At 34.7% G+C, this 72,089-nt stretch overlaps 5 protein-coding genes, 1 long non-coding RNA gene and 1 pseudogene across 8 annotated transcripts; all 7 read right to left on the bottom strand.

Annotated features, from left to right (window-relative positions):
- Positions 1-15,838: 15,838 nt before the first annotated feature.
- On the bottom strand, positions 15,839-16,573 carry LOC109136006 (uncharacterized; the record flags this gene model as incomplete). The annotated part of the gene is made up of 1 exon (XM_019251606.2): positions 15,839-16,573. A coding segment is annotated over exon 1 (735 nt), but the record flags the coding sequence as incomplete, so codon positions are not given.
- Positions 16,574-30,139: 13,566 nt separating this feature from the next.
- Positions 30,140-41,016, bottom strand: LOC104903123 (hypothetical protein). Of its 3 annotated transcripts, none has more exons than XM_057391831.1 (11): positions 40,782-41,016; positions 39,198-39,393; positions 38,603-38,850; positions 38,432-38,516; positions 38,172-38,339; positions 37,842-37,966; positions 37,431-37,700; positions 35,580-37,318; positions 35,409-35,499; positions 34,372-34,452; positions 30,140-30,361 (listed from the first exon to the last, which is right to left on the bottom strand). In XM_057391831.1, the coding sequence occupies exons 2-11, from the start codon at positions 39,274-39,276 to the stop codon at positions 30,299-30,301; spliced, it is 2,949 nt and encodes a 982-aa protein (XP_057247814.1). In that variant the 5' UTR covers positions 39,277-39,393; positions 40,782-41,016; the 3' UTR covers positions 30,140-30,298. The 3 variants fall into 3 exon arrangements, with proteins under 3 accessions (XP_057247814.1, XP_057247815.1, XP_057247813.1); XM_057391830.1 differs by lacking the exon at positions 30,140-30,361 and adding an exon at positions 30,401-33,576; XM_057391832.1 differs by lacking the exons at positions 30,140-30,361; positions 38,603-38,850; positions 40,782-41,016 and adding an exon at positions 30,399-33,576 and having other exon boundaries at positions 39,198-39,335.
- Positions 40,132-42,269, bottom strand: LOC125493746 (uncharacterized; annotated as a pseudogene).
- Positions 42,270-42,333: 64 nt separating this feature from the next.
- LOC104903169 (uncharacterized) lies at positions 42,334-43,623 on the bottom strand. Its single transcript, XM_048637255.1, has 3 exons — positions 42,951-43,623; positions 42,385-42,817; positions 42,334-42,340 (listed from the first exon to the last, which is right to left on the bottom strand). The coding sequence occupies exons 1-3, from the start codon at positions 43,621-43,623 to the stop codon at positions 42,334-42,336; spliced, it is 1,113 nt and encodes a 370-aa protein (XP_048493212.1).
- Positions 43,624-48,168: 4,545 nt separating this feature from the next.
- On the bottom strand, positions 48,169-48,606 carry LOC130589997 (uncharacterized). Its single transcript, XR_008967562.1, has 3 exons — positions 48,565-48,606; positions 48,372-48,470; positions 48,169-48,294 (listed from the first exon to the last, which is right to left on the bottom strand). It is a non-coding gene; the product is annotated as an uncharacterized LOC130589997 (long non-coding RNA).
- Positions 48,607-62,421: 13,815 nt separating this feature from the next.
- Positions 62,422-62,882, bottom strand: LOC130590022 (uncharacterized; the record flags this gene model as incomplete). Its single annotated transcript, XM_057391886.1, is given in 2 exon segments — positions 62,422-62,660; positions 62,663-62,882. Coding segments are annotated over 2 exon segments (459 nt in total), but the record flags the coding sequence as incomplete, so codon positions are not given.
- Positions 62,883-63,074: 192 nt separating this feature from the next.
- On the bottom strand, positions 63,075-63,728 carry LOC104903170 (uncharacterized). Its single transcript, XM_048637256.1, has 2 exons — positions 63,284-63,728; positions 63,075-63,241 (listed from the first exon to the last, which is right to left on the bottom strand). Exons 1-2 carry the CDS (start codon positions 63,726-63,728, stop codon positions 63,075-63,077), a joined length of 612 nt encoding a protein of 203 aa, XP_048493213.1.
- Between the last annotated feature and the right edge of the window lie 8,361 nt (positions 63,729-72,089).

Genomic DNA, 72,089 nt, shown 5'->3' with positions numbered 1-72,089 from the left:
TTTAGATATACTTATAGCACTTGTATTGTCACAATAAATAGGAACACATTCAAAGTTTATTCCATAGTCACTAAGTTGTTGTTTTATCCAAAGCATTTGAGAGCAACATGCAGCAGCAGCTACATATTCTGCTTCAGCAGTGGATAAAGCAACTGTGTTTTGTTTCTTGGTACTCCAAGAAACTAAACTATGACCAAGGAATTGTGCCATACCTGAGGTGCTTTTCCTATTAACAAGATCTCCAGCATAATCTGCATCTGCATATCCTTTTAGTTCGAATGTATCACTTCTTGGATAGTAGAGTCCAAGATCATCTGTTCCTTTAAGGTATCTAAGAATTCTCTTCACAGCAGTGAGGTGAGACTCCTTTGGATTTGCTTGAAATCTAGCACACAAACCAACACTGAAAGCTATGTCTGGACGACTAGCAGTTAGATAAAAGTGAACCAATCATTCCTCTAATTTTGTTTGATCAACACTTGTTCCTATGGAGTCTTCATCTAATCTAGTTGAAGTTCCCATAGGAGTGTGATTTATCTTTGAATTTTCGAGGCCATATTTCTTTAATAGTTCCTTTATGTATTTTTGTTGGTGAACAATTATCCTTTTTCAGTTTGTTTGATTTGTAGTCCAAGAAAGAAATTTAACTCCCATCATACTCATTTCAAATTCATTGCTCATGAGATTTGAGAATTCTTTGCACAATGTTTCATTAGTAGCTCCGAATATGATGTCATCAACATATATTTGAACAAGCAAAATATCAGTTCCTTTAGATTTTAGGAACAAGGTTTTATCAACCTTTCCTCTTTTAAAGTTATTTTCTAAAAGGAACTTAGATAATCTCTCATACCATGATCTAGGTGCTTGTTTTAACCCATAAAGAGCTTTATCAAGCTTGTAGACATGATTTGGGAGATTGTTATTTTCGAAACCAGGGGGTTGTTCAACATATACATCTTCTTTTAGATAGCCATTTAAAAATGCACACTTAACATCCATTTGATATAATTTAAATCCCATGTAAGCAGCAAATGCAATTAAGATTCTAATGGCTTCTAATCTAGCTACAGGAGCAAAGGTTTCTTCATAATCAATTCCTTCTTGTTGGTTATAACCTTTTACTACAAGTCTAGCTTTGTTTCTTACAATGGTTCCATATTCATCTAGTTTGTTTCTAAACACCCATTTTAAGCCAATTACTTTTTGTTGTTTAGATGAAGGAACTAGATGCCATACCTTGTTTCTTTCAAACTCATTTAATTCAGCTTGCATTGCATAATCCAATCAGAGTCAGTTAAGGCTTCTTCATGATTTCTTGGTTCCATCATTGATAGGAACGCATGAAATGCACAAAAGTTCCTTAACTGAGATCTAGTTTGCGTACCTTTGGATATGTCGCTGATTATGAGTTCCACAGGATGTGACTTTTGTAATCTCCAAGGTTTTGGTTGAAACTCTCTTATAGGAACATGTTGTTCCTCATGAGTTCCTTGAGTGGATGAGGAACTCTGCTCAGTTGTTCCTCTGTTAGCCTCGGTGGACTCAGTTCCTTCATTTAGAGGAACAGGAGTATCTTCTCCTCCTTGAGGAACAGGAAATCTTGATCTCATTATTTTCGAATTCCTCGTTCCTTTCCTCTTTCACTTCTTCTTCTTCTTGTGAATCTGTGTTCCTTGACTAGGTTGTGCTAACCCTATCTCATAGTCATCAACCTGTATGCTTGGATTATGTTTGTCAGATTCATCAAAGATTACATGAATAGCTTTCTTCAACACACATAGTTCTCTTGTTATATACTCTATAAGCTTTACTATGTGAGGAGTATCCTAAAAATGTTGCTTCATCACTCCTTGCATCAAATTTTCCAAGATTATCTTTTCCATTATTATGCACATAACATTTGCATCCAAATGTTCTAAATAGGTGATATTTGGTTTCTTTCCAAAGTAAAGTTCATAAGGAGTTTTATTAATGATAGGTCTCATCATGGCACGATTAATTATGTGACAAGCAGTATTAACAGCTTCAGCCCAAAAGTTCCTTGGAAGTTCACTAGCAATTAACATGGTTCTAGACATTTCCTCCAAAGTTCTATTTTTCCTTTCTACAACACCATTTTGTTTGTGGTGTTCTAGGGGCAGAAAAATTATGATCTAGGCCATTATCTCTGCTTAGGTCATCAAATTTATAATTTTCGAATTCCTTGCCATGATCTGATCTAATGTGCATTATTTTATGTCCACTTAGGTTTTGAACTCTTTTAGCAAAGACAAGGAACTCATCATAAGTTTCATCTTTACTAGAGAGAAAAATAACCCAAGTGTACCTAGAGTAGTCATCTACAATCACAAGTACATACCTCTTTCCACTTCTGCTTTGAATTCTCATGGTCCACATAAGTCCATATGAATTAACTCTAATGGTTTAGTGGTACTTACAATCGTTTTAGATTTGAAAGAGGATCTTACTTGTTTACCTCGTGCACATGCATCACAAACTTGATCAATATGAAATTTTATAGATGGTAATCCTAAAACAAGGTCTTTTGATCTAAGTTTCTCAAGTAATGAAAAGCTAGCATGTCCTAGACGCTTGTGCCATAGAAGTGAATCATCTTCAATAACACTAAGACAAGTTAAATTGATTTGAGGAACAAGGTCTAGATCCACAATGTATGTGTTCCCTTTCCTTGTTCCTTCCAACATAACCTTCTTAGTTTTAATGTTGATGATTAAGCATTTTTCTTTATCAAATTTTACAGTATTTCCTTTGTCACAGAATTGAGAAATGCTTAATAGATTATGTTTTAGACCTTCAACTAAAAATACATTTTCAATGGAGTGTAATGGTGACTTACCGACCTTACCCATAGAACAATGTTACCTTTCTTATTATCACCAAATGTTACACTGCCACCTTCATAGGTTGTGAGTGAGAGAAACTTCGTTTTGTCTCCTGTCATGTGCTTGGAACAACCACTATCGAGATACCAAGTGTTGTTCCCCCTCACTCCAACCTGCAAAAATCAACTAGTTGTTAGTTGAAGGAACCCCATCTTTCGTGGGTTCCTGTTCTTGACTAGGATTTGTTTTGACAACCCATTTTTTCTTACTTATTGTCACATTTTTCCCAATCATCTCAGATTTTAGTTGACATTGATTTATGTAATGACCTACCTTGCCACAATACATACAGAACTTATCACTAGGTAGATCAACATATTTCTTTGTCTTGTTCCTTTTCTTGTAGTTTTCAAAACCAAGACCTTCCTTCCTTTTGGTCTGTGGTTTCTCAATCCACTTAGGAACTTTCATGATTTTGCCTCTGTTCCTTGCGACAACCAGTTCCTTTTTAAGATTACAGATCTGTTCCTTTAAAATATTTTTCTCTTTATTTATTTTTTCAATCTCAGATCTGTATCCTTTCAAAGGGGTTGATCTTATATCAAAGGAACTCAGAACAGGGACAAATTCCTTCAAGTGTGAAATCTCTAAATTAATTAGATAATTTTCATTTTTCAAACTCTCATAACATTCTTTGATTTTTAAGTTTTTATCAAACAAATCAAAAAATCTAGTTTCGACATCAGTTCTCATTTTCTTAAGCCATTCTATGTGTTCCTTGCAAACCTTTAAGGCTTGTTCCGTTTGTTCACTTCACGTTCATCTCTACATTCAAGAATTGCATCATAAAGAAGATCATATATTTCAGTCCTAGTTTTACCATCTAGTTCTGACTCAAGTCCATGTTGACTTACCTCAATTTTTCTTCATCTTCTTTTTCGTCGATGTTTGCCATAGGCAAAGGTTTGCTGTTTCTTCAGTTGGTTGTTCCTCTTCTTCTTCCGTCTCTGAATCTCCCCAAGCAGCTATCATAGCTTTGCGCACATTTGCCTTAGAGAAAGGTGCTTTTGATTCTTTGTTCCTTTCAGCAAAGCGTTCCTTGTTCCTTTCTTTGGTTTTGTCGTTTTCCCAAAGAGGACATTCTTTGATGAAGTGATCTGTACTTCCACATTTATGACAAGCAGCTTTGTTAGAAAATTTCTTAGTTTTACCTTTGAAGTTTCCATTCTTCATGTTCCTGTACATCTTTCGAAATTTTCGAACCATGAGGGCTGCTTCTTCTTCTTCAGAGTCCGAATCATCTTCATCATCTTTTTAGAGCAATTGATTTTGATTTGGAGCTTTCACCATATTCAGTATCAAGGTGAAGCTCATGAGTCATAAGTGACCCTGCCAGCTGTTCTAAGTTGAACTTAGTGAAGTCTTTTGTTTCTTGAAGAGCGTGACTTTAGCCATCCATCTGTCCTTAGGAAGACTCCTAAGAACCTTTCGAACCTGTTCCTCAGATGAAATAAACTTTCCAAGAGAAGCCAACTCATTTATAATGTTAGTAAAACGAGTAAACATGTCTCGGATGCTTTCTTTGGATTTCATGCAGAACAGTTCATATTGATTCATAAGTAAATCAATTTTCGATCTTTTAACTTCATTAGTTCCTTCGTGGGTTACTTCTAGTAAATCCCATATTTGCTTTGCGGATTTGCATCCCATGATCCTATTATGTTCATGGGGTCCAAGTCCACAATGCAATAGTTTAATAGCCATGGCATTTACTTCCATTTTTTCAAAATCAGATTTATCATAATCAGAGAGGGGTTTAAGAGTTACCTCATTTTTGTCATTTGTAGTTGTGACTTCGAAATCACCAACTTCAATGACTCTCCATACCTGATAGTTTTCAGCCTTGATGAATATCTCCATGCGGTTCTTCCAATAGTTGTAGTACTTCCCATTGAACATAGGAGGCCTTTGAGTGGAATAACCTTCTTCAAGTTTCTCGGTGGTATTCATTGTTCCTTGGATCTTTTCCTCAATAGGGTTTCCTATCTTACGTGAGTTCTAGCTCTGATACCAATTGTTATTTCCCTAGGAACACTACAAGAGGGGGGGTGAATTGTAGGTGTAGAAATAAACGTAACTTTTTGCGGAAATTAAAACTTAAACGAATAAACAAGCTAAAGGAACACAAGGGATTTTTACGAGGAAAAACTTCTTGGGCCCAACAAGAAGAAACAACCTCGACCACTAGGGATTTTAAACTCAACACTTTCACTAATTAGGCCAAACAACTCTGTTACAACCTAATTCTAACTCGAGCCCTACCTTGAGTTCCTAAACTCAAGTTCCTGAACCACTGTTCCCTTAACAGCAGTTCCTCTCAACTTCACTCGAAGTTTTCTCACACATACAAGCTTCACTCAAAGCCTTTCTCTTACAGAACTTCACTCAAAGTTCCCTTACCCCAAAAACCAAAATACAATTGATCGAAATAAGCTTAGTGGAATTAGAGTAAGAAGGCAAAGAACAAATGGCTATTATGAGAGAATGAAGGCACTGACACTTAATAAGTTAAACTCACTTAATTACTTAGTCAGACACATTTGGAACTTATCTAGACTTCTATATTTATAGTGTTAATCATGAAGAACGTGGGATTAATGTTAGAGTACACGTTTTAATCCATTTACCCATGATGTTCCTTCCCCTAAGGAACACGTTTTACATCATGTCCCATGATCCCATGAACTATAAATGAACGTGGATAAAATGCAGCCATTACTCCTAAATAATAGGAGTTCCTTCAACATTATCCGAAAATCAGTTTTTATAAACTCTTTTTATCTTTAAATCTGAATTTCTAATCTTTAAGAAAATAATATCTTTGAAATAAAATCTTTCTAACAACCGGATATTTATTTTCTTATTTTCCGAAAAATAATATCTTTCCAAAACAGATTTTCTTTTTAAAAACTGATTTTATCATTTGAAATTAGAAATAACTAATTTCCTATAATCTAGGCATGACTTACTCCATTATCTTTTAACCGTTACACTAAGTACACGCCTAAGTCTAGTTCCTTATATTAGTTCAGTTCCTTTAACATATTTACTAAGTGCCACTGAGTTTGTTCCTTACAAGGAACAAACGCTTCATTCTCAAATATTCTGCCACAGTTCCTTACCATTCTTTCTTTGTTCCTTTACATTGGAACTAGAAAATAAAACGCCTAGCTTCTATTATTCTTGATCCAATGCTTGCTCCAGTATCAACATAGAAACTTCTTTACTTAGCCTTTGAAATCCTCTCTTGACTTCTTCATTGACTTTGTATTCTTCCAGTTCCTTGCATTGATACCTTAGACACCATACACTTAAATAATTCATTAGTTCACTACTTAGTTTGTTCCTTTGTTTCTTTGTCATTATCAAAACTAGGGTTCAGCACGTTTCAACTCTACTAGTTCCATGTTTAAAAAATAATTTTCATTTTTGACCTTTTCGAAAGCTTCTTGTATACTTTAGTTTTTATCAAAAAGGTCAAAGAATCGTTTTTCAATATCGATTTTTAAAGAATAAAGCCAATTTGAATGTTTCTTAGTGACTTTTAAGGCATATTCTAATTGATCCTTTTTAACACACATAGCCTTAAAATCATCTAAGCTTTCGAGAAGTACTTTCACAAGTTGGCTTTTGTTAAGTTTTGTAAGCTCTTCTTCTATAGTGTTAGGACATACCTTGGTATTAGATGACTCTCCTTCATCTTCAGTTTTGGCCATGAGACATAGGTGAACAGTTTCTTTTTCTGCATGTTCCTGCTCCTCTTCAGAAGCAGATTCTCCCCATGTAGCAACCATGGCTATCTTCATCTCTGTTTACGAAAAAGGTTTTGGCTGATCCTTGTTTCTTTCTTTGAATTTGCCTTTACCCTTTTCGCTATCCCATTGAGGACACTCTTTGATAAAGTGGTCTGGACTTCTACACTTGTGACAACTTAATTTGGTAGGCTTCCTTGCGGCCTTCCCTTTATGGTTCTTGTTAAAGATTTTCTTGAATCTTCGCACGATCATAGCAGCTTCTTCGTCATCTGTCTCTGACTCTTCTTGATCATCTATTTGAGAGCCAGAGCCTTCGGTCTCATATAGCATCTTATTCATGAGTTCCTATATGTAATTCATGGGTCGTCAAGGAACCTACCAACTACTCTACATTGAATGTAGTGAAATCTTTTGTTTCCAATAAGGCAGTTACTTTAGCCATCCACTTCTCATCCTGGGGAAGACTCCTTATAACCTTTTGAACTTGTTCCTCTAGAGTAATGATTTTTCCAAGAGACTCAAGTTCATTTATGATGTTTGAAAAGCGAGTTAGCATTTCTTGAACAGGCTCTTTTTGTTTCATTTGAAATAATTCATACTTATGCATGAGCATGTCGATCTTTTCATTTCACTTTGCTTGTTCCTTCATGCGTAACTTGAAGGAATTCTCGCATCTGCTTTGCTGTCTTGCACCCCATGATTCGGTTGTGTTCAAGAGGACCAAGGCCATGGTAGAGTAACTTTTTAGCTAAGTTGTTCATCTCTATTTTGTCGAAATCTTCTTTATCAAATTCTTCTAGGGGTTTTAGGATTAACTTCCCTTTATCATATTTCTTAGTAACTTCGAAGTCACCAATCTCAATTACTCTCCATACTTCATAATTTTCAGCTTTTTTGAAAATCTCCATATGATTTTTCTAGTATGGATAGTGCTTCCCATTAAACATGGGAGGACACTGAGTAGATTATCCTTCATCGAGTTTTTGACCTGTAGCGTTTATGGTACCAGGTACTAGCTCCTCAGGGTTAACTGATGTTTAGAGGTACTAGGCTCTGATACCAATTGGTGTTCTTGTATGAAGACTAAACCAACTACAAGAGAGGGGGGTAAATTTTAGTTGAGGGAAATTTACGAATTTATAAGGCGGAATTGAAATAACTTTAAAACTTAAGATAAAAGACATAGGAAAATTTACAAGGAAAACTTCATAAGCCCAATAGGAAGAAAAATATTGACCCTAAGGGATTTTAATCTCAACTTTCTTTAATGGAATAGGCCAAAAGTATTTCTCTTTACAACCTAACACGGACCTCCTCTATTCCTCTAGTAACTTGTTTCCAGTCACTTAGTTCCCCTTGAACTGACGACACTCACTTTGACTTCACTATAAATCTTCTCTTTTCTCTCGTTTTTTTCTCTTTTTATCTCAAGGATATTCTCAGAATTTTTTTTTCTCTCACCCAAACACTTAGAATATTACAAGTGAAAGCAGAAGAAGAAAAATACAGAAAAAAAATTCTCAATAATAATTGACTTTTCGAGCTAGAAAGTTATATCTTTTTCTTCGACTAATCTTCTTCTTATATAGCTGTTGTAATTGACCATCTTCTACCGGAATTTTATTACTCCATGATCTCCTAATTTCATGCTTGTAATATCGTGGAGATCTCATGACCAAAATTGCTGCGCATATTCCACAAATATAGCAACGGTAAATAACATCTCCCACTATCTGTTAGTGGAGAGGAATTCTAGCAGGTAGTTACTTGCGCTTAGCCGGTTGTTACGAACGTTAGAGATCTTCAATGAAGTGGTTCTTCCTTTTATGCGCCACTTCATCCAACCAACTTGTCGAGCAATTGTTTACTTTAATGTGAGCTTTAACTGTAAAGCAACAATAACAATAGCCATATCTAATAACTAAGAATCTTTTATACAAAAATTCAAAGTTAATAGATCATTGAATACACCTTGTAATTCTAAGTGTATAAAAGCAATATCTTGATTTAGATTATCAAAATCTTTCTATACTAGATATATAAAAGAAACATGACAATATTTTTCATGTTTTATAATTTCTAAAATAATACAATATTTGACATCATCAAAACATGGAATACAACATCTCTCAAATTCCTTCCCTAATCCCGATTCCATATCACCTTCAATTCTTCAGGTTATTCCTTCAATTCTTTCTTTCTCTATTACACTGAAAGCCTCCTCAAACGCCTAACCTCCCTCTACATCTCCTCCACTCCCTTTTCTCTTTCCTCCACTGCCCTAGGCTGCTCCACAACCCTCTTCTCTCAACATCTACGCTAGTAGAATAATCGTTAATTGCGGCGGTTTACCCATACGCAGCAATAAACCGCGTCAAAATAAAAAAAAATTCGAAAATCAATCTGTTACTGTGGTTTTGGGTGGAAACCGCAGCAATATACCTCAATGGTAACATTTCAAACCGTGTTGACCACGTCTGACGATATATGTCGCTGCGGTTTCTTCCAAGAACCGCAATAATATATTAAATATTATTTTATAATATTTGAACCTATTACCGCGGTTCCTACAAAAAACTGCAGCAATAGGCTTTTTAAATTAATTATAGGAGGCAGCCACCCAGCTAGGTTTCTTTTTGAACCCATTGCGTCGTTTTCATTCTTTCGATCTCTAACTCCTTCCTCTTTCTCCTCACTGCGTCATCAGTTCAACTCACTCCTTCCTCTCTCTCCTCACTGCGTCATCAGTTCAACTCACTCCTTTCTCTCTCATACTCTCCATCATCTTCGTTCATTAGTTCTTCACTCACTACTCTCATCCTCTCACCCTCTATCTTCACTCACCACCAGCAGCTTCTCCAAGCACCCAACCGGTCTAAAACAACACATCCTAAAGTCGGGCCGCATCTCCTGTCACAAGAACGCATCCGCTCGCGTTCGTCCCCGCATCGGGTCGTTGCCGTCGCATAGAGACATTGTCCTACCTCGCGCTCGCCGCAGTGATTCAACAAATGTTGCCTGATTCTTCGTATCTTTCACTTCTTTTGTGTTCATGATTTTGATTTTGTTGAAAATTTCTAGATCTGATTTTTTTCCTTGCATGATTTCGATTTTTTAGAAAATTTCTATATCTGATTTTCGGTGCTCTTTGATTTTAATTTTGTAGAAAATTTCGTTTTCGATTTTATCCATTTTCTTATTTCGAAATTTTTATCCATTCTATTTTTTCAATTTTAAAAAAATTAGATATGATTTTAAACTTGTTTGTCATTTTTGTTTTATTGATTTTGTAATGCATCTACTTGTTTGAAAATTAGGACGGTTATTTTTACTTAGTAAAATTTTTTTTTTTTATAATCCTAAGGATTTGTTGTTTTCATGAACATGTTGGGTTACTTTGCGGATTTGGCAACCAGAAAATTATGAGGGGGCATTTGGTTCACAAAATATAGGTATGAGGTATGGGTTTAGAATGGGCTAAACCCATACCTAGTGTTTTGTTAGTAAAATTTTGATTTGAAAACCAATACCTTGAACCCATGAGGTATAGGGTTTAGAAATCCATGGGGGGAGGTGGGTTTCGCTCATACCAAATGTAGGTATCAAATTATTTAAGATAAAATATATTGCTGCACAATAATAATACGTCTTCATCTTCCTCCATGTGATACTGCCTGCCGAAGCCAACTCCAGGTACTCCATTGTTTTATCTTGTTTCTTCTACTGCATTTTCTTTTTGTCTATTAGGATACATTAGGATATTGATAGTTGATTTGTAACTCATATACTACATCTGAACCCATACTCCATTATTCATAAACATCATATTAATTTGGTTCACGCATACAGTGAAAAGTTGATTCATAAACATCATATTAATTCTACGATCTCCAACTGTGATTTTGCATACTTAACTAGTTAGGATACAGTAGGATATAATAGTTGATTCATAAACATAATATTAATTTGGTTCAAGTATACAGTGAAAAGTTGTAAACTCATACACTCCATTATTCTATCTAGTTATGTATTCGTTACAAATTCTCATAGTATACTGCAAATTCTCTCCAGCGATGTATTGGTTACAAATTTTAGTAAACTCATAATATACTGAAATTCTTGTGTGTTAGGTTCTGATATTAGTGTTATTTTTTTTTTACAGAATAATAAATGCTCTATATTATTTGTTGATGATAATAATACTATGTTTTTTTTTATAGAATAATAAGTGATCTTTATTATTTGTTGGTGATAATAGTGCTATATTTTATTTTTCACAAAATAATAAGTGCATATATATTATGTGGCAATTCTAAGTAGATGATTTAGTAATATATGACTATTAGTCTTGTAGAATTTCAGATTTATGCTTATCCTCTTTAATTCATTAAAGTTAACACTTACAACTACTTATAATTATGTGATGAAGTACAGAAATAATGTAGGAATGTGGTTTATTCTTGAGAGGGAGGAGGAGACAAAGGGAGCTACTTGTAACTTTATTGGTTATTATTAACACTGCAATTATCATGTATCTACTACTATGTAGTATAGGTGTAAATCTACGTAGAATGCACCTAAACACTGATAAAAAAAACGTCGTAGATTAGATGATTTGAATGCATTGATCAGGGATAATGATGTTGCTTGTAGAAGTGAATTGCGAATGAATAGACACGCATTTAGTGTACTTTGTCAGATGGTTAGGGATATTGGTAGATTACAAGGTACTCGAAATATGAGCTTAGAAGCGATAGTAGCTATGTTCTTGTATACATTTGCCCATCATAAGAAAATAGGTCACTAGGAACGTATTTTCTTAGGAGTGGAGAAAGTGTTAGTAGACAATTCAATCTTTATCTCCTTGCCGTTCTAAAGTTACATCATCATAAATACAAAAAACCTATCCCAATACCAGAGGATTGCGAAAACAACAGATGGAAAGATTTCAAGGTACATTTTGTAATAAAAAAAATATTTTTTTTAATTTATTAATAAATAACATTGTTGGACATCTAAGTATATAAATCTCTAAAAATTGTCTATTGTAGAATTGCTTAGGAGCCCTCGCAGGTTCATTTGTTAGAGTTCATGTAGCAAATGAGGAGAGGGGACGATATCGAACAAGAAAAGGTAACCTTGCAATGAATGTCTTAGGTGTATGCACACCAAATATGGAATTTGTGTTTGTCTTGCCTGGGTGGGAAGGTTCTGCACATGATGGTCGTGTTCTACGATATGCAATATCCAAACCTAATGGTTTAAAAGTGCCTCAAGGTAAAAATTATAAGAATAATATTATTATTTAACAATGATCCCCTCAACTAACTATATTAAAGTTAGTAATAAAACCCTTTTTTTGTATTTCAAGGTTGCTACTATTTAGTAGATGCTAGCTACATTAATTGTGAGGGATTTCTTGCACCTTATCGAGGACATTGCTATCACTTGGAAGAATGGGGGCATCGACAACCAGTAAGTGCAGAGGATTACTTCAACATGAAACATTCAAAAGCAAGAAATGTAATTGAGAGAAGTTTTGGCTTGTTAAAAGGAAGATGGGGAATTCTAAGAAGTCCTTCCTTTTTTCCAATCCACACCCAAGGTCGTCTAGTTAGTGTATGTGCTTTATTACATAATTTGATTCGAAAATGCATGGCCACAGATCTTAAAGTTGTCCGGTTCCGAGAGTGACAGTTCCGAGAGTGATGAAAGTGATGATGAAGTTGATTATAGCACTCAAGCTCAATCATCAAATACTTGGACTACATTTAGGAACAACTTAGCACAAACTTTGTTTAACTCATGGAGAGCTAGATTAGCCTAGATAGGCAGACATGGTGTTTGTTGTTTTATTTATCTTTTTTTGTAATTCTCATAATATTTGGTTTTTATTTAATGTTCTTGATATTTAATAATGTTGAATTCTAGGACTTCACGAAATGATATTGTTCTATTATGTTATTAATTTTATAATAAATTCTTTTTCATCATATACTTATTTAAGTATCATTTTGTTTAGTTATGTATATTTTCTTTTAATATTGTTTAGGATGGATGTAAATAATTAAGGTTTGATTGGTGGAAGGGGAAAGAACAAGCGTTTCTGGAAAAAAGAAGAAGAAGAAGCTTTGATTGATTGTTTGTTGGAATTGAGTGGTGACCAACAATGGAAAGGAGAAGGAGGTTTTAAGAATGGTTACCTTAATCAGTTGGAGCTAATGTTAAATACCAAGTTTCCTGGTTGTGGTATGAAAGTTGTTCCTCATATTGAATCAAAGTCCAAGTGGTTCAAAGACAAGTATGCAGTTGTCTTTGAAATGTTGAACAAAACATCAGGTTTTCAATGTGATGATCAAACTAAAATGATAAAATGTGAGAGACAATCTTATGATGACTTTTGCAAGGTAAATAATTGATTAAGCTCAATATTATATTTAAAAGTTTATAGTTGTGTTTTTACTAATTAATGTACATAATTAATTTTTTAGGCTCATCCTAAAGCTGTAGGATTGTGGGAAACTCCTTTCCCTTATCATGACAAGCTAGATGATATCTATGGTATTGACAGAGCAAACGGCCTTGCATCTGAGTTGCCAGAAGATTCTATCACCAACCTTGAAAAGGAGACTGTTAACCTTAATGATGATAACAGTGATGATGATATCTTTGATATATCTCAATCCCCTTCTTTAGCTGTAAATGATACTTCATCACAACCTCCTCCTGCCAAGAAAATGAAGAAAGAAAAGACTCCAAAAGGCAATGAGAAAAGAAAAGCTTCTCAATCTATAGATTTAACTTCTGTAGATCAGATGGCTACTGGATTCACGGGATTTATGAAGGATATGAGTAGTCACTTAGCAACTATAGCCAATGCCATGAGTACAACCCAAGAACGTGAAATAGAAGTGGTTGAACAAAAGAAGAGGTTGCTTTTAGATATAGCTAGTTTACCTGATATTACTCAAGTTGAAGCAATTAGAGGTGCGAGTTTGTTTTCATCAAATCCAAGCCAAATGGATGTTTTCTTTTCAAGTCGTAATGATGACTGGAAGAAAGAAGTGGTACTTGACTTATTAAGCCGTAATGCCTAATTTTTGTAGAACCATATTAAGTAGTTTTTTTGTTCTACAAATTTATTATGAGTAGACCTTTGTTAGAATTTTGGGAATAAGAGAATAATCTTGCCTATTGATTTGTCTTGTAGTTGTGAACATTTGTAGTTTGAAAGTTTGTTTTTAAAATAAAATAATTTTATTTAGATTATATGCTCTAATCTTCTAGTATTTTAAAATTTTACAATAATGATTTCGGATAATTAAAGAAGTTTAAAAACTGAAAAACATTAGAATTATTGTATAGCATTACGGTTGAATTATTCAAAACAAGACATAAGACAAAATAAAATAATATTAATTTCATTCTTGATTCCAGAGACATTGTAAACCAAACACCAGGTATGGGGATCATTTTCATTCCAGAACTGAACCAAACACATGGTATTAGGAATCAAGTTCCAACCCCATACCACTCTTATTTGATTCTTGATTCCAAACCCATACCAACCTACGAACCAAACGCTCCCTGAAGGATTTTGATGAACCTTGCACCAAGTATAAGGTTTTTCAAAACCTTTGTTGTATAATAGTGAAATACTCAAATCTTTTATGAATTTTGTAATTATGTTTCACTTTGCACACTTGGTAACCAAAAAATTATGTAATTATAGTTATTGTATAATACTCAAGTCAGAATCGTTGTTGTATATAGTGAAATAAATTCATGTGAACAGATATTATTTACTCAATTCTTTTGTGAATGAAGAACTTTTTGAATATATAGTCTTTTTTCACTTAAATTTAACATTCATTTGCAAAAAAATATACTTGTACTTGTTGCTGCAGTTTTGGGCAATAACCGCAGCAATAATTTGACTTGTTTAAGCTTCTCATATGCAATCCATCGCTGCGATTTTGGGCAACAACTGTAACAATAGGTAAAATACCTATTGATGCTCGATTGCGCCTTGATATGCGGCAGTACGAAATCCATCGCTTTAACTCGTTCAAAAATCACCAAGCATGCAATTCGTCGTCTTACAAGAAGACGTGGTGTGAAGTGTATCAATGGTCTGATCTATGAGGAGACATGTGCGTCCTTAAGATCTTATTGGATAATGTGATATGTGATGCTATCACTTACACTAAGCACGCTAGAAGGAAGGTTGTTACCGTCATGGATGTTGTCTATGCTCTTAAGAGACATGGAAAAATTTTGTACAGTTGAAAGATTCCGTACTTTTTAAGATTTTTTATGAACAAATTGGGAATATTTGGTGGTAGTTATAGTTTGTTTTCTTTATTGAATGTGAAAGAAAGGGCATTGAAGGGATTTTCTGAAGAATTAAAGGTGATTTGGAATTGGGATTAGGAAAGAAGTTGAGAGAAAAGAAGAAGAGAGGGGAAAAAAGGGCAAAAAAAAATGGAAAAAGAAAAGAAAATAATAAGACATTCAAGATTCCAATATTCCAGCAAAATATCCGACCACCGATAACATTTATGCTACACATTGCACTTTGAGTTAAAACTAGTATTAAGACTCGTGCATAATACACGGGAGTATTTATTGTTTTATTATATATTTAAAGAAAGTCACGTAATAACATTGACTTAACTTCCCATATTACATAAAATCATAAAACATAAAGTTTGAGTTGTGATGAACAAAAATTACAAATGAAATTTTCAAATCAATTTATATGATTGATGCGAACACTTTCTTGTAAACTGCGTTTGGCGTATTTGCATGCAAACAATGTTATTTATCAAACTGGAGGATCTTGAGACCTTTTTTGCTTGTAACTCATTTTTATCATTTTAATCTCAAGGAGGTAGTTGTCTAGATTTAAGACCCGTACATAATGCACGGGTGTATTTATTGCTTTATGACATCATTAAATTAAGTCACATGATAAGAACCAAACGAATTACACATTTTCATGAATTCTAAATGTAATTGTGGTAATGAGCACATAGTACAAATAAAAGAAAAAGCGTTTAACTCAAACTATATATTTGCAAACACTTCCTTGTAAACTATTTGTTGTACTTGTACGCACACCGTGTTCTTTATCAAAGGTGAGGATCTTGAGACCTTTTTTTTGCTCGTAACTCTGGACACGGCAACATAAAATTGACCATGGCTGAAAACAGGTCTTGGGAGATACAGGCCTACATGAGACAAAGATTGTCCTTGACTTTTATTTATAGTCATAGCAAAACAAACCATTAAAGGAAACTGACGTCGTCTCTGAAATCTTATAAGAAATTTCGTCGAGTCAGACGGAGTGAGTGTCATCCTTGCTATAAATACCTTTTCTCCGACATTACTTCCAGAAATAACAGTAGCTTCAATAACGTGATTGCCTAAATGTTTGATGACTAACCTCGTGCCATTACATAATTCGGATGTTTGATCAATATTTCTTATAAGCATAACTGGCGCACCAACCTTTAATCGTATGCTATGATTTGGGAGACCGTAGCATCTTATTGTATTGAGGAATTCAGTGGAGTATATTTCATGTACTCCAAAGTTACCCTCTTCTTTGCTTATAGCGTCCGAACTCAAATACACTTTCTCTTGTTTGTGAATGGTGAATAGAACATGATCATTGACTATCTCCACTATCTCATTCGTTGGCGCCAAAATTGCTCTTTCTTGGAAATATTTAGCTTCCCAAATATGGTCATGTAGGTTTGGATAAGTGCTATCAACAATTGATGAAATTCGATCGACATCTGGATCTATAAGAATTTCTTTTGCAACCTCAATTATGGCTTCGCCATCATTAGGACCTCCAGCCTTTCCGTCTCTTACGCTTAGTATCCACTCTGAAAATTCTCGCATTTCATCAACAGAAGATTTCGAAGAACCTTATTGAAGTCTCATATTGCGAGTAAGTGTTAGGACCTTACAAGAATCCCACAAGTAAGACGAATTAATGGTAGCAAACATGATATCTTGCCTCGTTCCCTTTGGTACAACTGGTAATATCTGTCGTAGATCACCACCGAACACCATAACTTTGCCCCCAGTCAATGCATGTCCTCCCTATCAACATACCTCATTATGTCCCTCAAACTTCTATCAAGTGCTTCGAAACAATACTTATGCATCATGGGCGCTTCATCCCATATAATAAGTTTTGTCGTGTTAAGAAGATCAGCCAAATCCGACCCAGGACGAATGCCGGCACATGTAGAATTCTCAGTTACATTCAAAGAGATACCGAATCTCGAAAGCGGCGTTCTTCCTCGTGGAAGGAGGAGAGAAGCAATTCCACTCGAAGCTACAGGCAATACAATTTTTCCCATCTTCCTTATTGCGGAACATAATGTCTTCCAGACATATGTTTTTCCGGTCACCTCGTAGCTGTAGACCAAAAACACATCTCCTTCTTGACTCGACACAGCATCCATTACTTTCCGATAAACAATGGACTGCTCATCAGTTAGAGTTCTCCGCGTGACTGACTTGAGAATTGTTGAACTTCAAACCACGTGTCTCTTAGATCTAAGTTGACTTTGTGATTGTACCAAATCCAAAATGTCTCCTGAAGACATACCACTTCTTATAATTGAACTTTTTTTATAGCCATAATTTTCAACTTGATTATGTAATAGAGACATATATTTTAATTATATTTATATATATACCTCCAGTTCCTTCCTCAAGAAATATGAGCTTTCTTTTATTTCAAGCAATTTGTGATGCATTTTGCTTCTTTAAGACAAATTTTTGTACAGAATTTCAGCATGTAATAATACAACTTGATATAATCAAAAGATAAAATCATGTATCTTATCATATGCAATTATAAACGTTCATTGAACCAAACCACAATTAAAGGTAAAATATATATTGAAAATTATACCGTTAATAATAAAACTTGTAGGGTTATCATTTGAACTATTTGTATCGAGTGGTGCTTCAATTGACGATGAAGACGATGATGAATGCAAAGCTATAACAAAAATGTAGAAAACACTTAATGTTAATGTGAAAACATAATTCATTTTACAAAATGTACGTATTATTTATTACTTTACCTCTATCCACCATTGGAGTAGTACACACAGTTGTTGAATCGTTATTTATAATAGTGCTTATTGAATGTGAATTACAAATGGATTGATCTGAAGATAATCTAAATAATTAAAACAAAGGTTACATGAGGTTAACGATAATACTAAAGATAATATTAAGAAAACAAAATTATAATACAAAAGTATACCATTAGTTGAGTAAAAAATAATGTTATGCCTAAATATAGGTTGTTGAGTTCCTATATTACGTTGACGCTTTTCACGTTTTTGTGACAATATTTTCCTTTTCTGCCTTCAAACGCATTGTTTAATTCATTGGACAAAAACATGAGTTATATATAAAATGTACATATGATTATATTAAATGAAAACATATAATAAAGAATTATAAATCCATTATAGAACTTATTGAAATCAACATGTATCATAATTAATCATGTTATATTGCCAGTGGTTATTTACTAAAAATTTTAAAATTTACATAGGTTATGTTAGAATATACATAACCTTACCGTTTTGCTATAGCGCACTATATATTATACTCTGATTTTATTAACTTCATAATAAGCTTATCTTTTTTCTTTTCGCGGCCCAAAATGAAAGTCCATTAAAATAACCTACTTATATTACAATTGTCACCATTTGATCCAAAATAAAGAAGGCCAAATATGTTAACCATATGATAGATCAACAAATTTCGTCCAACTTTCTTAACATTATATTTGCTTCATTTGCATGATTATTTCTCTCTATTCATTTCCTCCCATAATTTCTTTCATTTTTCACCTCCTAACTAATTCAGATTCTCTTTCCTCCAAGAAAATCACATTCACTTAATTTCTATTTCTCTCTCTCTCTTCGTATTCTTCATCAACTTCTCATTTCTCCATGAATCTCTCACTCGAAAATTCAATTCAAAGAAAAAAAATTTACTTCCAAAATCATATGTGAATAAGGAGAAAAAAAATTCAGATATATTCGGTTGTTGGGATACAATTTGTATTAGTAGAAATTATACAACTTTTCATTTTATTCGATTTGGGCTTCAAAAAAGTATTTGCATGTTATCTACAATACATGATTTGGGCTTGAAAAATGTAAGTTGCTCTAATTATTTTTTTTATTTCATATTTAAGAAGGAAAAATGTAAAATTTATAAGGATCAACTTTTTGTTTTGTGTAAATTATACTATTTTCCTACTTTTTTCATTGTCTGATTTTTTCTTGATATTTTTGTTTAATTTGTGAACAGATCTACACATTTTTTGGCTTGCATGCAAACAATTAAGCCAAAAAAAAATTTCTTTCATTACTTGAAAATCATTCGAAGTATACATGGTAAAATTTGTTATAATTTCCTTTAGTAAATTCGTGCATATATTTTTTAAATTATAATAATCCGAATAAATGTTATATTTGCAATAAATAAATTTGTTCGAAATTTATGTATATAATAAAGATATCCATTTCTTCAATTGCATGTAATAAATAACAAATAAAAAACCTGTAAATAAAAATTTGTTATAATTTCCTTTGGCAAATTCGTGCATATTTATAAAATTATAATAATCCTAATAAATGATATATTTACAATAAATAAATTTGTTTGAAGTTTATGTATATAAAGATATCCATTTTTTCAATTGCATGTAATAAATAACCAATAAAACAACCTTGTTGTTTGATATTTAACAATTTATAATAATATAATATACTATTTTATCTCTATTTCTTTTGCTTATAAATTATATAATAAAACTATTTGCATGCAATAAAGATTATAGTTGATTTGGGCTTTAAATAACGATTCATAATTCGCTGTTTTTCCTTGTATTAAATTTGATATAAGAAAAAAAAACTATAAAATTTTACTATCATATACATGTCTAATTCTTTTTTTTGTTTGTGTTTTTATATACATAATTGAACAGATTTACACAATATTTTGATTGCGTTCAAAAAATTAAGCTAACAAATAAAACCTTTCCTTCCTTCAATGCCATTCGAATTAAGGTACATTTTTTATTCTTTTTTTGTTTGTTAAATATTTTATATTGAATATGTACATCTTATATAAAATTCTGATAAATTTTATTCTATCTATTGATCTTTATTTTTTTGCTCATAAATGATAAAATAAAAAATATAACGATTCCACTGCCTTTATAATAACTAAAAATAAAGTAGTTTCAGGTTATTATTGTTAAGTATTTATAATTACCTCAAATATAAGTTGCATGGAATAACTGACAAAAATAAATGGATTGGTTCGATTTAAAGTCGATTAAGTCAAGATTTTTAAGTATTATTTTTTTATCACTCCTAAATAAGGTCTTCATTATATTAATTGTACGAACTTTTTTTATCACTAATTTTATAATCACTACATGAAAATCATTATTTTTTGACATTTCTGTTTCACCTTACCAATTGTATTGAAAGAACTTCGACATTTATACATGTTCAGATTGTTTGTTGTACTACATTTTATATATTATTTGTTATAATTTTTTTTTTTGTTATAACTTAAAACACATTATATCAATATATACTATTCGATTATATTATCTAATATAATGTAGTTGAGAAAATTAAAATATATGAAGAGTGCAAATAAATAGGTATATGAATGTTATAATAGAAAAACAATATACAAGTTAATTATTTAATATGTGTGCTTTATATTTTTGGTTGCAAGAAACAACTCAACAACAAATATTAGATCTGATATGAACTTAATAGAATTTATGTAAGTTGTTGTATAGAATATAGTTATTATTATTTTTGTCTTATATAAAATAACATATTACTTTAAATTTACATTTTGGTCGTTTACAATTTATACAATTCATATTCAATATACACATATAATAACATATATTGAGTTAACAATTTAGAGAGCAAGTTAATGTTGTTGATTGAAATATTGGCCTTATGTTTTGATTGAGGATATTTAAATAAACATTTATAATATGTAGTGTTCAAAATGAAGCAAACAATCAAACATGTTATTTTGTGTTCCTTTTTTTGTCAATATAATTGATGTTTAGGATAACTTGGAAACTCATCTATATTTAAAATTAATTTTAAATGGCTAATCATAGTCCTAAAATGCACCTCGTATATTATACCTTGCTATACAAATATAATAAGGAAATTCTTGTTATTACATTATCCACAAAAATACAAAATAATTGCTAAAGTGTGTATGAAATGAAATAGCATTAGATATGTCGACTAAAGCACTTCTTTGAAAAATACAAGTTACATATCTTTGAGAATGAATATGTTGTTCTTGTACAGTTTGGACATTACCTAAATAAATAAATATAAGCTCATGTTAGATGTAGAATAATGTCATGTCTCGACATGACAAAGGCCTACGATAGGGTGGAGTGGAGTTTTTTGGAGCATGTGATGGTAAAATTTGGCTTTGCGGTGCCTCGGATACAAAAAATAATGAACTGCATTCAGAGTGTATCTTTTTCTTTTAAGCTGAATAACCAAGTGGTGGGTCAAATTATCCCAGGGAGAGGGCTTCGACAAGGTGATCCGATATCTCCTTACTTATTTTTACTTTGTGTTGATGCTTTTTCAATGTTGCTCACAAAAGCTGAAAGGGAAAAGTCGATTCATGGTGTTAAAATTTGTAAGCAGGCCCCGAGTATATCTCATCTCTTTTTCGCGGATGATAGTATTTTGTTTGCACGAGCTAATCTGCAGGAATGCTCTAAGATTGCTGATATCATCAGTATATATGAGAGGGCGTCCGGTCAAAAGGTTAATTTAAGTAAGACAGAAGTGGCTTTTAGCAAAAAGGTGTCTGAGGAGAGAAGAAGGGAGATTACTATTACCCTTGGGGTTAGAGCCATGGAGAAGCATGAAAAATACATGGGGTTACCAACGATTATTGGTCGGTCAAAGAAGGCGGTTTTTGCGTTTTTGAAGGAGCGGATTTGGAAAAAATTAAATGGGTGGAAGGAAAAGTTGTTGTCTAGGCCGGGGAAAGAAGTGTTGATAGAAGATGTAGCCCAAGCGATTCCGACTTATGTGATGAGCATTTTTTGTATTCCTGATGGATTAATTACGGAGATTCATGCATTACTTGCAAGATTTTGGTGGGGTTCGAATGGTTCGGAGAGGAAAATGCACTGGCACAAATGGGAGTCATTATGCTTGCCGAAATCAATGGGGGGCATGGGCTTCCGGGATCTGAAGCTGTTTAACCAAGCCATGCTTGCAAAACAATGCTGGAGATTGTATGAAGATCCTAGTTCGTTACTTCATAGAATACTTAAAGCTCGCTACTTTAAGAATGATGAGTTTTTGGATGCTAGAAGGGGTTTTGATCTGAGTTATTCATGGCGAAGTATTTGGGGAGCAAAAGCTCTTTTGCTGGAAGGAATGAGGTGGAGGGTGGGTAATGGCCAAAAAATCTCGGTGTGGAATGATGCGTGGTTGGCAGGTGAAAGGGGGAATTATATACTCACGCCTAGAGGTGATGTGGCTCCGGATATGCGTGTGGTTGATCTCATTGATCATGAGATAGGGGGATGGAATCATGAGTTGATTCATAGGTCTTTCTCGGTAGAAGATAAGCTGAAAATTTTGGATGTCCCATTGTCCAAATTCTGGCCAGGAGACCGAAGATTTTGGTGGCCTAACCGTGACGGGTGTTATTCGGTGAAGTCGGGTTATTGGTTCGCTATGCTAGGAAATACACAAGCATGGAATGCCGAGGAAGGGCCCAACGATATGGAGCTGTGGAAGAGCGTGTGGTCCATCGACGGCCCAAACAAACTGAAGCACTTTGTGTGGCGTGCCTGCAAGGGAAGTATGGCTGTGAAAGAACGATTGTTTTATCGGCATATAACCACGGATAATATGTGCCAGATTTGTGGGGAGGAAGAGACCATTATACATTCACTTTTCTTTTGTAAATACGCTCTGGAGATATGGAATCATAGTGTATTTGGGGCTGAGTTAGAAGAGGCACCAAAAACCTCTTTTTTGGATCTCTTCAGGTGGATGAGTCGGAAGGTGTCACAGGACGACTTGCGAGTCTTTGTCACACTTGCTTGGGCTGCGTGGATGTGTCGAAATAAGGACTTATATGAGCACACGAATCCATCACCGAGTCATATTGCGGCAGGATTTTGTCGAATGGTAGAGGAGACTCGACTCTGTGCGAAGCGAACAAAGGTACTGCAGCTCCCACATTTTTCGCCTCCTTCTATGGCAAGCTGGGTTAGACCGCATATAGGATGGATAAAAGTCAATGTGGATGCGTATATTGCAGAGAATAGGACAGTGGGTCTGGGTGTTGTCGTGAGGGACTAGCAGGGCACACTACTGGTGGCTGCCGCAACTCGAATGAACGTGGGTTGGGAGGCTAGTATGGCAGCAGCAGCTCGGTTCGGGATGATGATAGCTCGACGCTATGGCTATCGTAAAGTCTGTTTGGAAGGTGATGCACTAAATGTGGTATCGGCTATATATCACAAACGAGTGGGATACGCGCCTATATCTTTGGTTTTGATGGATGCTATTTCCTTGAGCTTGGGCTTTGATGATTTTTCTTGTAGTCATGTGAAACGAGCGGGAAATACTGTCGCTCATTTAGTAGCTAGGTGGGACGTTAATTTCAATGCTGAAATGATTTGTACGCACTCTTTTCCCCAAAGTATTTCAACTTTGGTGGAACTTGATTTATCTTAATGTAAATGGTTTCGCGTTTTCCCTCAAAAAAAAAAAAGAATAATGTCATCTACATAAAAGTAGTACTATTGTAGTTTACAAAATATGCAACTACGAAGTATAATAAGAAAAAACGAAATATACTTACCATGTACTATTCTTTGATTTTTGTTATGCTTTTGATGTAATATGTACTTCCTGTTTCCTCTAGCTAATTTGTAATTGTATTTTTCAGTAGTCCCTCCAGTCTTTATGATTGATATATCTACTTTTTGATTTTCTTCCACTTGTGTTTCTAAATCTTGTTACAACTGTAAAAGTAATTATATAATGACAAATTATTATTAGGAAAGTAATAAAATTATATTACCATTTGAAATATCACTCATAGGAAGTCGTTGACTTGTTAATTGATCTCGACTCCTTGTCAACAAAGTGAAGCATTGTGTTTTACTTGAACCTATTAAGAAATTGTATTTTTATAAACAATAGCAACATATATATTATTCTATATAAGGTAATATATGAATTAATATAACATAATTAATATGCGTATAGTATTTATTATATGTGCAAGTTATTATTTCATGAATTTCTTATAGTTTTACAATATTTTGAATTTTATTAATAAGACTTTCATATCATACATTTTACATGTCAAACTGCAATAAGAATTACAAATCAGCAAACTCTCAAGTTATTCAGACATAAAAATATTTTGCAGATATTTGAGGTGAGCATCTACCTTTAATGTATTATAATAATTTATTATAATGTTTGATTGATTTAGAAAATGTCAAACTAAATCGTTTAAAATAAGCTTTAAATGTTCAACTGTGATATTCCACCTAAAGCTTATATGTTTATTGTAATAATTAGTTATTGTAATTTTTTTTATATCAGTTGGAATGTAATAGTTGTATTCATTGTATTTATTCGAAATCAGGTGGAATATCAAATTGAATATATAGAAAGTTTATAAAACGATTTGAGGACAACATACCTATATGAGCTCCAATTTGTTTTGATTCTCCTGCCCTTTTCACATATTTTCTTTCTGCTATGTTTGGATGCTCATTTTTCTTAGCCATCTCGTATTTCAATGTAGTTCGAATTATTTAGACAAAAAAAGACTCTTAAGTATATTCATATGCTTTTCAAAGAATATTAGTAACCATTTGGTGTTGGTAGCAATAGATAGTATTTATATGATTGGACAATATATCTACTTTTGAATAGAAAATATCGACAACCGGATTGTAGGCTTAATTTAAGTTGTCACATATTATATAGCAATAATTAGGGTAAATTATGATTTATGCTATTACAGAATATATTTTATAATTCTCTTTTAAAATAGAGTATCAAATCATAAACTGAATCCATAATATGGAAAGATATTTATTACATTATATCTTGCATAATACCTTGTGTAACTTACCTATTACGATTTTTATTGCGAAATGGAAATAATATCAATTTCAAATTAACGATATATAATAATTATAATCTAGACATGCCGTATTTTTTTTATTTTCTACATAAATATAATTTTATTACTCTAAAAAGATATGGTAAAAACCGATATTTAATTATTAGAGTAGTCATATACAGAACTCTTCAATATATAAGTAAGAGAACAATTAACATTAAAAACAAATTTGAGTAATAGAATTTTTTAAGACACAAAATAAATCATTTTTAATTAATAATATATGATGATGAACATCAAAGTAAACTTAAGACATAAATGATAGGAAATACATGAGTTCTCGATTACAATTGCAAGCATCACACACTCTTCTTGGTTCATCCAAAACTTGATAGTAGTAATCATCACCTTCCCAACTCTTCCTCTTAACATTATATGATTGTTTTTTTTTTGCATTAAAAAAATCCTGATTCAATAGAAAGCTTATTATCTATTCATATTTCAGAGAAATTAGAACGAACTTTTTTTCGACATTTTGCAATCCCTTTCAAATCCGTTCATTAGTCTACTCGGTATAATTTTGAAACCAAGCTTCTTGTAACTCGCATCTTTACTACATAGATGTATGAGCCCTAATAAATAACTTGCTACTAAATATTCTTCATTTGGTGCGTTCTCAAAACATGCAATACCATCTTCTATCTTCGATTGAGTAAAAAATTATACCTACAAAAAAAACATTAAATTAACATGTTAATTTAAACCAAATTTAATCTATGTAATTTCTTTTAAAGAATCAAATTGTTTAATTAAATGCTATTTAAAGTCAAACCGAAGAAATACTCCCTCTGTTTCCTAAAGATATTCCCTCTTTCCGTTTAAGTGCGTTTCCAAAAGATCTTCCCTCTTTTACTTTATTCCTTATTTGGAAATTTTTTCCTTTTTACCTTCTCATGTCCCTATCATATAGTGCACCATTACATTATTAATTCAATATTACTCCCTTTCTCTCTCCTACTTTAACCCTTTTTATTTGTTTATTTATCTTAACCCCTTTCTCTCTCCGGCCTACTTTACCCACCCCATACCCCGCACAAATGGATCCTCCTTGGTATTTGTAGGAACAGTAACAAGGAAGATCTTTAGGAAACGGAGGTAGTAACATAGTATAAGGAAATTATTGTAGAAAAGTTACCATTCCAACTCGAACAATAGTCTCAAGATTGTTGCACTCTAAAAATCGACTAAATAAACAATCCATCTTATCAACGTAATCCCATGGTACGTTTAGCAAGCTTTCTATTGATGTTTTTTGTAGAACTTTGTCATCCTCACAAATATTATTGAGTACTTTACAACTACATTAAGACAATTAGGTTAATATACAGGTGATATACAAAAAAAAACTTTAAAACATATATGAATATTTTGTTGAACATGTATTGTACCTTATTTTGCACCTAAACAAATCGGCAATAAAAAAAGCTCCAACGCGTGATATAACGTCAATAACAATTTCTTTAGGAAGGTGTTCTAGTAGACATATTTTTCAAGTTTCAGACTCCATAGAAAGAATTATCTTCAAATGTTTTCCTTTATAAAATTTCAAATGATTTAAGGTGTACAAAAAACTAATTTATAAGTACAAAAAATTTAGGCTTAAACAATACATATTATATATGCCGAATTTATATAAAACAACATAATGCTCGAATTCAAGTGAAATTATTTAATGTACAATCATTCGATTTTCATAAGATTTGATTCCGGTTATATATGATTTCCTGAATCTATACGATCATAATATATTATATATTATAAACAACTTTACTTGTATATGTTTTAACCACAAAGAAATGATTCACATAATTACATAGTTGTAAAACAAATATTCTTGGCACAAATTACGGAAATTATATTGTGTAAATATTCTGTTATTTGTGGTTACTTATATTTTAACCACAAATAACGGAATTTTTTTAAAGCAAATATTCTTGGCTTCCTACCTAAAATCTACTTACGGAAGGAAATCACTATATGAAATATATTTGCAAGATATACTCTATCATGATTAAATAAAGTCCATGATTAACTCATACAGTTATAGTTTCTATAAATAAGAAGATTAGTGAGAAATAAACTACATATGATTCGGATCCATGACACCTACACAAATCTATTACATGCACATTAATCATATATCTGATGTAACTGATGCATTATGTATATAACTTTTAAAATAACATGTACAATCAACTATTTCCTTAAACGATTCAATTGCTACTTTTACGTCATTTAAATAAAAACTTTTTAAGAAAAGTATGCATGTATGTTACTATTACACTAAAAATATTCAAAACTACCTTAATTTTTCTTATTTATGACTTAGCTAATACAAATTTCCGACTATAGTATTATTATGTTTGTATTTTAAGCAAAAATATATATAAGAATATACGATCAAAATGCAAAACTCAAAAAAAAAAATTAAATAACGAAAAAATAGACCAAACTATTATAAATTAATTCTTGACACCAATTCAGTGGTATATACAGTTAAAATTTGTGCTACGTACTACATCCATCAAAGGTTGTGCTGCTCAATGCATTGGAGGTATAGTTCTTAATATTCTAGTCAATTAGCCCAAGTTATAAAAATATATAATGACAACAAAAAGCTAAAATCTAGATATCATTGTTCAGATTTTTCTTCATGGTCGAGGTTTTGGATGATAGCTTGGTAATTAAAAAATGAAACTAATTTTGTTATGTTATTTTTAATGTTTGATAACATATGACGTTATGAAAAACTAATTTTAATTTCTACTAACCTCTGTTTCTAAATAAGTGCAACAATTTGACCTTTAGACTTGCCAATTCACAACTTTGACCATTTATCTCTAGATATGTATTTGTAAAAGTTATAAAAAGTTGATATTATGAAAACATTCATTGAAACAAATCCAACAACATTTTATAAGATTATTTTTGTATTTATATATTAGTAAAAAATATGGTCAAAATGAGGTGTGTGAATAGTAAAAAGTCAAAGTGTTGCACTTCAAAAGAAAAGGAGGAATCATATTATCTATGATAACCAATACCAATGTCAATATTAGTCACACCTTTTCTCATTAATCAACCGCGTATTTATATTACAAGGTTAGGAAACCTTAGTAAATACTAACTCATAAAATATATACAACTAGACTCATATTTGTAAAATAGATAAACTATATCTCCTAATTCTATCTTATTAGCTTTAATCATATCTCCCAGTACTAGATTTCTATTATCATAATACTATCATATATGATATTTTATTAACTAGAATAACTACATTATCCTTAACACCCTCCCGCAGTCATAACGATAATTTTACGAACGATACGATCGGAAAAGTACAAAAATATCTTCTATTTTAGCCAGAGATTCGGATGAAGAACTTTTTCATCTTCTTTGATGTAGACTTCAACAACTATTTTCTTTTCCTTGATGATGACAACGTGAATCTTTTCGAATCCATCAATCATCAGTCAAACAAGGATGTCATTATTTCCGAGCCTGCAAATTTTTTTGTTCTTCTTAATGAGAACGCCATTCTTTTCGAACTCGCCAAATATCTCAACAAAACGAAAGCATCATTCTTCTCGAACCCCTTGTCACATGACACATAATAATCAAACATGAACATCATTCTTTTCGAACCCGCAAAGTATTTTTATATGAGGGATGCCATTCTTTCTGAACCTCTTGTCACGTATATCAATAGGTTGAAAACGCTGTTCTTTTCGAATCCTTCAAATGGTTCATCATCATACATCACACATCATCATCGTCATCATCATCATCATCGAGATCTTCATCATCTTGTAGGATCTCCTCAAATGATGTCGGATTCATCTAAAAAAACCTGAATTGGTACTCCCCTTGTTCGAGACTTTGGTATTTGAAGAACACGCCACTCCATATTTGCGAGATGGTCAATGGTCATATCATGGCTTGAGAGAGGTTTTGTAGACTAGTGCCCTCCTTGGCGGCAACAAGTAGATGCTTTCGATTATGTTTAGAAGAACAGGCAGGACACAACCAGCAAGCAAAGGGCACATAGCTCCAAATCAACATTGAACATTTAACAAATAATAAATCCTCTTGGAATACTTCTATAAATTAAGGGGCAAATTCGCATGTATTTATTTCTTGCACCAACCAAAATCAACCAACAATCAACGTACAATAGCACTGTTGGGGAAAAAAACTCAACTCTGAGATATATATCCGGCCGGTGTGTTTGAAACTCGAAACAACCGGAAGAGAGAATAATATTTTAGAGTTTTAACCCAAGATCTCAACTAGCTCTTGATACCATGTTAAGTTTTTCTATGATAACCAATACCAAAGGCAATATTGGTCACACCTTTTCTCATTAATTAATCGCGTATTTATATTACAAGCTTAGGAAACCTTAGTGAATACTAACTCATAAAATATATACAACTAGACTCATAGTTGTAAAATAGATAAACGATATCTCTTAATTCTATCTTATTAACTTTAATCATATCTCCCACTACTAGACTTCTATTATCATAATACTGTCATATATGATATTCTATTAACTAGGTCAACTACATTATCCTCAACAATATAGCATTGAGAAGATGTATGGGAAGTTAATTGGGGAGTGGGGACCAACCAAAGCTGAATGCCTGGATTGGAATACCAAACAGGTATTTTGTCCCAAAAACAGAGTTCTTTTTATGGCTTGCCTTGTTTCAAAGGCTCCAGACCAAGGACAAACTTCTGATAATAACTGTGTGATCTGTGACACTACAGACTACAGTCACATAATGACATAATCACCAAATTTTTGGTTGCCATTAAGGTGTATAGGAGAGGTTCTGTTGTGCTAGGCATCCAGTACACTGATATATACCTGCATCAGATGATCAGAAGAGTGGGGAGTTAAAGAGGCTCATGTTTTCAGAGGAAAGTTCTGTTTGCTGCTATAGCATGATCTGAAGAGAGAGAGATGGAGGACAGAAAGATAGTACTTATAGCCATAGGGCATACTGCAAAGTCAATAAAATACAATGTAAAGCATAGGAAAGAATATTACTTTACAAGATAGGCATGAGAGGGTTGCTGACTTGCTGTAGTACATCCTAGAAGGTTTGCCCCTCCCCTCTAAACTTTGAGTTAAAATATTGCTTTTGTTTTGAGTGTTATATATCTTGATTGCTTATTAAAAAAATATATAAAGAAAACAAAAGAATATTGTCAAATAATATACGTAGTATAGTACAGAAGACCTTGTACTGTACACGCGTAGTTTTCAGCATGGAAGATTAACAAAAAGAATCAGCCTATAAACGAATCCTAGTTGAAGTTATTAGGTTAAGTATTTGTGTACTTAGTGCAGTCATAAGGTCCAATCACTTGAGTACTCTTCCGTTTCACCTGGAAAACAGCACATGAAGGAAAGGTAAGAATAGTTCCAAATCCTCCAAAAATTATATCAATCATATTTTGTCTAAAATAAGGATGCACAAAGTATGGTATAATAAACAAATAAGTAGATGAGTAGTTACAGCTTGTTGATTCATTGACATTTTACCTCTTGTAAACTGACATAGTACGTGATTTCTTCTTGCTGAAGTGAACAAGAGCAAACTTGTACTAGAGGAAGTCAGATTGGTTCATAACGTGGATGCTACTTTTGAACCACTGCCATACATGGATTTGGTAACTGATACCAGCAACATATACTCAGAAGTAAAGCTATTCTTTCGTGATCCAGGATCAAGTGCACACTGCCACTAAAACTATTATACCAAGATCTTTGACAAAACAGTGCTTGGTTGTTGACACATTCCAACACAGCCATGAGATAGCAATTTAGGCTAATGAGTGAATTCATTGTTAGATGATTGTCCTTGCATGTTACTCTTCTACTATTGTTTGAGGATTAGGTCTTTCTATTGCTGGTCTCTTTTCAATTATCAGTTTATCATGTTAGCTTTTTTTTGGTAGGTACACAGAGTGGCCAGGACCAAATACCTATCTCAGGTTGACCACGGGCCAATTTGACGTATCCCAGAATATACTTGTATAACGATTAAGTCGTAATGTAGTTGCTTGTCCTTTACTCCCTCCATCCCTTAGAAATTGACCCCATTCCCATTTCGTTATGGTTGCTTTATTAAGTGTTGTTAAGTGGGCAGGTAGATATGTATTTTTGTGTGTGGGGGTAAAAGAAAAGGCAGACAGAGACTAACGGGACCATGTCACCACGATAGAAGATGGGGAAATCTTTTAGGGACAAACAAAAAAGAAAATTAGCTTAATCTTTTAGGAACACGAGTTGGTCAATAGTGTTTGCTGATTTTAGACAGTGATTCTAGGAATGTTAAAGCCTTTCTTAGGAGAGCCATTGCAGCGATTTAGTGTTCAAAAAGGCAACTTAGTTATGCTTGATTCTGTTAACGCTCGTAAGATTGGTAATAATGGCAAGAAGTTGCAAGATTTTAAGGAAAGATCGAATGGGTTGATCCACATGCAAGGTAACAAGTGTTCTAAAATCCATTCTTCGTAATTTAACCAATGAAGCTAGGAGGATTCAGATCATTTAAAAGCTCGTGAGGAATTCTTTGAGAAGGAAGATTCAAAAGATGAGTGAAGATAAAGGGGATCAGAGAGCTGCATTACTACTATATTAACATCTTGTTATCATCATTGGGTTGTTTCTGTAATTCTAGATAATGGTGATGAGCCAAGTAAGCAGGTTTTGGAGACCTTTTCAGAGACATTCAGATTCTTGATTCAAATTCTTCAGTTACACTTACAAATACCATTTTGGCATCAGGATTAAGGCTTTTGGTTGCTGCAGGCCTACAGTAATAAAGAAAATGAGGGAGCAAGTAAAATTCCTCAACATTCATTCGGTAATATGTCCTATATCAATTCAGTATCTCTAATGGAAAAATAAATGAATCAGAACAGCAGGTGATCAGTGGAAGGAATTATAGTTTGGTGCAAGACAAATCTTATTCAAGCTTGTTTCATCTGATATACAAAGTTGTGGTCTGTAATATTTCTCAAGAAACTTTAACATATAAGTATTTATTCCTATTCTCAATCCTGACCAATAACCAATAAATATCACTATACCATGGTGATTTGTCTCCTGGAATCCCTTCATGTCCAGAAGACAGTGGAGTCTTTTAAGGAACTATGTTGTTGCAGCCTGCAGGAACTATAGTTGTTTATAAAGGAGTGCCCCTTCTTTATAAAAGATGAGAAAATAATTTAACTGCGATCTGACTTCTTAGGTATACAGAAGATAGCGTCTTGCAGCCAGTGCAATAGTATTCTACTATCGTTTATGTTCTTGTTACCCAAAGAAAGAACAACAGAGAAGGAAAAAATAAAATAAAGACAAGATAAAAGAAAATCAACATAGTCAATTCTAAATAGTTCTACATAAATGCTCAAATTATATGCATTCTGTCCACTACTCCAAATGCGTAGCTCGTTACGAAACTCAGTCAATTAGGCATCAGAAAAGTTCTAAGAGACAAAAAAACCGTTGACTAGTTTTCTATTGGTGCAGAGAATACAAAGTAATTCTAGTGCATGAGGTGAAGAACGTAGTGGTACCTATTTTATTTACTGAAGTAGGCAGCTAACTAAACAGTATTTAGAATTGCTGATGACTTTCAACTTGAAGAGCATGAGGACATGATAAATTAAGCTGGTCATATAAAGGACAAAAAAGTCAATTTCAAAATTCATTCTTGAGGTAAAAGAGGTACTTTATGATTCTTTCGAGCCTCACCAGTCAACACCCCTCATGCATAAGAAGCTGTCGCTACCCACCAGCAAGGTGTTTAAGGGAAAAAAAAGGAATTTCCACGAAATTGTTCATAAAGATCCTGAGAACGACAATGCTTCCTTTTACTTCAATACATGGGTGAAAATGACAACGTTTCCTTTTTCTTTTTTTGAGGGAGGTCATTTAGTATATCATAAAATATATGGTGAACTAATCTGACAAAAGCTACATCAAAATCTAAGAGAAGTCACTGAGAAAAGCCAGTACCATGTTAAACAGCACCAGTTATTTCCCTCAGTCTTCCCGAAGTCTAATAGTAAGAATGTGAGTTAAGTGTCTAGGAGGGTACTGAACTTTGATGAAAGTATCAGTTAAGGTACTGAACTTTCAAATGTACCAGTTAAGGTACTCAAATTGGATGTCTGTTAACTTAAGGTACTGAACTTTGGTTTGTACCGTTAACATCCCCAAAAATAAAAATAAAATGTGACATGGCATTAATTAAAAAGAAAAAGCTGACATAACATTAATTATAAAAATTTCAAACTCACGTGAGAAAGAGGAGAGAGAAAGAAAGATCAGGGGAGCACCTCCACCTCCTCTGTTTCTTCCTAATACAAATTCATCTACCTTTGATTTTGAAGCAGTAAGTAATAGTAGTGATACTATTAAAAGATTAAGGTATACAACACCAACTTCAAGTTCTCAACGTCATCATCATCAATGGAAGCAGCAAAGCCCATTGGGCTTGGTATTGGACTTCAATAATCAAGCCCATCTCCTTCAAACCCACAAGCCCAATTGACTTCCCCTGACTCATCTTCTTCTCCTTCCTTGTCTCCTATCCCATCATCATCATCAGTAGGTCAAGAACAACAACAACAACGTACAGCAACAATTGAGAAAAGGGAAGTATGTAAGCCCAGTGTGGAAGCCACATGAAATGCTATGGCTTGCAAAGGTGATGAGATTGATAGTGGAAATTAAGATTAAATGAAGTTTGACTCAGTAGGTTTATTAGATTGTTGAAATAAAAAGTAGTAAAAAGTAAAAAGTAAAAAGTAAAAAAAAGGTGAGGAATAAAAGGAGAGAGAAGAAGGTGAGGAATCAGAGGAGAGAGAAAATTAATGTTATGTCAGCTTTTTCTTTTTAATTAATGCCATGTCACATTTTATTTTTATTTTTGGGGATGTTAACGGTACAAATCAAAGTTCAGTACCTTAAGTTAACAGACATCCAATTTGAGTACCTTAACTGGTACATTTGAAAGTTCAGTACCTTAACTGATACTTTCATCAAAGTTCAGTACCCTCCTAGACACTTAACTCGTAAAAATGTTCCTAAGTTTCACTTTAACCAGCTGGATCTTCTTTCTGTAACTTAATTGTTCTGATCTGGGATGAAAATGAATCAAGTAGGGATTACTGACTAGGGCATAGAAATGTTACATAGGAATCCAAACATGCGTGCATAACTTTCTACCCAAGTACTTGAAGTATGCTATCTTCACCCCATTTTCAGTAATCTGAACTTATTCAACTTATCAATTGAATCATTTACATATCAATAACAGCAAAAAAATTCAATAAGCGTTCACCAGTTTTTTAAGAAGAGGCAACAATCAGGAGAATCATACCGGGGACCATGGACCAGGCTCAGGTATTGACTTGTCTGGAGGTGAATGTTTGACAGCACCAGTCTTCAGCGTTAAAATTTCCTGCAACAATGAAGCACCATTAGGACAACATGACAAATTTAGAGGGAGTAATAAGATGCACCAATGTCCAGATGCAGAAACTAGAAGTCTATAAAACAAAGAACTGTCTCACTACTGTTTCACTGGGAACTCGTCAAGATAATCCTATTCTTTCCAAAAGGCAACGACAGTTGACTTTCTACATAACATAACCAGGGTAGATTGAGTATTGACAGTGGAGCTGGTACATTTAGCTCTGAATGAGCTCACTGCTGTTTCAAATGCACATAATGAGTTCATTGTGCTTGAACTGATCAGCCCACTAAATAAACTTACCTGCTTATTACCAACATCACATTTCCAGAATATACCAAATAACAGGAAAACAATGAAAAGATAATAGAATTCTAAAGGCCCCATTATCATACAAATGAGAGACCGTCAAAATGAGAAAAGATGATAACAGAAAAAAAGATGCAGAGAACAATAAAAAATTAAAATGCGGCCAAAAAAATTTATAAATCAAGAAAACATACAAAGGACATTGAATGGCCTGAATTACACTGATATGATTATAAAGAAACACAATGCTTTGTAAAATTATACATGAGGGAGAAAACTGACACGGAGTATGCAAAACCACAAGGACACCCCATGGATTTGAAACTTTACACTAAATCTATTGTGTTTCAGTTATTAAACAATTTCAGTTGATGTAATAGATGAAGGTCCATCCTCTGGAATCTTGATGAAATGGCAAGGTAGTTGTTTCTGAACTGAAGCTATGTGCAACTAAAAATCAATTATTATAGAAGGCTTGTGACACTAAATGAAATATTTCTTGGTAAGCCTTACAAAAGAGCATAATGAAGTCATAACCTAAAGAGGATGAGTGTATAACTGGTCTCCAGGAGAGTGATGAGTATACAACAACTTGTTTCAAAGCCTAACTTTATTGTAAGAAATGGATTGATTACCTCTCCAGCAGATTCAATAGCAGCAAGCCACTCATCTGAAAATGGAACAACATTTGGTGGTGGCCTCATCAGCTTCTGGTCATGTGTCCTCCTGGAACATTGGAACAGTCAGTTGTGGGTCTAGAAATAAAAAACATATATGCAAGGTATATGAAATGCTATGATACTTACTGTTCGGAAATTGCACTCTCGTCATCTAAACCTTCTGTATTGCATGTACTTTCATCCGTTAAGCTATTAGCATGCTGAGAAATTTTCATTGTAGCTTCTCTTGGAGAGAGATTGTGTCCAGGTTCATCTGATTCAATATACTCCTCGAGAGTTACTCTCATCAACATATCTCTAGGTGCTATATCATGTGTATTGACTGGACATAAAGATTCTTCCATATCCGGATTTGCTACAGGAATGGCAACCTGATCCTTGCTTCTCATTCCAGATGATTGAAATTCCAGACGAGTAGTTTGAGTAAGACAGGTAAGCAAATCAATTTGGTCCTTAACTTCCTCCGTGCTATTGTTCACTTGATCTATATCATCAGAAATTCTTGGACTAGCGATTCCTTGATTCATAGTATAACAAGTGTCCTGTGACACTATACTGCAAATCAAGTCTGCATCATTACTCTGGAGCATCATTTCGTTTACAACCAATTTGCTATCATTGACCTCTTGCTTATGTACGTTAACGTATGTGGCTTCTTTAATTTCTGTGCATTGGTAATTAGATATTACAGCACAACGAGCAGTATAACTATTTTCAGCTACTTCATGTCTAAAGGACTGAGTTTGTCCTTCACCGCAATAACTAGAAAGCTCCACAACTTCCAGGACATTGTTATCACAATTTTCGGAGTTTGTAGAGCTTCTCAGCTGCATGTCATAGTTTTCAACTGCTTTTCCCTGCTCTTCAAAACTTTCACTGAGCTTCATAGCTAACAACTTACTATCAAATATCATTTCATCTTGTTCAACGTCTACAAGCTCATGCTTTGACCCATATGCTACACTGGTATTAGGATTGCAGATCACTGTAACTCCATCATCAATAATGCTGTCCTGAACAGAAGAGTCGTTTTTATCCAATTTTATTGAAAATTTTTCATCTGAAAGCAAAATTCTTTCATCAAGCTGCACCTTCATGCTTCCTTGACTGTTAGTCTGATCTGAATTACCACTAATTTTTTCACCAGGGGTTCTGTTATCATCAAGAATGCTGCTTGATGGATTACTATCAGAAGCCAACATCAGTGCTCTGTGATGACTATTCAAATTAGTTTGTGATTCGGATATAATATCATTATTCTTGACTGATATATTGAACTCCACACCTTCCGATAGACGAGATTGAACTTTATCAGTTTCACAAACCGCACTTAATTGAACTTCCTGACAAGACTCACAGGATTCATCGAACTTACTTCTATCCACAGTTCTACTATACTGAGATAGATTGGTGGCTTTATAGCTGGTTTCCTCAACTTCCACAAGAGAGGATATAGTATTGCACTCCTTGTCTTCAACCTTTGAAGAAGTTGGCACCTGATCTTTATGTTCGCTACATTCATCAAGGTTATCATATCTAACATGCTCGCCTCGTAATGCTTTAGAATTCTCGTCTCCTAAGGGAATTTGAACTTCAACTGTTTGCTGATTGCATGTGTCTTGTAGTACCTCGGCATGCACTTTAGGGGCAACCATTGATGAATTTGAGCATTTGTCTGTCTTTTGTGAGCATGGCCCTGCTTTTCCCATCACATCAACACGGGCTCCATGTAATATCTGTGTAGGCTTAAAACCATGATTGTGATCTGCAACTTTGGAATTCCTTGGAAATGGGATGGCAGACTTGAGGAGGTCAGGTGGTGCACAATTAGCCTGCAATGAAGTACTTGAAACAGGTCCCTTGGTCTGCAATGCATTTAATTGCAATATTAGTCACATAAAGGTTCAGCAGCACTCTAATTCTGAGAAAATCCATTAAGCACCTTCAACAGCAATGCATTTAGAATTTAGTTCATACCTCACTAAAGAATCTAAGAGATGGTGAGGGCATTCGTAATCCTGAAGGTTTTACTGCTTGAACTTTAGCAGTTTTCCTGCTAAGTCCAGCATTATCAGAGTGAACATGGGACATGGCTGTACTGCTGCTTGTTCCATCACTGGGCTTGACCCTATCTGTCCCACGAGGCAGAAGGCCCTGAATTGAATTGTTTTCTGGATATTTGCCAATTTTGGTGGTGTCTTGAGCTTTGTGGCTCATCAATGAATGCATTGGCAAAGCTGAGTTTGTCTGGGAAGAAGATTTATGCCCACTTATTAAGTGTCAAAGCTCGTAAGAGCTTATGAAATATCAATGCCACTTAGAAAATATTATGTCGAACTTAAACCACTGGGGCAATTAATTGAAAAACATTACAAGTAAGCTTCTCACCACAACATTTCCAACAACAGCAGAAGGCTTGTTATGCTTAGGTAATGAATCCAAACTCGCTTTTGCAGCACTAGAAGCATCTTTGGTTTTTGATGATAATGTCAAGCTTAGACTTTTCCGGGCTCCTGAATAAGACTAATGTTAAAATTAACAAGTGAGGAGGAGTAACAGAATAAGAATCAAGATACAAAATGGCAAAGGTCAAGTGTTGTAGCTTGATATAAAACAGAGAAAAAACTTCAATTTCTTATGCAAATAAAGAACTAAAACTCAAAAACAGGCACTATGATACTTAAAATCTAAATTTACCAACTGAAAGTTAGTAAAAACCTGGTTGAGAATTTCCTGTACACTTCAACATGCTTTCACCACCTGCTGCACTATGTTTAGATGTCATGGCAGACGCAGAAGGAATTTTCTTCGAAACTGGAAATTTAGGAATTTTTGAGTTTCTTGTCGAAATTTGCCTAGTTCCTGTGTTTAGAATCCTCTTCTGGGTAATAAATTAGCTAAGGACTACTATATTTCACAACTGTAATGTTGAAAATGATACAAACATTGGTTTCATAATAAAGCACTATAAGGATATGAAACAGAAGCCATCGGAGAAGAATAAACTTCTCCTGTACATACAATCTTCTTAAGACGATGGCCAGGAGAAACCTTCTGTGAGGACTGCAGACAACAAAAAAGAAAATGCTTTAAGATGCATTCCAGCAAGAAAGTATCACGAACAATGCAGAATGATATTGAAGACTGACTTTGGAATCTGAAACTAGACAACCACCAGTAATGGAATCCCGCTTCACAAATGAACTACTAGTAGCATTTCTTTTATTAGGGTAACCAGATGGCAGTTCTTTGAATAGATCTTCTTCAAGAGTCCCCACATCAGCTAAGCCATAGTTCATAGGCAACGAGTCTCGCCCTCGTTCATCTATGACAGAGAGACTGTCTGTATCAACTACCGTCCCACTAATCATAGATAACTCTGAATCATCAAGGACACCTGAGAGAAAGACCAGTTGATTTCATTGTCCAACAAAACTAATTTTTGAATTTAGTACTAAAATACTTCCTCTGTTTCAGAGCACTTGACACACTTCTCTAGACACGCTTGCCAGTACATATTTTTAACCAATAATATCTCTAATTCCCTATGAGAAAAAATTATAAAAAGCTGATATTTTGAAAGTATATGTCGAGATAAATCTAACAAGATCCCATATGACTATGATTTTCCTTAAAAGAAAGCACAAAACACGGTGAAAGGAGAGTGTATGAATAATACAAAAGTCAGTCAAGTATTTTGAAACATAGGAAGTAGTCAATATTTAAGGCGAATCCAAAGAATACCTTCTTCAGTGAGAAAAGCCCTGTCCCAAGCCAAACTTTTCCTCAAATTGTACCCACCAGCTTTTTTGCTCCTCTTCATTTTTTGTAGTTCAACGCTAAGATTAGGCACTACTCGTTTTCATTATTATTAAGATTTTCTTTGTTGTCGTAAGTCCAACCATTCCCATGTACCTGGCTACCTGTATACCTTTAGTACCTGCGCGTAACGCAAAATGAGGCAAATTTCTACATTAACCCACCCACTTGTAAATTTCCGTGACTTCATCTATGTAGATCAAGAAAGATTTCACAATCTTGCGATCATCATGCTTACAACATTGTTATACTAACACAAGTTCGGCGAAAACATGCAGAAATTCCCAAGTTTAACTAAGTGGCTAGATTAACTAGACTTGTCTAGTGGCAGAAAATATTCCTTACATGGTACAACCACATCCTTCTCAACCAATGAAAATATTTTATATACTTTCGGAAATTCTCTATGTTACTCTTCTATTTTTTTACTTTACTAACGGTATAAAATCTAATTGGCTCCTCTCTGGTAACCTTCTACTAATGACTCGTTAAGTACAGTGCAGAGTGCACCAATTAAACATTCAAAAAAATGAGATTACTAAGTGTTAGTTTGTACGTTTGTTCACATGTAATAACCTTAATGCCCATTCTTTATATTAACATAGTGTTCTTAGTGTTTCAAAATTAAATTGAAAATTTCTCTTCTCAAATAAAAATTCGGTTAGTTTTGCAATCCAATAATTGCCAATTAAAAGATACTCATATTTTAATTTCAGCTAATTAATCATAGCTCTCAGATTTTAAAGCTTTTTCTTGAAAAATCCAGAAAGGATTATTGCAAATCCATCTATTAAGCAGCAACATCAACTCAATCTCATTTCATAAATTAACAATAACCCGGCAAAAGATCATAAGCAAATCATTTCATAAATTTAAGCAATGGCAAACGTAGCTAAAATAACACAAAAATTAGAACAATAGAAATCATAATCAAGAAAACCAAAACAAACAACAAATGAATGAAAACGAAAAAACTGGTATTTTTGTTTGGGAAGAAAAATCTACAATTTTGTCTTGTAACTCGGAAAACACAGCTTTCATGCAATATTAAGGTCTTAACAAATGAGCTAACGTACAAACTAACCTTAAACACTAACGTTAACTGCACTATAGTTAATCATTAGTACAACTGTACCAAAGAGAAGCCAATTAGATTTTGTGTACCATTGAGAAAAGTAAGAATAGAAGGTAGCATTGATAATTGCCCTTTTATTTCTCATTAATCAAATAACAACAAATCACAGAATATCATTGACAATCCAAATTATCATTCCAACAGTATTTCATAGTACATAATTAGGTCAAACATAAACAAAAGAAATCTAAAATTCGTAAATCATTCTATTAGAATACGTGAGAAAAGGGACGAATCGCCCAAACAAAAAAAAATCCAACATTGTAGCAAAAAATCATTCAACAAGTGATAAATTTGGCGTAATAGTTGAATAATAATACAGAAAAAGAAGTAAAATAAATAGCATAGTAAACAAGGAGTAGGAAATACTCAACTGATACTGAAATTGGAGGAGAGAGAAAGAGGGGAAGAAGAAAGGGTGTCAGATTTTTGTTGGAGAGAATTGTCTTCGCCTGAGATCTCAAAAAGTGAGAATGGTGGTGTTGTAGCCGGCGAGGGTGGGGGAATTTGAAAGGGGATATGATTGCCTGGGCGGGAAACCCATTCCGATTTCTGACAACAAGGCGTTGTCACAATTCACAAACCATGCTTCTCTATTTTTTCACTAGTTTTTGGACGCGTGCAAAAATACAAGGGAAAGAATTTGCTTAATAAGACAAAATTTCCAATGAAAGAATAGTAGACAATGAATTTTCTAATGAAATAATAAGTAAAAGTTATAATAACAAAAATTACAAAAATGTGTATGAAGTTATACATTTTGGAACACTTATAAACAACATTTATAGTTGTTTTGCACACATTATTCTCTTTATCACAAATAAGAATTTTAAGTCCTTTTTTGCTTGTTATTCGGGGAATAGCGACATATAGCTGACCATGACTGAAAACGGGCCTTGGTAAATACAACCCGACGTGCGACAATGATTGTCCTTAACTTTTGTTTATTGTCATGGCAAAACACACAATTAAAGGAAATTGCCGTCTTTGAAATCTGATAGGAAATTTTGTTGAGTCAGTCGGTGTTAGTGTCATTCGTGGGATGAATACCTTGTCACCAACATTGCTCCCTGAAATGACAATAGCTTCGATCACTCGATTGCCTAAATGCTTCACTACCAACCTCGTGCCATTACACAATCCAGATCTCTGATCAATATTACGAAGCAACATGATCGGCGCACCAACTTTTAACTTAATACTATGATTTGCAGGCCCGAACACTTTATTGTGTTTAAGAATTCAGTAGAATATATATCATAAGCCCCTAAGTTCCCTTCATCTTTACTAATTGCATCACAACTCAAGTAATTTTTCTCATCACCTGGAATTGTGGACAACACATGATCATTTACCTTCTCAACTTTTTCATTAGTTGGAGCTAGAATTGCTGTTTCTTGGAAGTATTTGGCTTCCCAAAGGTGATCAGTGAGTGAAGGGTATGTGTTGTCGACAATTGATAATATGGGGTCATCTCCACCGTCTATAAGAATATCTTCAGTGATTTCAATATCGACTTCTCCATCATTGGGCCCTCCAGCTCTGCCAACACCAACGCTCAGTATCCATTCTGAAAAGTCCCTTATTTCATTAGCAGTAGACGAAGAAGAACACGATTGAAGTCTCATATTGCGTGTAAGCCTCAAAACCTTACATGAATCCCATAGAAACGAAGAGTTTAAGGTCGCAAATACTATGTCTTGCCTTGTACCCTTGGGTATAACAGGCAAAATCTGTCTTAAATCACCACCAAACACAACAACTTTACCTCCAAATGGTCGATGCAAATTATCTCGATCAACAGCTTGCATAATGTCCTTTAAACTCCTATCAAGTGCTTCAAAGCAATATTTGTGCATCATTGGTGCTTCATCCCAAATAATTAGCTTTGTTCTCATGAGCAATGCAGCTAAGTCAGAACCAGGCCTAATACCTAAACACGTAGAGTTTTCACAAACATTGAGTGGAAGCCCGAACCTTGAATGGGCGGTTCGACCTTTTGGAAGAAGTAGGGACGCAATTCCACTTGATGCCACAGGCAAAACAATTTCACTCATCTTCCTAATTGCAGCACACAATGTCCTCCAAATGTATGTTTTACCCGTGCCTCCATATCCGTATACAAAAAAGACACCTCCTGATTGACCATTAATAGAGTCCATTATTTCGTTGAAAACCATTAGTTGTTCTTCAGTTAGACATGGAAACAGTTTGTCATAATCCTGAATTAATGAGGGTATGTCATATGAAAGCTCATCCGCTATTAGCTTATTTTGACCTTCAAACACGACTAATTCATCTGGAAAAGGCATCTCACTGAATTTTTGAAGGCTACTGCCATTACTTTGTAGTTTAGCTTCAATATCTGCCAGTGCAAAAGCTTGAATTTGTTCATCAGTTAGAGTTAAATCTGCAACATGATAGAGAAGATTTAATCTCAGTTGCCTTCATTTGATGTCATCACGATCCTTTTTCGTTGCACAATTATTAAACATGTAAGTAAGCGATACAAATGTAATTACGCAAAGTATTGTAGCTTGTACCTTTATTTTTATGAATACGACGTTGTTTATATAGAATGTCATCAGATAGTAGGTGCCATGTCTTTTCCCATATGTCTTCTGGTTTAGATAAGCTACCAGACATAAGTAACATGCAAAACAGATTCCGTTGATAATGCCCCGTTTCTCTAAAGCTTGCCTTTGTTATGGCGTCTATGTATTCCTTATCGTCATCAAGCAGCCCCCTTGCGTAGCAAGCTTCTTTGAAGGTTGGATACACTAAACCATCAATGGTTCTTAAATCCTCGTAGCACGTCAGACCTTTGACAAAATTAAGGAGCGTTCTTAGATAGTATTTCTTACCAGAATCTGGAGTGACATGGTATACCCTGCCAAGTGAGAACCCTTTCGACCTAGGTGCCCATTCTCGCGTAGGTTGTTTCCAAACAAATTTCATGGGGAACTCTACATAAGTTAACTTTCTTGCTTCTTCATACTTTTGGTTGCATTCCATCCACGATAAAAACTTTGTGCTATCAACATTAGGTCTTTCAAGTACATCTCCTACATCCATCTGGTCACTGTAGACGACAGTTTGCTCCCTAGGTAGATGGAAACTCAATCTCTCAACAGCAGGGGTTCGATGGTGAATAGGAAATCCATATATCCTCCACACTGCCTCACAAGCAGATATGTAACGGTAGTCGTAATACATTTTGATCTCATCAATCTTTTGTGGATCATCGCAACTTTTTCTGTTTTGATAAGCAGCAGCAGTTACTCTATCGTAACCCTTATTTATGTACTTGAACAAATACTTTATCGATCTATTGATTGCACCATTCAACGTTGATATGCGCACGATATTTACGAAGCATTTGTGGATTATAAGGAACAATAAACCTATTATTAAGATGCACTCCGTTCTTCTCAACCGAGGTTATGTTATCTCTTCTTCTATAAACTGGATATCCTTCCTCATCAACCTTTGTTTCGTCAATAAATCTAGGAAAATGCTTTGTGCACTTATTTTGATCCATGCAAGGTGCATTAGTGTTGGAGGAACCACATGGACCATGTAGCATCATTTCTGTAACAGTCTCATACAAATCCAGATCGTCAATTGGATCTGGCAACTCAGCGCAGATAATCTTGTCAATATCCCTTGCTTGTGGATATTTGTCAACAGAGTGCAGGAAAAGAAGTATATGAGCATGGGAAGGCCAGGCTTTTGAAATTCAACTGTATAAACAAATGGAGAAAAAAGAAGATATGTATGCATTATTATTTGAACAACCTTATAAGTAGACCAACTATTCTTTTAAGAGAACAATGTTTTGTAAAGTAGTATGAAATTCAATCAATTCAATAAAAATATATATTAAAAATGAACAAAAGCTATACAAGTCAACATCATTAGACCAGGTTTGATTTTTACGCACCAGCTTTAACTCGGCCAAATATCTCATTCTCTTTTAGGTCTTTAACCAATTGGTCGAGCTTCAGCTTAAAGATTCGACAGATGATATCCGGTCTGTCCTCGGATGTAAGTCCTTTTCTGAACGAATCTGCTTATTTCTGGCCATTTAGCATTACACGTAAAGGTTATGAACAAATCTGGGTAACCATACCATCTACAAATGGCCATTGCATCCTGATAGCTCTCTCGCATGTAGCTATGTCCACATGTGAATGAGGGTGGTATAACAACACGACTGCCATTGGAAGATTCCCTCTGTATCCCCTCTTTCCACAGCCCCTCTTAAATTCTTCACATTATCTGATCTTAAACTTTGTTGGTTATTCTTGAGAAAAGAGAGCCTCTCTGCCTCAATCAAAGTGTAACTGTCAACCAAAAATTGTTGATACAACCGACGACATAATAACAAAGTATCGGCTTCTTGTTCACGATCTTGCATTATGTATGCAAACCACTCGCGCATAGTAAGTCGTTTTCTTCTATTTGTAGAACTACTTGATGCGGTCTTATCTCTATGCATAACATCTACTCGATATCCATCTTCCCCATATGGGAAAATAAGTGGATATTGTAACGGTAAATACGATGGGTGAAGCTCAGATATCTGCCTCAATCTTCCATTTTTCCTTTGGACTACTATATCCCTCTTATCAGCTGTATCAATGTCTCCGACTATAAGCGCGACCACTTCAGATGTTGTTGGAAGGTTATAAGTCCTTCCATCAGAATCCCTTCTTCCAATTAGCCTAAGTTTTAAGTCTTCGAAGTTGTCTGATTCAAAACGATCTCTAGCCATTCTAAAACTCTTGGCCAATGGGTTATGTTGATCAACCATATCCTTCAATTATGCAACGACACGATCTTCAAATTTATTAGGGTCTTTAGAACTGACGCAATATAGTATGTTCAAATGTTAGAATTGCTTTATTATGAATGAGGATATATATAATACATTTCATACAAATGACATGTTCAAATATTTGCAGTAAATTAGCATAATACTTTGCCACATTCTTCCTATTGTGAAACTCGTCCTCAGTGTCATATATGTATAGTTGATAGAATTTAGGACGTGCTCCATCGTTCGGCAACAAACTGCTTATCAAGTGATGATTTTGACCTCCAATCTTGTATGTATATGGACCACGACCATGGGTAGTTGGTGCAATTATTCTACCGCCCATAGAAGTGAACGAATACATCATGTTATACCCTCTATTATTATCAAGGAAGTGCGCACTTCTACTATGTCGCTTCTTCAATAGATCTTCCAAAAGTTGTAGTGGACGCTTAAGTAAAGGTAATTGTACTTTTCCTTGCATGCAACACATCCCAAACTTTGGTCGTCCATTCTTATTCCGTTTGTTTACTCGTTCACCAAACCACATTTGTTCTCCACAAAACTCGCAAACACAGTTGGGATCTCCTAAATTTGAATAACCTTTTACAATAAAGAAAAAAACTAATCACTGTAATTAGTGTTTTATAAGAAAATGTTAACATGATAGTATAGTATGTAAGTCTAGTAACGCACCATTGACTGCAATGTCACCACCATTACATGCATCTACAAAAAAGGATATATGATACGTATTCGTTATAGGATTTACGTGTATTCTTATTAAAAAAATGAGTAAAAAAAACAACAATATAACAAAGAATATACTAAACTATTATATGCCTTACTGCATGACTTAAACCTGGATCAATTATTTCTGCTCGCGCAATAGAATTTGAATAATTGTCAACATGCATATCATTTCCTTCAGTATCATTGTGATCTGTAGACAAACTATTTGTTTTCACTAGTAGAATAAATGCTACTTGCTGCGGTTAAAAAGTGCCCTATTGCTGCGATTTTGGGCGCGCTGCAATTAAGGGGGCAGCAATAGGTATTAATAATATTGCTGCGGTTTTTCAGGCCAAACCACAACAATATTTTAATTTTTTTGGTGACATGTAACGTTGCTGCGGTTATGGCCAGAAACCGCAGCAATATTACTTTTTTTTAATTTTTTTTTGTTATATATTAGTGATGAGGAAGCTATATATGCAACCTTGATGAAGCTATGCAGCAATATGCTAATAAATTTTCTGCATAAATTTCGGCAGAGCTCCGTTTGTAAATTGGATAAACTCATAATAGGGAATTAACATGTACCACAACCAATAACATCTCCGAGATCCACCATCCAAACAAATCTAAAATCCATCAAACAGCCACCATGATCTCCAACATACATCATCCAATATTCAAGCCAACAATACAACCAACATCATATTCAACCCAACCAACATCATAAATACAATTCCATAATATCCAACATATATATATTTAGCGCAATCCAACATATATAAAATGAAAGACTTACAAATCGTCTTGATATGAAACTGAAAATACTAAAGAGAGTTACAAATTTATTTGTGGAAGAAGAGAAAGAGAGAGAGAGATTTTCTGAGGAGCTTTTGTTCCGTGTATTTTGCTCTGCCCTTAATCTGAAGAAGAGTCCTCAATATATAGGCAGGGGAGAACTAGTAATGTCACGTTGTTTTACTGTGTATGAACAATTTGTCTTCTGCTTTAAACTGTTCACAATTTTGTCTTGTAGAAGCTTTATACTGTTGATGAATAGTTTTGTAGCTTTATACTGTAGAGAAACTTGTCTGTTGCTGTTCAAAATTACTAGTGAGACTGTAGTTCTGAAGCATTTTGTCTGTTTGCTGCGTAAAACCTGTTGCTGCTTTGAAGATAGTGAGCGATAACCTTTTTTTTTTTTTTTTTTAAAGTCTGGAAACCAGCATCTTCTTCATCGTCACTCAGGTGGATGGAGGAGTCTGCTATTGTTTCATTGTCCGAGGTTATGGAGGATTCAGACATAAACGGGGTGTGGAACTTGGGTTCTATATTCAACATTTTGGATGGAAGGTGAGGGTATATCTGAGGTAGAATACCTTGGCCTTTCTGGATAATTATTTCTAGGACAACTGATTTGTCGTTTGTAATGCATGTTGTTTATAGAAGGTAGATGAGAAGACCTTCCAAGGTTTTCAACAGAGGAATGGTCTGAATATCTGGAGCTAATACTCCTGTTAAAACTAAGTTTTACACTACCATCAGAGTACTGTACAACTTGTTGTAAATCGGTGTTAGGTTCTGAAAGAGCTGGGGATTGCTCTTCAGGTTCAGCTGCTCCCTCGAGGAACCAATCATCAAGAAGACTGACGTCATTCCATTGTATTGGTCTAGGGATTCTTATGTTAGACCTAGAAAGGTCGGTTTGGAGGAGGAGAGTTTCTCCTTTCTTGCTATGTTGTATGTTTTTAGTATTAAAAGCAGACATCATGGCTTTGTAGTGGACTTTATAAATCAAAGCTACTGGTATAGAACCATCGAACATTTTGTAATTATGAGTTTTGATTTGCAAAAGCAAGGAGGATAAGATATTTTTATCACTTAAAGAGACACTGAAATTTGGATAACAATCGAACGAGACTGGACCCATGCATAAGCTTGACTCTATTGTTCCTAATAAGGAATCATTAAGGTCTTTGAATCGGCCATCTCTGAGAGCCACAAGGACTGAAGAATTCAATCCTTCTTTTGTAAGAGGTTTTAAACCTACTTGAACCAATCCTATATGGATGTAACGATATCCCTTTTCAACATGTTTTTGCAAGGTTTTAGCTGAAAATAATTTTATAGTATCAATAGGCTTTATTAAATGTATATGGTTGGTACAAGTTGCAATAATGAATATGTTCGTCTAAAGTTAGAAAAACAAAGAATATTAACATAAACTAACTAACCTATGCAATGCACTCATCAACAAAGTATCTTGCCCACTTATTCTTCACCTCATTGATTTGATCCTCCGTATAAGGATCTTTGGTAAAGGTTTGAGCAACCTGAAAATAATTTACCAAAGTTAGCATCAAATAGTTAAAATATATTAAATATGAAATGATTAATCATAGGAACTTACTTTGTCCATATCCAACGAACCAAAATATGAAGCGAGTACGTCAAAAATGTACCGCATCACAAAATAACCGCACTCCGTGCCTCCTTGTTGTTGCGGGCACTTTATCAAAAGTTATAAGAAAATGAAAAAATTAACCGTATAATGAGGATAAAGTAAGCTTTAAATTGAATCAAGCAATTTGATCAATACATACCTCAACATATTTCCACAAAAGCTTCTCTCGACGAACTTTGTGGTCGCTCATCCGAAACCTCCTAAAAGCATTAGATAACACAACATTGTTTGATTTAGTCTTTAATTGTGGAATGTTAACATCTCAATTCATTTAAAGTATATCAAACATATATCAATTTACGCTATCATAGGCAATCTAAGCTTTAACTTCCGTTGTTTGTGAAAGCTGGCAGAATCGAAGGTATAAACTATCCCGAGCAAGGGATATATGACAAGGAGCATCCAATGTTGGCTATTGCAAGACTAAACAACAATAATTACTTAAAAAATCACATATCATGCAGTAATAAATATTTGTAGATATTAAGAAAGAATATTACTCTTGAAAGATTGGCACGAACATGATACTAGCATCTACATCGACGCATCCAACCATAGCCTGCACAATGTACTGTGTTACCTCCTCCGATGATGAATGCGACTCCATAACGGTGCTTTGCAGACACATCCAACAAACACGTCCAATAGCATCCCCAAATCCATCCAAGTCCGACTGCGTAGCCCTAAAAATTGGCAAAAGTAAACTATATGTGAAAAATACAACTACCATATAATTAAATGTTAAAAAAAATCATAACTTTGATTATTGTTACCTCATGTACACTTGGATAATAGAAATATTAATCATTTCTCCTCTCAAAAACTGTCCAATATCCTCCTTGGTCAGAAAAGCGGTGCCATCATCTCTCGAATAATGGAACAAGGAACTCGGCAAGGTAACACCAACATCACCATCGTCTGCGACGGCAAGGGCAAGCGTATCTGCTAACTCCCTGCAGTCCTCAGTGAGGGAGTCCAAGAACGATCGATCGTCGATAACTGGACTAAACTGAGAAGCCGAACCGGCTGAATGCAACTGGCTAGAAGATCTAACAGCCTCCCCCGAAATCCCTTTTTGTTTATTAGGTGTCGGTGTAACCTAATAATTATTTTTCAAAACGCGCATAAGATTATGAAATTTTTAAATTGAAAGCTATTATTTTTTTAAAAATGGAGGCCTATATGAACAATTATCTCATCAGTTAACATTTGTGCTAAATTTTTTGGCCATTGCACCCAAGTACCCAAAGCAGTAGCTGTAGTGTCGATCTCATATGCAGGGACGGGAACAGGTAGTGGCAAATGACCATATTTCTCTATAATTCAATGAATTTTCACTTTCAGGTGATGATAACGGCAAAATAATGTATATTTTATCTCCCTTATACCCTTTTGTTAAGTCCTAAATTATACTACTAGTTAATTATTATAGTATTCACATCACAAGTTAGCATTCTATTGTTAGTGCATAATTATGAGTACATTTAATATATATAAGATCATTATGTCATTTGGTATTAGTTATTAAATTTATTAATCTATTATATGGCAGGTTAAGTACTAAAATGAAGTCATCTATGGATTTAATGGACTTAAGAAGAGGTGAAGTACAAGGGGGTTGACTAAAGCCCACAAGTTTTGCAAAGAAAGAAAAAAAATAAAAGGAAAACGGCAGGACCCGAACTGAAAAAAGTCACGCACAATGCAAGATCAAAGGGGGTGGGCTTTGATTAAAAAAAAACCCAAAAAGACGGCAGCAATAAGAGGATTTTGAGGAGGGTTTTGGCGAGGAGTAGCAGGCAGCAGACGAAGGAGTTGGACAAAAGACAGGCAGCAGTTCGTACAGATTGGAGAGCGGAACAACGCCGAATCGAGACCCGAAACAGAAATTCGACCATGAATTTTCCTATTTGGGTGATATTCTCTTCAATTATGAGTAGCTAATTTCTGTTTTCTAGGACTTAGATGAAACCCTTATAGTATAAATTGATAGTTTAGTTGTGTTTGAGAATTGATGTTGGTTTATGATTGCATAACTATTTAGATTATTATTGGATTGATTATTGTTTGCAATATAAGTTGATAATTGTTCTTGTAGAATTGATTATTGGTTTTATTGTTATCAAATTTACATGATTTGTTCTTGTAGTTCAAAGTGTGATGTTTTGCAATGGTATTTCATAATTTGTGGTTAAAAGTTGAATAATTTATGCTTTGGTTAGATAAATTATGTCACCTAATTAATCGTAATACAATTTTTACGAGTATTCCGGCTTGTAGTTTAGGGTACTTGATAAACCTATTAATTCTCATTCCTATTAATCTATTAGTCATATTATTAGTGGTGGATTCGACTGTCCTGGATTCCGTATTATTGTCTGTTCTCCGATTCACTTTTATTATTGTCAATTTTATTTAGTTTACTATATATTTCAGATTAGTTTAATTAGTTCACAAACAATTCATTATATTTATATTTAGGATTAAATTAGTAGACATTAGATTTAATTTTGATCAACTGTTCCCTGTGGATACGATACCCTATTATTTATCACTTACTACTAAGTCTTGTACACTTGCAAGAATAGGGTTTTATAACTTGTTAAAAATCGCTATCAGGTGATCATTCATCATTCTAGACCCATGAACTATAGTGGTCTCATCAAAAGCATAAGAATATGCATCTGCCACTAGACAAGTCTCTCCACTAGTTGGATCTACCAAATACAATCGACATGGAACCTCGTCCTAACAGCAACACGTAATATTGTATAAAGCACATGTATATATAATAATTTTTGTATAAAGCACATGTATATATAATAATTATATGTACCTTCAGCTGAGGAGAATGAGAGTCGGAAAATCCAGATAGTGGTACGTAGCTGAGTGGGCTGTGAAGCAGCTACCTCATGAGATGGCCGAGGAGATGGCCCAGGATATGGCCCAGGATATGGCCCAGGATATGGCCCAGGAGATGGCCCAGGATATGGCAATGTATAGCAAGCTGGAGACAAATACGTTGTTGTTTCCTTTCCTTTCTTAGCCTTTTCCTTAACCTTTGGCCATAAATTAGGCCGAATCTTCAATTTCTCCATATCTCTACGAACCTTAAGACCATCCTTAGTCTTTCCTGGCATATTCAACAGAGTACCGATAATTGCATCACAAACATTTTTTTCAATATGCATTACGTCGAGACAATGTCTAACTGGTAAGTATTTCCAATAAGGAAGTCTCCAGAATATAGACTCTTTTTTCCAAATGACACCATCGTCTTCCGAAGGTTTAACCCCCTTACCAAATACTGTTCCCATCCCCTTAACACGATTATAAACTTCTTTTCCAGTTAACGGTCTAGGAGCTGGAGCATTTTCAACAAACCCGTTAAATGGTGCTTTTTTCTTTCGATATGGATGAGAACTATGTAGGAATTGCCTTAATATATAGACATGTTTCCCACAATGTGGCAAATGTGTAGCCTCCATACCATTCTCACAAATGGGACATGCCTTTTTCCCTTTGACCTTATACCCCGATAAATTCCCATAAGCAGGATAATCATTTATAGTACAGAATAGCATAGCAGAAGCCTGAAATCTTCATTAGAATACGCATCAAACACCTAAACACCTTCGTCCCACATCTTTTTGAGATCTTCGATGAGAGGTGCAAGATATATGTCTATATCATTTCCCGGCTGCTTAGGCCCAGAAATTAAAAGAGACAACATAATATATTTCCGTTCATGCACAACCATGGAGGAAGATTGTATATCACTAAAAGAACAGGCCAAGTACTATGTTGACTACTCAAAGTATCGTAAGGTTCATTCCGTCCGTACACAATGCAAGTCTCAAGTTCCTAGCTTCCTGACCAAATTCTCTATATCTGGAATCGATAGCTTTCCATTGAGGAGAATCTGCTGGATGCCTAAGCATCCCATCTTTCTTTCTCCGATCAGCATGCCATCTTAGGTTTTGTGCATCTTCTTTATAGAAAAGAGCCTCCTAAACCTTGGCACAACTGGAAGATACCACAACACTTTCGCAGAAGGACCAGTATTGCCCGGTCCGGGCACAACCCCATCCGGTAATTTGTAGCGGGACTTACCACACCTCGGGCATTCATAAAGGTTCGCATACTCATTTCGATACAACATGCAATCATTCGGACATGCATCGATCCGCTCATATTCCAAACCCAAAGGACACATTAATTTTTTGGCATAGTAGGTAGATTTTGGTAACAAATTACCTCAGGAAACATATCTTGTAAAGCTTCTAAGAGTTCTGTGAAGCCTACATAGTCAAATTATGTTTCGCTTTTATGTTGAAAAGAGTTAAAACCCCACTCAATTGAGTGTATTTTGTACACCCTGGATAAAGGGGTTTCCCAGCAGCTTCAGACAAACTGTCAAACACTCGTGGCCGCTCATTAAAATGGTCACGAGCCCCTTCCAACATCTCACCTAATCGATCACCAAACTCTTCATCCTCAGTGTCACTATTATCTCCGTTGTCATTTTCATCACCTACTACATCATCACCTTCAATCCTAACATGATCTTCTATCACAACTTCATTCTCAACCCGACATTCGACATATCAATCTCTAATGAACTACTAGTGCCAACATCAACATTAACCTATCCTGAGTATATTTTCCCTGCTCACCATGCCATAACCAAATATAATACTCACCCTAAATCCACGACGAATAAGATGATCCCTTATGGTCCTAATATCAGAAATCATTCACATTGTAGCAATCAACACATGGACAATAAATCTCAGCCTCGCAAGTAAGTTGTTGATGTTCTACAGCACGTTTACAAAACTCATTCACACCTTCTACGAACTCCAACGTATTCCGCTTTCCATACATCCAACTTCGATCCATTTCTAAAAACCCCAACACATACATACAAATTATTATCAATTTAAAATTCACATAACTCCAACACATACAACAAACTAATATTCAATGCATGCTTCCATTGGGTCCTTATCACTCCAACCTAACCCATCCTTAAACGTCCAATCCCACTAGTGAATGCATGTATCATCTTTGATTCTAAGTAAAATTCGGCAGCATTTCCCTTCAGTTCTCCAAGTACACGATAAAGATAATTGTTTATCTTATATGTACCCGGAGAACAAATTAGGGAAATGACTAACCGTATTTCACTTAGAATCAAAGAATCAACACACATTCACCACCTAAGTGAGATGTGACGTTTAAGAACAGTCCCAAAACGGGGACTATTCAAGACTTACTCCTAATGAGTAAGTCTTGAACGGGTATCTAGGCAATATGATGTACATAAAAACAATCGCATTCAAGCGATTCCAAGTATTCACCAAACAATAATCGCATTCAAGCGATTTCAAGTTATCATCAAACAACAAGTACCAAACCATTCCTTAGATTTCCCTTCCCCTCCCATTGGTAAGTCTATCAATATAAAGGCATTGCATGCATATCACTTTAAACAAAGAATTACAAAAATATTACAATAACTTAAGCATAAACAATCCCGTATAACATATTAGGGCATACAAAAACTAAAGCAAAATTATCACAAAATCAGTTTTTACGGTTATTTCACCAAATACCCCCGACAAATCAAGAAATTCACAATATACCCTCAATGTTTCAACAATTCACCATATACCCTTGACATTTCATTTTTGCGCACCAAATACCCTTTTTTTAACGTCCGTTATTTCTCCGTTAGCTTTATTTACATTTTTGCCATTATTAATCCTAAACCCTAATTCTAATGTAACCCTAACCCTAATCTAACCCTTAAACCTAAACCCTCACCCCATACCCTAACCTACCCAGCCCACCACCCCTCCACCCCCAGGCCCAACCCCCACCCCAGCCGCACTCCCTCCCCCTCCCCCACCTCCGATGTGTGTGCGGGCCTCCCCCACCCCCACCGTGGCTACTTTTGCTGGCCTCCCCCACCGACGCATCGTCAACCACCCCCTGCGCGTCCGACCCTAATCAGATTTCAATCACAAACAGAGGAGAGAGAAAGCGAGTGCGACGCGCAGCTCCGGCGAGCAAAAGAGCGTGGTGCGTGGTGCGTGGTGCGTGGTGATTTCGAGCAGGGGGAGGGGTTTCCGCGACAAAACAGACGGGGGATTTGCGCAATGAAAAAGAGAGAGGGGATAGGGTGGGGGTTGCGGCGAGGGAGGGGGAGGGGTGGGAGTTGCGTGACGAAAACATAGAGGTTAGGGGGTGGGGGTTGCGGCAGAGGGTGGGGGTTGCGGCAGAGGGAGGGGAGGGGTGGAGGTTGCGGCAGAGGAAGGGGGAGGGGGTGGGGGCTGCGGCGGGGGAAGGGAGGGGAGTGGTGGGGGGTTTTGTGTTTTAAAGGGAGGGTGAGGGGTGGCGAACAGACGCGCAGGGAGGGGAGGGGGTGGCCAAACATCGACGGTGGGGGAGAGGGAGGGGTAGAGGCTGGGGTGGTGGAGGGGAGGGGTGGGGGTGGGGGCTGCCAAGGGGTAGGGTTAGGGTAAGGGGGAGGGTTTAGGGGTAGGATTAGGGTTAGATTAGGTTAGGTTTAATTAGGATTAGGGCTAATGATGGTAAAATTGTAAATAAAGCTAACTGTGGGTTAACGGCAGTTAGGCAAAAGGGTATCCGGTGCACGTTTTCGAAAACTCAAGGGTATACAGTGCATTTCTAAAACATTGAGGGTATATTGTGAATTTCTTGATTTGTCGGGGGTATTTGGTGAAATAACCGCAGTTTTTAATACTCAAATCTTATAATTAAGCATATATATATACTTTATACTAATCATTTTAAACTACAATTTAAGCCAAAAATTAATTAAAACACTAATTAAGAAAAACTAACCTAAGATGACAAAACGGCGAGGAAATAGCTTGAATGCACCGGAAATTGAAAGTGAAGCACCGAAATTCAGAGGAGAAGCGGCGGAGGAGAAGCACCGGAAATTTGAAGTGGCGCCAGTGAAATAGAAGAGGAGGATCGAATTCGTTGCAATGAAGGAGAGAAGCGGAGGAATTCAAACTCGCCGGAAAACGGAGGAGAATCTTTCGCCGGAGGAATTCGAACTCGCCGAATTCGTTGCAGACGCCGCCGGAAGAACTCGCCGTCGGAGGATAGAGAGAGTGTCTGTGAGAGGGAATTAGAGTGTGAGAGAGTTTGAGAGAGTGTAAGAGAGTTTGAGAGAGTGTGAGAGAACTCGCCCCCTTTTTTTTTTTTTGGTTAAACATCAAATATTGTTGCGGTTGCCACGTAGGAACGCAGCAATATATTAAAAAAAATGTTTTTTAATATATTGCTGCGGTCCTACGTGGAAACCGCAGCAATATTTGTTGTTATGGCCCCACATATTTTTCAAAATTTGTCCGTTGAAGAATATTGCTGCGGTTTTTGGCGAGAACCGCAGCATTATTGTCATTTTCTATTTTTTTATTTCTTTTTGCGTGTTATATTACTGCGTATAGGTAAAACCGCAGCAATATCAGCGCAACAAATAACATTTATTCTACTAGTATTTTAATGCATAAACACAAAAGTTTACTAATTGTATAACTTATGTACAAACTATTTATGGTGTTGTATTAGTTAATTAATATTTATTATAACATACCTGGAATGATTCTCTTTGAAACCGATTCAAGGACTTGCCTACTTCGTATAACACATGTCTTTGATCTAAATGAACTGCATAATCGCATAGGTTGTATAACTTCCGTTGACAGTGGACATGGCGTAGACGCTATGTTAAGCGACAATAGGTGATGTCAGTTGGTCACAACATATTATATATTTAGGATCATACTATGCCAAACTGAAATCAAATAAACTTGTCATATTTCTAAGAGTTAAATTTATTACCCGAACTTCGTTTCTCTTCAATTATAAGTTTTCGTTGATGCCTTGCTATCTTTGATGCATGTTGTTTATCTGACGCACATATAGATGAGTACTCCAACAACAGCTAAAATGTGATTTTTTTTAGAATTCCACAGTCAAACATGTGTATATTTCATATGTATATATATTTATGATAAAAGGATACTAAACGTGGAACATGATAAAGAATAACGCAAATACTAAAAAATAAACGTGGAAAATTTATAGTTAGACTGTTTTAACAAATGATAAAAATAATAGTTAAATGAATACTAAAAAACGTGGAAAATGATAAAAATACTGTTTTAACAAATGAAAAAATCTAATATCTTAGACTTATTTAAGGGGGAAATATACAATATACATATACCTTTTTCCTTATTATCAAGATCAACTTGCCCCTTCAAAGAATTTAGCAATGTGAATTCCTCTTTTCGCACCTTATTGGTATGAGGATGCATTTCACAAAAATTTGTGACAACCTAAGACAAAAAAACTATCACAATAATAGAACTACCTTTTGTATGTTCAATATATATAAGACAAACAATAACGCAAATAAAAGTATAGGTCTCCTGAAATCATTTTATTTCGGAATCAATCAATGAAAAATTCACTGGAATATTTTGTTTGTAAACTGCCAAATATTTGCATTTTAGATTAGTGTTTTAATGTATGTGTTTGGTAATGAATCAATCTATTATAAGGTAAATGAAATCAAAATCTTTAACACACATAAGAGTATCAAACACATATATTCCATGCTAGATCGAAAATAACAAAATAGTTATGGTAAATTTAAAATTTAGTCACGTTTTTTTTAAGATGCGAAAACAAAAAATAAGTGGTGCAATATATATTACTTTTGCTTGATTAAACTAAATTCATGACCATGAAAAATTAAAGAGAGATAGATGATACATATTTAATGTGAAAATTTAAGACAGTACATGAGAAAACTAAAGTACTTCATTCTTCAATACATCATCTCATTTTTTTATGGCCAATGGTTACACACCTTTAATTACATTACTGATTTATTAGAGAATCCAAATACTGAATTGTTCCCTTAGCTTATGTTGTTGCAAGTTCAATCTTATTACGAAAGGAGATAATCATACCAACATAACCCATGGTTTCCATATCTTCTTCTTCTAATTTCTCTAGTGCTTTTAGAGAATTTGCAATCTGCTCATCAATGACAGACCATGCTTCAAATAATTCCATCATAGCCTCATTAACATCGTTGACATGTTTAACAATTTTAGGATCCATCAAATGGAGTATTTCGGTTTTTCAAAAATTAGATGGTTACTTAACTTAGAAAATTTTTTGAACGTTTTTTGTCTTTGGTTTGGTTGTGCAAAAAACCGGTTTATTAGAATGTATTTTATAGGCATAAAAACATCATTTAATATATTGCATGCATTAGGTGGTAGTTCATATTTAATGTCTTGCATGCATTGGTTGGTAATTCATCATTCAATGTATTGCATGGATTAGTAATCCAACAGTGAGAGATAAAAACAAAAACGTTTTTGTTATTTAAGTTTGACAAATAAATATTGTAACTGTGATTGCATTTATTTTGTATTGCAAGTAAGAAAAATAAAATACTACATTAATATAAAAGAGTTTGTAGACAACAAATTTCCTAATCATTGTTTGCAATATAACACAACAAAATTTTATTTCTAAAACGAAGAAGATTTCCATCGACCAAATTCAATTCATCGAAACACTCATGGCACACTTTATGAATCCTTGGAGGTAAAGTGTGTAGGTAGTACAACATCATATTATCATAATCTAAGTAGGTCCTAAACCCAACTTTTGATGAACAAACGTCTTCAATAGTATCCCATATAGGCGAATCCAAACATATATCTTGCGTGAATTCAGTTGACACTTTATGACATGAGAGACGACCCAAACGGAATAGGGTTAAAACCATTGCATCCACATCAAAGAAATTAGAATGTGCCAATTTCGGGTGCCATCCTTCTTCACACGTTTTTGCTTGTAACGCAGAATCTTCAATTGAGGCGGATTGTGCTTCACAGGGGAACTTGATGACATAAATATTCAATTATGGACGTATCACGTATATGGTTGTTAGATTGGTGTTGATTTAGTATTTTTTTAAGCTAATTTCGTAAATATGCATGAATAAGAAACAAAAAAAACTGTTTTATGGTGTGACATGACCATCCTAAAGACGCCATTTTTACTCTCTTCTAATTTTTAAAATTCTGATAAGTTGTGTTATGGTGTGGTGTGGTGAGACAAAGGCAAAAGCACCATTCCTATTTATATTACGTATGGCCATGTATAATTAAGGTCTTTATTTAATTTATTTATATATGTAATTTACTCATAGTAAGGAAAAATTGTTTCCTTAATATTAGCGTGGTTGGTTTATTTCATAACTAATTAATTATTGCCTTAATTGTTTCGATTACGTATCAATTACAACCGTGATTGATATTCCTTACTTTTTTAATTTAATGTGCAATTTGAGTGTATCAATTACATAGATTACGTGAAATATACTTAAACGTATTTAATTAAACGCGAAATATGGGGACCTAGATAATTGTTTCCTTAATTATATAGATTACGTATCAATTAAAATCCGTAATTGACGTCAATTATATAGATTACTGAATCATCAATTATATGTGTGATCAAGGGAAGGGAAATGCGTGATTAAGGGAATTTCATATTCTTTGATTGCCTTGCCACGTGGACCATCTAATTGAGCTTCGAAAAATACTGATCAATGGAGCATGCCACGTGGGTTTGAAAGCTCTAACTTTGCACCACGTGGCCTGAAGGATTCTTCTTTATATATATATATATATATATATATATATATATATATATATATATATATATATATATATATATATATATATATATATATATATATATATATATTCTCCTTCTTTTATCATAAATAGAGATGGCAATGGATCGGAGATGGGTCGGGTGGATCTCCATCCGCCCCATCACCCACGACCCAAATCTCCATCCACACCATCCATCACCCGCGAAAAATTCCATCCCTCACCCGCTCCACCCATCATCCACGGGTGGGGCGGGTGGAGCGGGTGATACTAGAAAAAAATTATTTTGTAGATTTAACAACTTTTTTTAAAAATTAATATTTGAAAACTTAATCAAAGACTCATATATTAACAATAAAGTGATAAATATCAATCTCATTACACACCGAATAGTAAAACTAATAATGGCTTAATAAATTGTTAAATAATGAAATTCAACAAATCCATTGCTATATGCTAGCTTGGTGCTGCTCCAGTGCTCCTTCAAATATTCTCATTCCTTTCTTCTCAAAAGTCCTCTCCATCCTAGCATAAATAGGGAAAAAATCAATATTAAACAAATAAACATATTTTCAAAGGGGAAAAAAAAATCCAAATTAAGAGTGAGAATATATACTGAGTTAGCATCAAGCACTACACTTGATGAGCTGCTATCACCTTCCACATCAAAGTCCTCAAAAATAGTAGCACATGCATGTGCATTCTCAAGAGAAGATTATGAAATTATATGTAAAAAAACTTGTAATTAATATATGAAAACTTAAAGTCATATAGAAATGATGAACTGTACTTATTTACCTGCATATTGTACATGGATCCAATTTTGCATATACATAAGTGCTTCCACTGTGTCAGCATGAAGCCTCGAACGATGGGGACTCACTACCCTTCCACCCATACTAAAAACGCTCTCAGAGGCCACCGTTGATGCAGGAATGCCTAAAATATCCTTAGCGATTTTTCTCAAAGTTGGATATTTCAAATCAATTTTCCAATAATGAAGCACATCAAATGCACCGCTCTCTGGTAATGCATCATCCTTAAGATAGTGGTCTAACTCACATCTCATCACATTTACCTTCTTTTTCTTATTCTTCTCAATTTGGGTCCATATATCACCTTCATCACCACTATCCAAAGAATCACTTCCAGCTTTCCTTTTCCCACTTGACACACCATCATGACTAGAATAAGAGTGAAAATCATCTTTGCTTACTTTGTCCCGGTACTCATGAAGAAGATCATACAATAATCTCTTAATATTGGCAGTATGTGGACAAGGAACATAAACAAACCTATGGATTTAACAAGTAATTAAAAAAAATCAATTTTGTTTCATGAGCAAGCAACCAGGTAGCAAACCAGAAGCATAAAGAAAAGGGGATACCTCAAAGTCTTATTCCACAAAATCCAACGATCGTCAATGAAATGTGATGTAACTACCATGTATCCTTTTATCTGATTTGAAGGTGTCCACATATCACTAGTAATTGCCACTCTTCCAACATGATCATCAAAGAGCTTCTTCAAGCTTGCTTTCTCACTTCCAAACATCTTCATGATGTCGTTTTTCAAGGTATTACAACTAGTTATCTTAAAGCTTGGATTCAAGCTATTGATGAATCCTCAAAACCCAATATGGTCAACAATGGAAAGTGGATATTCATGAAGAATAACCATGTTAGCAAGCTCCTTTCGTGATATCTCTTGAGAAAACACATGGTTCTCAAGTTGTGATGTTGAATTTTGTTTACGATTAATAGACAAGAGTTTTTGGCTCAAATCAACTTGTGTACTATACTTTCTACTGCACCTTAGCTCAATATGATCTTTGAGATGGGAGATGTCATTCTTACCTTTGGCAGAGTAATGTCGGTTACAGTGCACATATTGAGCTTTCTCTTCGCCATTCACTATCACCTTCTCAAAGTGATTCCATACTGGTGATGTAAGTTTTTTACAAAGACGAGGTGGTACATGAGGTGGAACCATTGTGGATTTGTTTTCAACAGTATGTGGCGCCTCTTTTGTTGAGGTTTGAGATACCTCAATTGGTTGAGGTTCAGGGCTCAGGCTGGGAGTTGGAGATGGAGATGGCATGGGGTTTTGGATGTCAGGAGATGAGCCTTGAGTGAGAGGGAACGATTTGGAGGTGCTACTATCTGATGTATCTCCCATGTTCATAACTAAATAAATCAAATACGAAACAATTCAGCAAACCTAAATTAAACAACAAGATAGTTTTAATTTCTTTCCATGACAGAACATAATTTTTAGGTAATTAAACGAAAACAAGCACGAGAGAGAAATGAATTCGAACAACTAAATTATAGTAATTGTTAAACGAAGCTAAGCACAACAAATAAATTAGTCAAATAATTTCAACAAACAATTAATTAAACAAGAAAAATATAAGCTGTTTGAAAGTGAATAAAATTCAACTTACCTTGAAAACATAATGTTTTGCGACAAGAGTTATGCCAAGAATAACATAAGAATCATTACATAATACATACCAATTACCAAACGCGCGCAGGAGAGAGAAGAATAACATAAGAATCATTATATATAATTACCAAATTACAGTAAATCAATCTTTGGAAAGTTTACTTACATGTATTATGAATATCTTGAGACTTGCTGCTGACTGGCTGAGGAAGATCGAACGCAGGAGAGAGAAAGAAGTCAGACTTGCGGCTGAGGAAGACGAGATAATGGTGAAAATGTGGACTTTAGGGTTTTCATTTTTCACTTCTAGTATTTTATTTGACAAGTGTATCAGTATTTTTTTTATTACATTAAATGGTAAGTGGCAGTAAAAGTTTTAAAACAAATTTTATTTTTTATATTTTTATTATATATATATATATATATATATATATATATATATATATAATTTAACGGGTGGATGATGGATCGGGTGATGGGTACAAAAATCTCATCCACATCCTACCTGATCCATCACCCGATCCACCCATCACCCGCCAATCACCCACTTCACCGTGGGTTTTCACCCATTTATTCGGGACGGGTGGATGGATAATCCACTCACCCATGGATAATTGCCATCTCTAATCATAATTAACTAGTTTTAGGACCCGTGCATAATGCACGGGTGTATTTTTTGCTATAACATAATTAAATTAAGTCACATAATATGATTGAAACAAATTATACAAATTCATAGATTCTAAATGTTATAGTGGTAAAGAGCTCACAGTACAAATAAAAGCTTAGAAATCAATCTATATGTTTGCAAACACTTCCTTGTAAACTACACTTGTTGTACTTGTACGCACACGTTCTTTATCAAACGGAAGGATCTTGAGATCTTTTTTGCTCGTAACTCTGGAAACATCAACATAAAATTGACCATGGCTGAAAACATGTCTAAGGAGATACAGGCCTACATGAGACAAAGATTCTCCTTGAGTTTTATTTATAGTCATAGCAAAACAAACCATTAAAGGAAATTGGAGTCTTGAAATCTGATAGGAAATTTCGTCGAGTCAGACGGAGTGAGTGTCATTCTTGCTATAAATACTTTTTCTCCGACATTACTTCCATAAATAACAGTAGCTTCAATAACACGATTGCCTAAATGTTCAACGACTAACCTCGTGCCATTACATAATCCAGATGTTTGATCAATATTTCATAGAAGCATAACTGGTACACCAACCGTTAATCGTATGCTATGATTTGGGAGACCAGAGCATCTTATTGTATTGAGGAATTCAGTGGAGTATATTTCATATACTCCAAAGTTACCCTGTTCTTTGCTTATAGCGTCCGAACTCAAATACACTTCCTCTTTTCCATGAATGGTAGATAGAACATGATCATTAACTATCTCCACTATCTCATTTGTTGCCGCCAAAATTGCTCTTTCCTGGAATTATTTAGCTTCCCAAATATGGTCATGTAGGTTTGGATAAGTGCTATCAATAATTGCTGAAATTGGATCGACCCCTAGATCTATAAGGATATCTTTTGCAACCTCAATTACGGCTTCACCATCATTAGGACCTCCAGCCTTTCCGTCTCCTATGCTTAATATCCACTCTGAAAATTATCGTAATTCATTAACAGAAGATTTCGAAGAACCTGATTGTAGTCTCATATTACGAGTAAGGGTTAGGACTTTACAGGAATCCCACAAGTAAGACGAATTAACGATAGCGAACACGATATCTTGCCTCGTTCTCTTTGGTACAGCTAGTAATATTTGTCTTATATCACCACCGAATACCATAACTTTGCCTCCAAAAGGTCGATGCAAGTTATCCCTATCAACAAACCTCATTATGTCCCTCAAACTTCTATCAAGTGCTTCAAAACAATACTTTTGCATCGTGTGCGCTTCATCCCAAATAATAAGTTTTTTCTTAATAATAAGATCAGCCAAATCCGACCCTGACCAAATGCCGGCACATGTAGAATTCTTAGTTACATTGAAAGGGATATTGAATCTCGAATGCGCCGTTCTTCCTCGTGGAAGGAGGAAAGAAGCAATTCCACTCAAAGCTACAGGCAATACAATTTCGCCCATCTTCCTTATTGCAGCACATAATATCTTCCAGGCATATGTTTTTTCGGTCCCACCGTAGCAGTAAACGAAAAATACACCTCCTTATTGACTCGACACAACATTCATTACTTTCCGATAAATCATGGACTGCTCATCAGTTAGACCCTGATTCTCTAAAACTTGCTTCTGTGATTGCGTACACATATTCCTTATCATCATCAAGTAATCCCCTTGCATAGCAAACTTCTTTAAATGTAGGATACACTACACCATCAACCGTTCTAGTGTCTTCATAGCACGTCGCGCCTTTTACGAAATTGAGCAATGTTCTAAGATAGAACTTCTCACCAGATCCTGGTGAGACGTGGTGGATTCGACCTACTGCAAAATCTTTATTGTCTTCGTGTGTCCACTCTCTCAGCGCCTGCTTCCAAACAAATCTTGTAGGAAACTCCATATAACTAAGTGCTCTGGCATCTTCATATTTTTCATTACATTTCATCCAAGATAAGAATTTCGTATTGTCGATATAAAGCCTGTCTAGTATAGATTCTACATCAGCATGGTCATTAAATGAAAAAGTTTGCTCTCATGTAGATGGAAACTTAGCCTCTCCATAATAGGAGTTCAATAATGGATGCTGAATCCAAAAATCCTCCAAATTGCTGCGCATGTCGAAATGTATCAGCAATCATAGTACATCTTTATCTCATTGATTTCTTTCCCTTCACCTTCTTTATGTTTATCTTGGCATGCTGTAGTAGTAATCCTATCATACCTCTTGTTTCTATATTTGAACAAGTATTTAATTGATCTTGACTGGTTACACCATTCAACGTTGATATGTGCTCAATATTTACGTAGCAATTCAGCATTATATGGAACAACATACATATTGTCAAGATGAACTTCACCCTTCTCAACTTAAAAATATATGTGAATAAGAAAAAAACAAATTCAGATATATTCAGTTGCCTTTGGCTACAATTTGTATAAGTGGAAATTATCTAACTTTCCATTTTATTCGATTTGGGCTTCAAAAAACTATTTGCATGATATCTACAATACTCGATTTGGGCTTCAAATAACAGGAGTATTTATTACTTAATTTTATATTTAAAAAAAGTCACATAATTACATTGACTTAACTTACCGTTTAACACAAAATCATAAAATCATAAAGTAAGAGTGTGAAGAACAAAAATTACAAATGAAATCCCCAGATCAATTAATATATTTATGCAAACACTTCCTTGTAAACTACATTTGTTGTACTTGTACGTAAATCATGTCCTTTATCAAACGGAAGGATCTTAACACCTTTTTTCCTCGCAACTCTGGAAACGACAACCTAAAATTGTCCATGGCTGAAAACAGGTCTTGGGAGATACAGTCCTACACGAGCTAGAGATTATCCTTGACTCTTATTTATAGTCATAACAAAACAAAATATTAAAGGAAACTGATGTCTTTGAAATCTGATAGGAAATTTTAGTGGAGTCTAACGAGAATAGTGTCATTCCTAGAGATGGCAGTGGATCCCGGACCCGCCCCGGATCCGTGGACCCGAATCCATTTTTCCGGGTCTGGATCCTAAATTTATGGACCCGTTGGATCCGGGTCGGATCCGGGTCCACTTGTCAGATCACGGATCCGGGTCCGGATCTGTACAATAAACCCGGACCCGAATCCGCAGATCCGTTTTAATAAAGGCCTTGCGAAAAGCCTAAAACCCTAGCAATAAATTCCGAAGACCCCAAAGTCCCAGCCCCTACCCTATTTTTCCGCCCCTTCTCTCTCTCTCCTCATCCTCTCTCCCTCCTCATCCTCTCTCTCTATCTCTTGCAGTCTCGGACTCTCGCTACTCATCCTCTCTCTCTCTATCTCTCTCTCACAGTCACATAAACGAAAGAAAAAAACGAACTGTCAATCCAAACAAAATAAAACTATAAAGCAAAAATTGAAAAAAACAAAGTTTTTTCAGTTGCTGGGGTCATCTCGCCGGTGTCAAGTTTCCGACGCACTACCCTTTCTATTACGGGTCAGCATATGAGTTTTAACTTTGAGAGAATTTATGGCCACCAACAACCACCACTCGCAAGAAAAAGACCCACCCTTCTCTCTCATCAACCGGAGGAAGCACAACTGCACAAGGAAGAATTAACTGATTTTTGGTTTAGTTTCTCTAGTTTTTTGTTTGATTTATTTTTTATTTTCATATATATTTTCGTTCTCTTGTATTTTCATAACAATTTATTTTTTGGCTGATTTTCATTTAGATCTAGTCATTATGTAAATGTTTTTCGATTTTTGGGTTTATGTTTGAATTTTCGTTTATCAGTGGATTTTTGTTTAATTTTTTGGTTCATTTTCGTTTATTTGTTGATTTTTGGGTTTATGTTGATATTTGTTTTGATTTTGCTGCTGTTTTGGTTTTGTTGTTCTTTTGATTTATTGTAGTACTGTTTGTGTGAATTTGTTCATTTCAATTCTGTGATAAAGTTGGTAAATTGTTAAAAACCAAGTAGAATAGTAGGGATCCGTTTTGGACCCGGATCCGTAGGATCCATCGGATCCGGATCTGGGTCCAACATTTTTAGACCCGCTGGATCTAGCATCTGGAAACGGATCTGGATCCGGGTCCACCTGGACCCGGTCCAGATCCGACCCGTTGCCATCCCTAGTCATTCCTGGGATAAATACTTTTTCTCTGACATTGCTTTTGAAAATAACAGTAACTTCCGATGCATTGTGCAAATTGCATGGAAATTTTTTTGTTTCATAAATTGAAGATTTGAGAAGTTTGTCCTGAATTCATGGTGGTGAGTTTTAATTTATGGTTTAAAATTTTATAATCATGTATTGAGATTATTTTAGAAACTGATTTATAACTCGTGTGTTCAATAGCTGATGTAGTTAATGTCATGATGGATCACATGACCCACCTATATTTTTAAAAAGAGTTGATAGAAATTAAATGAGTATTTTCTCTGTCTATTGCTTTCCATATAGTCTCAGATAAAACCAAAATACGCACCACTAATAACACTGAGCCATACGCCAGCTTCAGCAACAACTTATGGCAGTCTTATTCTGCCTTCTTGCACCACCGATTCATCATATTTGGCGACCCACTTGTCGTTGCCCACGTAACCATCATTTTAATTTTATACCATTGAGCTGCATGGGAAGTTTTTTATTTTATAAATTTAAGATTTTATGTTATTTCTCTTAAAATGAGGGTGAAAATATTTAACCCGTTAATCTATCAAATAAATGATATGAAAGTTAGGAATATAAAAATAAGTATAAATATAAATGTAAATTTTAATTTACTATTAGATTCGTGCAAATCGCACGAAAAATTTTGTTCCATAAATTTAAGATTTTATGATGTTTTTCCTAAATCATTGTATGAATAGTATATTGTGATTATTTAAAGTTTTATAATCATGTATTAAAATACTTTGAAAATGGCTTATGACCTGTATGTTTAGCAGTTGATATAGTTACTATCATAGTGTATTCCGTAACTCAACATTTTTTTTCTACAAAAAAAAAGTTGATTGAAAAATTTACGCTTTGCCTACTACTTCATTTAGAAGATTAGCTTAGATCACAGTTTGACCACCTCTTGTACTTAGTCATTGAGCTACTTCTGTTCCCGCTTCCTACATTCCCTCTTACCTCTCTATCTTGCTACCTTGCACCACCATTGCATTAGGCAACCCTCTGGACACCATTGTTTGCAATCTACATATACTTTTTTTACCATTCACTTTGCATACATTTCTTATGTTGATTTTGTAATCTGTTGATGGGTTTTGGTTAATTTGCAAGGAGGTAAATTACCCTATTGAGTTTTCATTGATAAAATTAGAAAAGTTTGCATGGGTGTGGTGAAAAACTTAAATTTCCAATTTTTTTCAATATGCTTGAGTATTAATAGTATTTTAAGGTATATTTAATTACATCTAATGTCTTTTCGTAGTTGTTCCTATCTTGTATAAATTCATAAATATCATTTATATCACAATCTAAATTATTCTACTAAAAATCAAACTAGATAAATTGCATGTATTGTCACTTCCTATTAAAATTTGATTCTCCCTTCTACATTATGGTAAGAAACTAAATTACATATACACTCAATAGGTTTATCCTTAATATATATAATTGAAGCAATTTAACAACAACTATATAAAATAAATTAATCAACAAAACAAAGCTATTGATTTCATCTTTCCATACATAATGCAAGGGAGTGTTTATGGTTTTATTATATATTTTAGAAGTCACACACTAAAAATTACTTCACTTCTCCTATTACATAATCATAAATCATATATTAAGATTTTAGGATGATTCTCCTAGAAATCATGTTGTGGATATTAGCTTGTGGTTCAAAGTTTTATATTTGTATATTGAAGATATTCTAAAACTGGTTATACTCCGTACGTTATGTGGTTGATGTTGTTAATGTCCAGATGGATCATATGATCCACCTTTCAAATAAAAAGTTTATTGGAAAAAGTTTGCGCTTTGCCTACTGATTTTCTTGGAGACTCGTATAAAAGACAATTTGTACCATCACTGTCACTCAGCGATGTAATCGCTTTCGCTACTGCTTCCCGCACTCTCGCTCACTCTTTCTATCTCTCTCTGACTATCTCACCCACCGCACCATGCCATCCGTTGGCCACCGCCTACCAGGCACCACTACTTGTATGCTTTGTCGAATACCTGTAATCTATATATACCTCTTTTTTTTCTTTCACTTTGGATTTTTTTTTCTACTAAATTTGTAATTTGATGATTGATTTTGCTTATTTTGTAAGGAGGTAAGTTATATTAGTTGAATTTCGATCGACATAATTTGAAATTTCTGTATGTGTATTATTAAAATCATAATATTGTGGTACTAATGTACCTACTTGCTTAAAATTAGTAAATCTTTTATTTTGAAAATACTTTGCAGTAGTTTGTATTCAGTTTAATTGTTTTTTTAGTGAAAATATTTTTTTCTTTCTCACGCTCTCTCTCTTTCTCTGTTGTGCAATAGTTTTCAGGGGTTCTTTATATTGACTTTTGTTTTTTTTTTTTTCCAATTTTAAAATTACGAATTTTGGTTTATTTTCTAAAAGGTAAGTTATACAACTGAATTTTGTTTGAAAAATAATAGGAATCTTTTTATAGTATTGCTTAAAATATAATGTTGTATATGGCTAAAAAGTTATGAATATGGTTTAAATTGTGATAGTAATTTTTTTATGGATATGTTCGAAATTCGGAATGTTACTTTTGAAGTAAAACTTTTTATGAAGTACTTTTTGAAATTGATGTATTAGTTATTGGTTGATATTTTGTCGCTCGACGGTGGTGACCCACCTTCTGCAAAATTCATGTACTGTTAATAGTTTGTTTGTAGCATGGATATACATTAAATTATCCAAATACTAAATAACAAAATTAGATTGTACTCCCTCTGATTCCTAAAGATCTTCCTTGTTACTATTCCTACAGATACCAAGGAGAATCCACTTGTGTAGGGTGTGGGGTGGGTAAATTAGGAGAGACAAAGGGGTTAAGATAAATAAATATTTAAAAAGGGGTTAAAGTAGGAGAGAGAAAGGGAGTAAAATTGAATTAATAATGTAATGGTGGACCATATGATAGGGACATGAGAGGGTAAAAAGGGAAAAAATAATTCCAAATAAGGAATAAAGTAAAAGAGGGAAGATCTTTTGGAAACACACTTAAACGAAAAGAGGGAAGATCTTTAGGAAACAGAGGGAGTAGATTGATAAACAACTCTTCATATTCGTAATAGATAGATAGATATTTCTTGGACCCGTACATAATAAAAGGGATATTTTTTGTTTCATACTCCCTCTCTTTTGAAATAAATGATATGTTTCTCTTAAAAAGCTCTCATATATAAGAGGAAATTGTTTCATTTATTTCAAAATGGAGGAAGTATCTTATTATATTTGTTTTTCAAATCAATTAAAATACATTTCTCAAGGATAAAATATTATAATGTGATTAAATACAGGATGAATTATTTTACAACAAAAGATTTTTTCCAACAATGATATATTCTGCAACTTTCGAAATGTGTAGTCTAAAAATATAGTTACATTAAATTTCTTATGTGAATTGAAGCGAAGTAAGCTTCAGGTTTGACTGTTATCTTATTTGCAAAATTGTTATTAAAATGCTTCTTACTTGATTAAATAGACTATATTTTCACATATGTTAGGGGTTATTTTTGTAAGTTCTATTGACTATCAATCTAAGAATAATAGCAAACAAATATAAAATATCAAATAAGAAAGCAAGGAAAGAACACCAGAACTTTTTACGTGGAAACCCAAGAACTGGGAGAAAAACCACGAATCTGCACTAGGAATCGATGAATGTTTGATAGAGATTACAAAAGCACTCAAGAGCTCTCTCTAAAGCTTTCTCTCTCTCAAACTATGTTTTAAAGATGATGAATACATTAATCGTAATTAGGGCACCTATTTATACCCTCATTAAGCAAAAACGGAAAAATAACGCGTCGTACTTTTCCCCGCAAAACCGCGAGTCGCGGTGCTGGCCGCGAGTCGCGGTGCTGGCCGCGAGTCGCGGTGCTGGCCGCGAGTCGCGGTCAGCTCTCGCAGTTTTGCCAGTTCTGCGTAAAACAGTCATAACTTTCTCGTTTCTCACCGGAATTGGACATATGACCTATCGTTGGAAAGCTCTCGGAACAAGCTATCACCTCCCTTTGAATCACCTCAAAATCATTTATAGATTGAAAGATATGTCCATTCAAAGTTAGCCCTATGTCCCAAATGACATTTTCCTTCTACGCAACCTCATCTCCACACCCATACACCTCCATGAGCTTCATATGCTACCATATACCCAACAATCTCCCACTTGGAGATAGGTGTAAGTGAAGAAAACTTCATACCTTCATCATCCTCTCATTCATCTAAACTCCTAGTTTACCATCTTCGCCAACAATCAACGAAGACCAACTAAGGTCCTGCACAACCTTAGCTTTATCACAACTCACACTCTTAGTGAGCATATCTGCTGGATTCTTAGCACCCAACACTTTCTCCAGACTCAACTCATTCTCCTCCACTAAACTCCTGATATAGTGAAAACGCCTACGAATGTGTTTAGTCCTACAATGATACATGGGATTCTTAGCCAAATGCACTGCACTTTGACTATCACTATAAAGTATCACCTTTTCCTGTTTAATGCCCATCTCCTCAAGAAAACCAATCAACCATACCATCTCCTTACCTGCCTCCGACATAGCCACATACTCAGACTCTGTAGTAGACAAAGAGATACACTTCTGTAACTTGGACATCCAACTCACTGCAGTACCCCACAGTAGAGACATATCCTGAAGTGCTTTTGCTTGTATCGATATCTCCACTGAGATCAGCATCAATAAAACCCTCTAGCTTTACTCCCTTCTGCCAGAAACAAAGCCCCATACTTGAAGTACCCTTCAAATACCTTAGTAACCACTTTACACCCCCAATGTTTCTCACCTGGATTAGAAACAAACCTACTAACAACTCCCACTGCAAAAGCAATGTCTGGTCGTGTGCACACCATGGCATACATCAAGCTACCAACAGCTGAAGCATAGGGAACAGTGGCCATCCGCTCCTTTTCTGCTTCTGTAGTTGGTGAATGCTCCCTTGTCAATTTGAGATCACTAGGAAGTGGTGAATTTCTGGGTTTAGCATCACCTACATTAAACCTCTTCAGCACCTTAAGAATATAATCCTCCTGAGACAACTTCAACATCCATAGACTTGTCCCTAAATCTTCATGCCAAGATTTGTGTAGATTCACCCAAATCCTTCATCTCAAATACTTGTGACAGCTTTCCTTTCACTCCATTTATCACATCCATACTAGTACCAGCAATCAGCATATCATCAACATACAGAAGTAAATAAACATAGTCATTTTCATACCTCTGAAAGTAACAACAATGATCACTATCAGCTCTCTTGAACCCACTGCTACACATGAATGTGTCAAACTTTATGTACCACTAGGAGCCTGCTTCAGCCTATAAGCTCCTCTTGAGCTTGCACACCAAGTCTCCTTTCCTTGAACTTGAAAACCATCTGGTTGCTTCATGTAAATTTCCTCCTCCAGATCACCATGTAGAAACGCAGTCTTACATCCATCTGTTCTAAGAACAAATTTTCAGCACAACAATAGCCAACAAGATACGAATAGTAGTTAACTTCACAACAGGAGCAAATATTTCTTTAATCTATACCCTCCTTTTGTAGGAACCCCTTTACTACTAATCTCGCCTTATACCTGACACTTCCATCAGGCTCTTTCTTC

The sequence above is a fragment of the Beta vulgaris genome, chromosome 9 (assembly GCF_026745355.1).
Source record: "Beta vulgaris subsp. vulgaris cultivar EL10 chromosome 9, EL10.2, whole genome shotgun sequence".
NCBI lineage: Eukaryota > Viridiplantae > Streptophyta > Magnoliopsida > Caryophyllales > Amaranthaceae > Beta > Beta vulgaris.
This window is presented reverse-complemented; position numbering and strand designations above follow the sequence as displayed.

Coding starts and splice junctions, on each gene's coding strand:
- LOC104903169 (XM_048637255.1), bottom strand. CDS start 43,623: ATGTATTACGACTACCGTTACATATCTGCTTGTGAGGCAGTGTGGAGG. Junction 42,818..42,950: donor TCGTATTCATAAAAATAAAG/GTACAAGCTACA, acceptor ATCATGTTGCAG/ATTTAACTCTAACTGATGAA.
- LOC104903123 (XM_057391830.1), bottom strand. CDS start 39,276: ATGAAGAGGAGCAAAAAAGCTGGTGGGTACAATTTGAGGAAAAGTTTG. Junction 38,340..38,431: donor TTCTCCGATGGCTTCTGTTT/CATATCCTTATA, acceptor GCTAATTTATTA/CCCAGAAGAGGATTCTAAAC. Junction 37,967..38,171: donor TACAGGAAATTCTCAACCAG/GTTTTTACTAAC, acceptor AGTCTTATTCAG/GAGCCCGGAAAAGTCTAAGC.
- LOC104903170 (XM_048637256.1), bottom strand. CDS start 63,728: ATGGGCGAAATTGTATTGCCTGTAGCTTTGAGTGGAATTGCTTCTTTC. Junction 63,242..63,283: donor TAATATGAGACTACAATCAG/GTTCTTCGAAAT, acceptor GATAATTTTCAG/AGTGGATATTAAGCATAGGA.